Genomic DNA, 70,937 nt, shown 5'->3' with positions numbered 1-70,937 from the left:
AGCAGTTGAGGATCAATGAGGATGAATGGCAGGCCCTTCTGGAGGAGAAGGAGGAGATCATGGAGGAACGGTTGTCTGCTGAGGCAAACTACTTTTCCCTCATGTCACTGTGAGAGCTCAATACCCTGTACCCCCCCCGGCCCTTTTAAGGGCCACTTCCACTCCTTTTGCTGTGACCTTGCCGTGGTGGAGTGGCTTAGTGATTCAGTGACCCTGGAACCTATCGTGGTGGTGGTTAACCTGTCAGGAATGACAGGTTTAACCACACCGGATTGGTCACAGGAGAGAGTCCAAACTAACAACAGCAACATCCCTTTCTGTAATTGGTGTTCACTATGGGAAAAGAAAAACATGAAAATGCCCAAATTGCTCTCAAGACATGAAGTATGATGGTTGATTAAATGCCAAGTTACAGCTCCACAGTACAGTATGTCTTTGCAATGCTGCCAGTAGTCAATTTATCCAGGAAATGTGACACTATAACCGCTCCTAAAGCTTCTTCAACCAGCAGAATGACAAGGCTCAGGGCAATTTATTATAGCCCAAAACAACGTGAAAATCACACCCGTGTGAACTGAGTGGTGCAACTCCCCTCCCTCAACCCCCCCCCCCCCCCCCCGCGTCGTGTGGAGATGTCGCCATGACAACACAGGCCTAGTGTTGATGTCTCGCGTGATACACCTGTAGCTGTTTGTTGATACGGGTGACGTCTGAGCGTTCTGTACACAAACCGTTGCTAGGCATCAGCCAATGAGCAACGGGCAGCTAACAGCATAAAGCCTGGCTGTACACGGCTGTTAGACATCACTTCTTTTGGAGAGACAGTACAGATCTTAGCAGGAGAAGACTTATCATTTATGATGGCTGTGACACGAAGTTATTACTCTGGTAGTTTCCATGCTGTGGTCGACCACTCAGACCTGGCGGAGACGGAGGAGTGCAGGGAGGAGAGGTGGAGGATCAAGGAGGATGAGTGGCAGGCACTTGTGGAAGAGTTTGAGGAGAGGATGGAGGAATGGGAGTCTCGTGTGGATGACTTATTTTCTCTCCGTAAGGTGGAGAAGGAGACTGTCAGAGTGCAGTGAGGAGGAGCAGTTGAGGATCAATGAGGATGAATGGCAGGCCCTTCTGGAGGAGGAGGAGGAGATCATGGAGGAACGGTTTTCTGCTGAGGCAAACTACTTTTCCCTCATGTCACTGTGAGAGCTCAATACCCTGTACCCCCCCCCCCCCCCCCCCCGGCCCTTTTAAGGGCCACTTCCACTCCTTTTGCTGTGACCTTGCCGTGGTGGAGTGGCTTAGTGATTCAGTGACCCTGGAACCTATCGTGGTGGTGGTTAACCTGTCAGGAATGACAGGTTTAACCACACCGGATTGGTCACAGGAGAGAGTCCAAACTAACAACAGCAACATCCCTTTCTGTAATTGGTGTTCACTATGGGAAAAGAAAAACATGAAAATGCCCAAATTGCTCTCAAGACATGAAGTATGATGGTTGATTAAATGCCAAGTTACAGCTCCACAGTACAGTATGTCTTTGCAATGCTGCCAGTAGTCAATTTATCCAGGAAATGTGACACTATAACCGCTCCTAAAGCTTCTTCAACCAGCAGAATGACAAGGCTCAGGGCAATTTATTATAGCCCAAAACAACGTGAAAATCACACCCGTGTGAACTGAGTGGTGCAACTCCCCTCCCTCACCCCTCCCCCCCCCGCGTCGTGTGGAGATGTCGCCATGACAACACAGGCCTAGTGTTGATGTCTCGCGTGATACACCTGTAGCTGTTTGTTGATACGGGTGACGTCTGAGCGTTCTGTACACAAACCGTTGCTAGGCATCAGCCAATGAGCAACGGGCAGCCAACAGAACAAAGCCTGGCTGTACACGGCTGTTAGACATCACTTCTTTTGGAGAGACAGTACAGATCTTAGCAGGAGAAGACCTATCATTTATGATGGCTGTGACAGGAAGTTATTACTCTGGTAGTTTCCATGCTGTGGTCGACCACTCAGACCTGGCGGAGACGGAGGAGTGCAGGGAGGAGAGGTGGAGGATCAAGGAGGATGAGTGGCAGGCACTTGTGGAAGAGTTTGAGGAGAGGATGGAGGAATGGGAGTCTCGTGTGGATGACTTCTTTTCTCTCCGTAAGGTGGAGAAGGAGACTCTGTCAGAGTGCAGTGAGGAGCAGCAGTTGAGGATCAATGAGGATGAATGGCAGGCCCTTCCGGAGGAGAAGGAGGAGATCATGGAGGAACGGTTGTCTGCTGAGGCAAACTACTTTTCCCTCTTGTCACTGTGAGAGCTCAATACCCTGTACCCCCCCCCCCCCCCCCCCCCGGCCCTTTTAAGGGCCACTTCCACTCCTTTTGCTGTGACCTTGCCGTGGTGGAGTGGCTTAGTGATTCAGTGACCCTGGAACCTATCGTGGTGGTGGTTAACCTGTCAGGAATGACAGGTTTAACCACACCGGATTGGTCACAGGAGAGAGTCCAAACTAACAACAGCAACATCCCTTTCTGTAATTGGTGTTCACTATGGGAAAAGAAAAACATGAAAATGCCCAAATTGCTCTCAAGACATGAAGTATGATGGTTGATTAAATGCCAAGTTACAGCTCCACAGTACAGTATGTCTTTGCAATGCTGCCAGTAGTCAATTTATCCAGGAAATGTGACACTATAACCGCTCCTAAAGCTTCTTCAACCAGCAGAATGACAAGGCTCAGGGCAATTTATTATAGCCCAAAACAACGTGAAAATCACACCCGTGTGAACTGAGTGGTGCAACTCCCCTCCCTCACCCCCCCCCCCCCCCCCCGCGCGTCGTGTGGAGATGTCGCCATGACAACACAGGCCTAGTGTTGATGTCTCGCGTGATACACCTGTAGCTGTTTGTTGATACGGGTGACGTCTGAGTGTTCTGTACACAAACCGTTGCTAGGCATCAGCCAATGAGCAACGGGCAGCCAACAGAATAAAGCCTGGCTGTACACGGCTGTTAGACATCACTTCCTTTGGAGAGACAGTACAGATCTTAGCAGGAGAAGACCTATCATTTATAATGGCTGTGACACGAAGTTATTACTCTGGTAGTTTCCATGCTGTGGTCGACCACTCAGACCTGGCGGAGACGGAGGAGTGCAGGGAGGAGAGGTGGAGGATCAAGGAGGATGAGTGGCAGGCACTTGTGGAAGAGTTTGAGGAGAGGATGGAGGAATGGGAGTCTCGTGTGGATGACTTATTTTCTCTCCGTAAGGTGGAGAAGGAGACTCTGTCAGAGTGCAGTGAGGAGGAGCAGTTGAGGATCAATGAGGATGAATGGCAGGCCCTTCTGGAGGAGAAGGAGGAGATCATGGAGGAACGGTTGTCTGCTGAGGTAAACTACTTTTCCCTCATGTCACTGTGAGAGCTCAATACCCTGTACCCCCCCCCCCCCCCGGCCCTTTTAAGGGCCACTTCAACTCCTTTTGCTGTGACCTTGCCGTGGTGGAGTGGCTTAGTGATTCAGTGACCCTGGAACCTATCGTGGTGGTGGTTAACCTGTCAGGAATGACAGGTTTAACCACACCGGATTGGTCACAGGAGAGAGTCCAAACTAACAACAGCAACATCCCTTTCTGTAATTGGTGTTCACTATGGGAAAAGAAAAACATGAAAATGCCCAAATTGCTCTCAAGACATGAAGTATGATGGTTGATTAAATGCCAAGTTACAGCTCCACAGTACAGTATGTCTTTGCAATGCTGCCAGTAGTCCATTTATCCAGGAAATGTGACACTATAACCGCTCCTAAAGCTTCTTCAACCAGCAGAATGACAAGGCTCAGGGCAATTTATTATAGCCCAAAACAACGTGAAAATCACACCCGTGTGAACTGAGTGGTGCAACTCCCCTCCCTCACCCCCCCCCCCCCCCCCCCCCCCCCGCGCGTCGTGTGGAGATGTCGCCATGACAACACAGGCCTAGTGTTGATGTCTCGCGTGATACACCTGTAGCTGTTTGTTGATACGGGTGACGTCTGAGTGTTCTGTACACAAACCGTTGCTAGGCATCAGCCAATGAGCAACGGGCAGCCAACAGAATAAAGCCTGGCTGTACACGGCTGTTAGACATCACTTCCTTTGGAGAGACAGTACAGATCTTAGCAGGAGAAGACCTATCATTTATAATGGCTGTGACACGAAGTTATTACTCTGGTAGTTTCCATGCTGTGGTCGACCACTCAGACCTGGCGGAGACGGAGGAGTGCAGGGAGGAGAGGTGGAGGATCAAGGAGGATGAGTGGCAGGCACTTGTGGAAGAGTTTGAGGAGAGGATGGAGGAATGGGAGTCTCGTGTGGATGACTTATTTTCTCTCCGTAAGGTGGAGAAGGAGACTCTGTCAGAGTGCAGTGAGGAGGAGCAGTTGAGGATCAATGAGGATGAATGGCAGGCCCTTCTGGAGGAGAAGGAGGAGATCATGGAGGAACGGTTGTCTGCTGAGGTAAACTACTTTTCCCTCATGTCACTGTGAGAGCTCAATACCCTGTACCCCCCCCCCCCCCCCGGCCCTTTTAAGGGCCACTTCCACTCCTTTTGCTGTGACCTTGCCGTGGTGGAGTGGCTTAGTGATTCAGTGACCCTGGAACCTATCGTGGTGGTGGTTAACCTGTCAGGAATGACAGGTTTAACCACACCGGATTGGTCACAGGAGAGAGTCCAAACTAACAACAGCAACATCCCTTTCTGTAATTGGTATTCACTATGGGAAAAGAAAAACATGAAAATGCACAAATTGCTCTCAAGACATGAAGTATGATGGTTGATTAAATGCCAAGTTACAGCTCCACAGTACAGTATGTCTTTGCAATGCTGCCAGTAGTCCATTTATCCAGGAAATGTGACACTATAACCGCTCCTAAAGCTTCTTCAACCAGCAGAATGACAAGGCTCAGGGCAATTTATTATAGCCCAAAACAACGTGAAAATCACACCCGTGTGAACTGAGTGGTGCAACTCCCCTCCCTCACCCCCCCCCCCCCGCGTCGTGTGGAGATGTCGCCATGACAACACGGGCCTAGTGTTGATGTCTCGCGTGATACACCTGTAGCTGTTTGTTGATACGGGTGACGTCTGAGCGTTCTGTACACAAACCGTTGCTAGGCATCAGCCAATGAGCAACGGGCAGCCAACAGAACAAAGCCTGGCTGTACACGGCTGTTAGACATCACTTCTTTTGGAGAGACAGTACAGATCTTAGCAGGAGAAGACCTATCATTTATGATGGCTGTGACACGAAGTTATTACTCTGGTAGTTTCCATGCTGTGGTCGACCACTCAGACCTGGCGGAGACGGAGGAGTGCAGGGAGGAGAGGTGGAGGATCAAGGAGGATGAGTGGCAGGCACTTGTGGAAGAGTTTGAGGAGAGGATGGAGGAATGGGAGTCTCGTGTGGATGACTTCTTTTCTCTCCGTAAGGTGGAGAAGGAGACTCTGTCAGAGTGCAGTGAGGAGGAGCAGTTGAGGATCAATGAGGATGAATGGCAGGCCCTTCTGGAGGAGAAGGAGGAGATCATGGAGGAACGGTTGTCTGCTGAGGCAAACTACTTTTCCCTCATGTCACTGTGAGAGCTCAATACCCTGTACCCCCCCCGGCCCTTTTAAGGGCCACTTCCACTCCTTTTGCTGTGACCTTGCCGTGGTGGAGTGGCTTAGTGATTCAGTGACCCTGGAACCTATCGTGGTGGTGGTTTACCTGCGGTTTAACCAGCACCAGATTGGTCACAGGAGAGAGTCCAAACTAGCAAAAATAAATCCCTTTCTGTAATTGGGGAGAAAAACGGTTGAGAAATGACAGAGTTACCGTGTGCCAGTCCCTCTACTGTACCCTCTACTGTACTGTACTGTACTGTACTGTACTGTACTGGCACACCCAAAATCCTCATATTTAATATGCGCATGTGTGTTTGTGTGTGTGTTAGGTTGCGCACAGGTGGTGAAAAACCACCATGCTGTTTTAGTGCTCATACCCAGTGGTTGCACCACTCAAAAATGACATTTACTGTACTCTTTAAAAATAAATGTTGCTTATTGATGCCCAAATGGCTCTCAAGAGAGAACTATGATCGTTGACTAAAATCTTCTAGTGCTGCCAGTAGTCATTCTAGCCAGGGAATGAGACACAATATGCACAAAAGATGAAATATAGGCCTAATCTGATTTATAATGGTACATACACTATGGTATATGTTCTGCCCTTTACTATACGGGTAGTCTGTATTTCTGGCTTGGCAGACAGCTAACAAAAGTGCTCCCAATAAAGCTCCTTAGACACTGGCTTTGTTAAGGTTTCTTGGTGGTCACTGATTTTTTGTAAAACTGAAATACAGAAAAGAAAACACAAACTTACAGACTTATCCTGTCCAAGGCCTGAGAGAAAGGTTCACTCAACATGCAGTGTGCTCTTGACATAGTGCTGGTTTGAACTAAACTTGGCTGAGAAACCAAACTAATCCCCCAATCAACTCACCTGGTGAGCCTGAACCAGGTGTGGAGAATGACTAATTAGGCTGAGGTATATATCACCTACAATACACATACAAGGCCTAAAATCACACAAAAAGTAAACAGCACAGTATACAAGTAGAAAGTTTACAAAATATATACATATGCAATTCATTAAATGCGCTTTAGTTTACATTTAAATAAATAGTTTATACTATTATATGTACAACTAGCCTTCGGCATGCGTCTAGAGCACACCACGCGTCTATGTGGCAGTGCAATCTAAGTGAGACACACACACACAAACACAAACCGAGTAGTGATGCGCAACCTGCGCATCTCCACGCGTATATTTTTAACGAAGGCAGACCGCGATTTGTCTTTGGCCAGTGACCGTGTTTTAATCGTGGGGTGTCGCGTTATTATGGATGGATCACATAGGGTGTAAGCACACTGCGTGGGTGGAGCTTCATTTCCATCCACCAGCTGTCTAAAAACCCGGAAGAGACGCCTGCCGCTCGCGGCTTTTGGCATCTTCGTGACGCTTCGTGCCTGCGCTGATAGCGGTTCTAGAGCCCTGATGTGATTGGCCAGTAGTCAAAGACCCACAATGCATTGCTGGGTTGAAAACGCAGAGGTAAAGTCAGTGATGTATCATGGCCACAAAGCACAGGCGTAAACGACAATTCCGCATACTCTGCATAAGTCATGGTCTATGACTTGGCCACCCAAAATGTGCACAAAGTTGTGTTCAATGCGCTGTGCTGTGGATATCAGCACTGTGATTGGCTGAATTCTGGGCCTGTGGATATCAGCACTGTGATTGGCTGAATTCTGAGCCTGTGGATATCAGCACTGTGATTGGACGAATTCTGGGCCTGTGGATATCAGCACTGTGATTGGCTGAATTCTGGGCCTGTGGATATCAGCACTGTGATTGGATGAATTCTGGGCCTGTGGATATCAGCACTGTGATTGGATGAATTCTGGGCCTGTGGATATCAGCACTGTGACTGGCTGAATTCCCGGCCGTTGATATCAGCACTGTGATTGGCAAAAGTCAGGCTAACTTGTGTAGAGGAGAATATCTTTGATCATTTCAACAGTGCAGTGTTAGACATCCTATCCTATCATATACTATCCTATGTTAAACTACCATCAGTATAACCCGGTATATAAGGCCTATGACTAGGATACTTTCAGTTCTTATGGAAAATATTTTTTGGGGGGTGAGAACATTTAAGCCAGTTTGCAGGCACCAGTGCCAATCCATGTAGGGCTGGGTGTGGATTACTAATTTGGGTATAGTGACGTCACACATCTTATATAAGTGAAAACCCACGGAGTAATACAATATTAAACAGTTGTACTTCAATGTAATTCCAATTAAAGGATTTTTGATGAAGCAACAGCTGATTTAGTTGTCACTTTTTGTCACATTTGCAAATCAACATGTTGAAGGCAGTGATTTTAATCGGAGGTCCCCACAAAGGCACAAGATTTAGGCCGCTGTCATTTGAAGTTCCCAAACCCTTGTTTCCACTAGCCGGAGTGCCAATGCTCCAGCATCACATTGAAGCATGTGCCAAGGTAGCAAATATGAAGGAGATCTTGCTTATCGGCTTTTATCAACCAAATGAAGAACTGACCAGGTTCCTGACAAATGCACAGCAGGAATTCAAAATCTCCATTAGATATTTCCAAGAGTACGCTGCCTTGGGCACCGGAGGGGGCATTTATCACTTCAGAGATCAAATTCTTTCAGGCAGTCCAGAGGCTTTCTTTGTCATGAATGTTGACGTCTGTTCAGAGTTTCCTTTGCCAGAGATGCTCAACTTTCAAAAGGAACACGGAGAAGCTGGCAGCTTTGTTATCCTGGGGACAACAGCAAACAAGAAGCAGTCTTTGAATTATGGCTGTATTGTTGAAAACCAAGAAACAAACAAGGTCTTGCATTATGTAGAGAAGCCAAGCACCTTCGTGAGTGACCTCATCAACTGTGGAATCTACATGTTCACCCCAGACATCTTCCAGCACATCGGTGCCATCTTCCAGAAGAATCAACACAACATTTTGTTCGAGGAGCCCTCTAACTGCCGGCACCGGGCTGAAGCCATCCGGCTGGAACAAGACGTTTTCCCTGCCCTGGCAGGACAGGGCAAGCTGTACGTTTACAAGACCCTCAGCTTCTGGAGCCAGATCAAGACTGCCGGCTCCGCAATTTATGCCAGCCATCTGTACCTCAACCAGTACCGTAAAGTTCACCCCACAAGACTGGCCTCAAACAAAGGGAGCAGCCCCCAAATAAGTGGTGACGTCTATATTCATCCTACAGCCAGTATAGACCCCACTGCTGTGTTGGGTCCCAATGTCTCCATAGGCCCCAGAGTAACTATTGGTGCTGGAGTTAGAGTGCGAGAATCCATCATCCTGCATGGTGCAACTCTACAGGACCACAGCTGCGTTTTGAATTGCATTGTGGGATGGGATAGCACCATTGGAAAGTGGGCGAGGGTGGAGGGAACTCCAAGCAATCCCAACCCCAATGATCCCTATGCAAAGATTGACAGTGAGACCCTGTTTAGAGATGGAAAACTCACACCTTCAATTACTGTTCTGGGATGTAACGTGGCCATCCCCGCAGAGGTGATTATACTCAACTCCATTGTCCTTCCGCACAAAGACCTCAACTGCAGCTTCAAAAACCAAATTATTCTCTAGTGTCAGTGATTCCCATACTGTGACGTGCTCCCATACAAATGACGTTCCTACAACTTCCCAGGGATTTTGAGACGACATACAGTATATTACTTAATTGCAATATTAACCAACATTTTCGCTTGTTGTGCAAGTAGACCTTTTGATACACATGCTGTGCCAGTGGTTAAAAAGGTTTCAACCGTAGAGGCTTAATTAAACCTTTCCCCTGTCTTATTTTTCATGATGTGGTATTAAGGGAGCGTAACCCTAACCTTAATAATTTCATAAGGTAACAGCCTGGGAACATAGAAATGTCCCTGTATTGTCACTGGTTGTATAGAACATTTTCATGACGTAATGCACAGGTGTTATAAATGATGTTCCATAGTGTTGAAGAGTAAACAATAAACATAAATACAATACAATAAGGACACTTAGTCTGGTAGTCAACTATGCTCCAATGCAAGTTATGTAAATGTGTTTTTGTAACTCTAGGCTTGAGTATGTTTTTCTTATTACATTCATGCATAGACATAGGCATTAGGCCTATGTATTGTGCAAGTCAACCTCAAGTCAAAAAGTGATGCGTCAACTGTCAAATGTTGTTACGGTATGAAGAGCAAGAAAGTCAACATCGCAGGATTGTGCACCAGCGCCACCACACACTGAAAACAGATATACACGCTCATAACGTGAGTGTGTCTGTGGCAACATGGCATGCAGGCTGGAGGCTGCAGATCCAACTTGACACTGGCAGCCAGGTAGCTACAGAAGGTGACAGCTTCAGCTACACAGTTGTGTAAAAGCCAATAGTTCCGGACGTATCTTTAGCAAGCACTTATTTGTCTGTTTTTACGATTTAGGCATTTAGGAGACGCTCTTAATCCAGAACGATTTACAGTAAACAAGAACAAAAAACATGGTAATACATCAAATTGTCACGGTGAGACATGTGTTGGACCAAATGCAGGCAGGCAGGCAGGCAGGCAGGCATGCACATTTACAACTGGACAGGACATACAAGGGCAGGACACTGCATGTGACAATAAACTATAAACTGGCAAGGGAACACTGAACACAGGGAGGTTTAAATAGACTAGACACAGGTTCAACATAACTGCAATCAACACCCGATAGGCTGAGACTTAACTGGGCACAGGTGAACAACAAATGCAATTACAGACTGGTTTGACAGGACAGGTAGCAACAAGTGGAGCAGACAGGAAACACTTAAACTACACAATAGAAGTACACAGTTCATGATACAAATACATAAAAATAGTCATCATGAATCATACGTAAGCTAAGAACCTAACAGTGGAATATCTATAATGAAAATATACACTATACTATAGTGCAGGGGTGGGCAACTTTGACGATGGAGAGGGCCACTATATTTCCATACTCACTCCAGAGGGTCACATATTTCTGTCGTAGCAAAAATAGCCGATCTACAAGCTCAAAACCCGTCGGCTATATTTGAATTCAAATCCTGAATTATTTTTATTGCTATTTTTAAGTAATAAATATCAAATAAATAGTAATAATATTAATATAAGTAACCTTTATATTTAATTTCAAATGCATTGTTATAGTTATGTTAACTATGAACTAAACACATACATTTGACAAATAAAAAGACAATAACATTTTAATAATACTAGTCATTAAGCTACATATATAGACTGATGTAATGAATGCGTGTCAATTCATGTTTGCAAGTTGGAATTGCAACAGCTGAAATATATCAGTATTCTGCTATGAATACTAGGTATTAACCTGTGGGCCGCATTATGTGATGGTGGCATTGGTGGGGGCCGCCAGTTGCCCATGCATGCTATAGTGTTTAGTCATTATATAGATATTGACTTTAGAGTGCTATGTCTACAGAAAATGCTATCTAATTTACATAAGTTGAGCCTATGCATACGCCTGTAAGGATGCAGGATTGTTCTTTTTAAAAGTGAATTCCCCAATAAATTAAAGTATAGTATATATTTAAGTACACATTTACGTGTTTAACAATTCCTCAATTTAGTTTAATTGATGTTTAAATTTGTCTATCAGTAACATTTCAGTGATTTGAAATAGAACTGGTGCTGTTTTATCGAGACATTCAGGTGACCATCCCTGCCACCTGTTGAACCACGGCCCCCTCTAGTGGCCCATGTGTGACTAACTAGTAACTGACAGAAGATTCATTCTAATGCCGATTGCCCACAGTTAAATTCCCCAGTGTTTATAAGCCAGAATGTCAGAATTGACAAAATTATATATTTTTTAATACAGAATGAGATCATCATTTGGTTTGGTTAAGGTTTTATTATTAATAATAAAGTATTCAATAAATCAATACATCATTCAATCAACAGTCCGGCACAGGGCGGCCACAATAATACAATAATGGTAAAAAGCAGTTGAAACTAATAGTTCTCTTCTCACCACAGGACACCATTTGGCTCACCTCTTTTCACAGCTCTACAAGAGACACATTTCCACCTCAGTCAAAGAACACAGGAGAGTCTTCCCACAGATTACAATCACCCTGAGAGGGTTTGAAAACATGACTAATGACAAAAAACTCCCATATCTGCTGGGCGAAGTACAACAATGTGCAAACACAGCAGCAAGATTTGTCAGCTGCTGTGACAGGAGAAGGATATCAAATGGAACACAACCACCCTAAAGACTAATCATTGTGTGAATTCCTCCACTATCTGCATCGAGTGATTTTGGCACATACTGTACATTACTGGAGATTCTGACTTTCAATTGAACATCATTTTAGTTTTGATTGTATTGTTCCACTCTTTGCTTTGGCAATGTAAACGTATGTTTTCTCATGCCAATAAAGCCCTTTGAATTGAATTGAGTCTTTAATCAGTGAGCTGCATCATGTGTTTGTAAACAGACTAGATTCACTAGAAGATCTACCCGCCTTTGGCGGGTCTTCGCGTCTAACGCCACGCGTTTGTGTCGCAGTGCGATGTGAGTGAGACACACACGCACATTGCCCACACTGTGCGTTTTCTGTGCTGTGTTGCGATTGCTCCGTGTTGTTTCTCCGTGAATGTCGTGTGTCGAAGAGTGGCGGAGTGGAAAAATAAGTAGCACTAAGAAGAGAAGCCAAGTGCGTCCGTCGCATCACGGAAACTGCAAAACGCTGGTTTGTAAACGCAGAGGTCAAGTGAGTGACGGATTACCAGCCTTGGTGCCCGTCCTGCTACGCCGGCCTGGCTTGCTATGCAAGGTTTTGTATGAGACATCGCATCGACAGAAATTAATGTTACAGATTATGATGAAGAGTATGAATTCACTGACTTCTAGCACTCACAGTTGATGAACCACGTACCCGGCTTTATTCTGCCTCTGTTTGGACTGCAGTACAAAAGTAGTACTAGTAAAAAAAAAGAACATTAACATTTTTGTAGAGAAATGAACAAATGTTATTGTGACAAAAGGGTAACTGGCACAATTGAAATTCACAATTCATAAAGTCATAGTAAAACAGTCAAGGTATGGTGGTTGACATGGTGGGTCTATTTGAAACAATCGACTGACCCTTCTGATTGTAGTCATCTCTGTGACAGAATGTGTGGCAGGAAAACATATTCATAAAATGTTTCCAGAATGCCAATGTTTACGCCGGCCCATGTTGGGTCTTTGGCCACCGTCAGGATGACCAGGTCACGACGGGTCCAAATGACCAGGTCACAACTGTTAGCTCCACTCAGGTGTAGGGCGCCCTGGATCTGGTGCCAGTACTTATGATCTTGTTTTAGCGTCAGGACTTGTGTATATTCATCTAACTCCACATAGAAGCCCCTGATCTCTTCTGCTGCCTCCCTGACGGTCATGTTTCTGGCTGTAAATGGACACTTGACCTCAATGTTGCGATCGCCACCGTACACTGTCCCGTCTGGAGACGCTCCAAGCAGGCCGCTGTTGGACAGGAACACTCCTCTCTCCTGGATGTACATCCCTGTGCGTCGTGTGTATTCCTCCTTTGCGACGGACTCATTGTCGATTCCCCATTGTACTGGCTTGAAAGAAAAAATGTTGCCAGTTACTCATTAACTGTTTTCAAAGGAACACAGAAAAAACAATAGCCTGTTATCCACTAGTACTACTTACTTCGACTCGGCTGAGGTCATCTTGTCCAAGCAGGGTTCTGAATAAGGAAGGAGGGTAAGATCTTCTCCTAACTGCTGCCAAGACCTCCCCAAAGTGGCTTGAGGTGATCCGATTCTTACGATATGCTGACCTGTTGTTATAAAGAATACCCAAATTAGAGAGATCCGCAAATTTGGGTAAAATATTGTTTTACGTCTCCCTTAACTGGCATTTGAATGGCGGTCACTTTGGAGGACCATCTGTTCTGAACTAGTAAAGTGCCTGTTTGGGATGTGGCCTTTGTTCAGAAGGCCGGTTCTGGAGAACCCCTCATCTGATGGACTTCACATTATGATGGATACATAATGTGAAGGACAGACATTTATATTTTTTATTAACCACGTCCACATGAACCCTAGTCCTAGGGTCCGTATTCTGGGGCAAACATTTGCGTGAAATAGCAGATCTACAAGCTCACAATGCGTGACACACACAGCGTTGACCTGGGGGACCCCGCTCAAGTATATAGGGTTAGTGGTTAGTGGATGGATGGATTTCTCTTTATCTAAGTGTCATGCTGTAGTAGCTGATTTATGAGTGGTTTAACTTTCAACGCAATGTAAATGGTAAATGGTGCATTTATATAGCGCCTTTATCCAAGGCGCTTTACATAGATTGTGCATTACATTCACCCATTCACACACACATTCATACACCGATTGCGGCGGAAGCCATGCAAGGTACCAACCAGCACATCGGGAGCAATTTGGGATTCAGTGTCTTGCCCAAGGACACTTCGACATGTAGCCAGGAGGAGCCGGGATTCGAACCGCCTACCCATGGATCATTGGACGACCTGCTCTACCTCTTGAGCCACAGTCGACAGAGACCATGGATTACATTCTATGCTCATTTATTTCAAGCGAACTGCAGTGGCTTGGTACTGCAGGGCTCAGACGTTTCATCCTATTTTGGAGGCCGAGTGTTTTATCCTTTATTTTCTGAAACATATATGTAACCAATGTGTGCCTTCTATGCTGAATATTATCTCCATGTAACCACAGAGTGCCTTTAGTTATAGTCCAAATATATGCATCATGTAGTTGTAATGAGATATTAATATAGGAATAGTACTCAGAACTGTGTAATCCACAAATACTTATGCATGTCCCTCCTATACATCCAACAGTTTCTCAAATTTCTTTGAAAGTGTCCATGTCTCGGAGCCATAGAGTAGAATCGGCTCGACGGTCGTCCTAAATATATTTACTTTGAACATCTTCAAACTAAGCTGGTACGACCAGATCTTATGCATGTCATTGCAGGCTGACCAGGCCATATACCCTTCCTAGTTTGAAAGCCCTTTTGGGAAATAGGAGTAAGAGACTCATAATTGCACTGAATAATTGTTATATCAGTCTGGGAATTGGGTTAAATATTCTGGAAAGGTTTTGGAAATTCATTGGTAAAAATGTACAGCAGGGCACAGTGAACCGGAAGCACCTGCAGTCTTATCATGACAGGGCCCAGGAAGACGGGGGGGCCCTCGGCTCTATCTCTGCTCTCTCCTCATAACTTCACAGCAAACAAATAGTCCCATGTGACTGCAGAGCCACAGAGGAGTTGTTCCACTGTAAAAATACTCTGGTCATGTGTGAATAAACTCAGAACATATTGAACTCTGCCCCTTTCCTTCAGTCTGTTCCCGGTGATCACTATATCTTTGCTGCTAGGGTTGACCCGATCCGATCATGTGATCGGAAATCGGGGGCCGATCACGTCATTATCAAATGATCGGAATCGGATCGGGAGCAAAAACCGTGATCGGGACATCCCTGGTATCAATATTATATCCATATCATGACATTAGACTGGATGTATTGTGTGTGATTTTGGATATTGTACTATTGTGATATGGCATAAGTGTTCTATAAAAATCGGTATCGGCAGATACTCAAAATCAAATGATCAGAATCGGATCGGGAGCACAAAAACGTGATCGGGACATCCCTATTTTAAGACTTTTTCTTGGGTTCACTCCTTTTTGCCTCCACACTTGACTGTGTAGAGGGAAGATAGCAGTAAAATCACAACAAGTAGTAATTAAAACACTCGATCTCTACATCATTCAGATGCAGATCACATACATTCACATTGCATGTCCTATTCACTTTTGATGATGGGTTTGAGTACAATGGATCACAATGGAAACCCCCTGCTGAGTTTAATCTTTCTTACCATAAACTGTTTGTGCTTTGCCCAACTGTCTCTCTCTCAATCCAATGCTTTAGAGAGTTGGTGACAGCGAGGTTTGACACCACATAGCGAACCTTGTCCTGAGTGCGGGCATAACCCCGGCAGGCCTCATATACGGAATCATATGTCTTCACATCTGAAATAATAGAAACTAAAATTAGTATTTCAGGTTATTTCTAGCTGAACTACTCCATCATGGCCCATAGCACTTACCCTACCCCCTTAGATAGCATTTCTGTAGACTTAGATATCATTTGATACAGACTTATAGCATGTTATGTATTGCATATAATCTATAATTGCATTGTATGTAGTCATAGCACATCGAAGTACATATGTATAGCATAGTATAGTATATATGTATAGTTTTCTATGTATAGCTTCATTATATAGATATTCCACTGTTACATTCTTAGCTTACGGTGCATGTTTCATGATAAATGCTTTTTATGTGATGTATTCCCATGCTTTTTTTGTTCTTGCTTAATGTAAGTCGCTCTGGATCAAGAGCGTCTGCTAAATGCCTAAATTGTAAATTGAACTAAAGTGCCCTTTATCCCCATTTTAAGATGTATATGTGGGTGTTCTTGATTTATTCCAAACATTACCATTTTTGACATCAGGCTTTTGAAAATACGTCATATAGCAGCCAAGTCTATGGACTTTTAATGTTGGTTTAAAGGAGTTAGGTTGTTCTTGTTCGCTCTGAATTAAGAGCATCAATAGGCTAAATGTCTACAGTACATTGTAAATGTATTGATAGAACGCCAGCCACGCCTCACCACTGTAGCAGTGATTCCTTATCTCCGCTGACAGGTCTTCCAGGGTGTTGTCCACGTCTATTCCAAAGAAGCCCGGGAGGACGAAGGTCCCGCAGTATTGACACTCTTGCTTGTAGGGCCTCATGATCACCGTCCCGCGCCTGGACGCACTCTGTCGCCGGTACCGAAACAAGAGCGCCGCGCTCCCCGAGTCCCATTCCCTGGAGCAGTGGCTGCAGCAGAAACTGGGAGGTTTGAAGAGAGACAGCGGACTGAGACCAAGATTTACACATCAGCCAGCTTATGTACTAAAGAATACCGGTGATATATACCAGTCAGTCTCAGTCACACTCAGGGATGAGTACCCCGAAATTCCGAATGGGCTCACAAAAAGATTTCTGAGGAAGGATCCATAATGGAAAATATTGTTGAGTGTTGACAATTTATTAGGAAGATTCAGGCAGAGAAACAGCATCTCTGTCGTCCTGGCCAGACCTCGGGCTCCACGGGGCAGGACTGTATTTATCTAACAAAAGGTGGAGTGTCAACGCAGCGTCCCGAATGTGTTCCTTTATACAGAGAACAAGAGAACACAAACAGCCGGAGGTTTGGTTAATGGACAGAGCCACACATCATGGCTCTTTTTACATGACCATGCTAGATTTACACATAGTTATTCTGACAGACTGCCAACAGGTGAGAACATGGCTGTGCTACTACTGTGAGTTGTAAATAGACTTAGATCTTTTTTGACTTGAGAGCTACTTTCAAAATTAACAGCTCATCAAGATCTACTCACCAAAACAAAAGTATGATTCCATTGCTGAAACTAGTTTAAAATTGTACCTGCTTGGAATAGCAGCGCTGGCAGTACATATAAGACAAAGGCACTTGGAATAGGAAGGGGAAAATGGAATTAAGGTGTTTTTTGTATATAACTTTAATCACAAGTGGCCTTGTGGTTAGAGTGTCCGCCCTGAGACTGGGAGGTCGGGGTTCAATCCCCGGCCGGGTCATACCAAAGACTCTAAAAATGGGACCCAGTGCCTCCCTGCTTGACACTCAGCATCAAGGGTTAGATTGGGGGCAAGTCCCTGCGACATACTAGCGTCATGTCCAGGGGGTGTACTTGTACATCAAGCTGCCTCACGCTACAGAAACAGGACATAGGCTCCTGCCCTATGGGCCTCATGGCTCGGCAAGGCTACTTACTACTACTTACTTTGTAATTATACTGACATTTGTGCGCAGCATTCTTGAAAACAAAGTATTGCATTGCTGGTTTGAGCTGACAGGCCCTTTTGATGTCTGTATGTGTTTTAATATTTAAATTATATATATTTTTAGGGCCATGTCATGTGGTCTACCAGAACAGCCTTTGTGATCTACCTTTTGGACACCCCTGACCTAGATATTCAACAGTAATTCCATGCCTCCCATAACTACATCACGTATTTTTTTGCATAATATAATTTTCCTCCAGGAGGGGGCTTCACATGTTGTTCCGTTGGGCCACTTAAAATGTGAAATGTTGAAGAAAAAATAAAATAAATACTTGACACCAGACAATATTAATTAATCAACGTAGATAGAGAATTGTTGCCTGCTCGCGCCGAAACGTGTTTCGGCACGCAGGCCTTCGTCAGTGTCAAAATATTTTCACGCATATTTTGACACTGACGAAGGCCTGCGCGCCGAAACACGTTTGTCTGATTGTATGACTACTATCATTATTAAACAAAGACTCTTACTCGACTGAGAGTGCAGATTTTATTCATTTTCTATATGTTCTCTTTGAATCTGCACCCAGCACACGCCTGAAACTTTATAAGACTGTCTGAGTAGAGCGGACCTTTTCCCTTGAAGTGAACAAAAGTGCTGGAAATCATTTCCCTGAATTGACCTGATGAGGCTTTTTTCAGAACCTAGAAATTATGAGAAATACAATTATTGAAGCAAGATCTGTCTTTGTCGATTCATTGAACAACAGATATAAGTGCGCACTGATGCAGGTTGCAAACAGACCGCAGCCAGTTGTAAGGAGCATGCAACACACAGTATATATTAGGTTCTTCAGAGAATATCCCATGGGAGGGGTAGGTGTTAGGAGGAGACGGAGAGAGAAAAAATAATCTTTCTTATCAACAGAGTTGACTAGTAGTAGAAATGGCCTAGGTGGAGGTAGAACAATAATGCCCTTATAGTTTAGGAATGTTTACTATAGCATGAAAACATAAGGCAATTACAATTTGGCTATGGTGCGGTCATAATAAGGCAATTACAGTTAGTCACAGAGGTATACAGTACAAGTTGTGGGCAACTTTTTAAGACAGGCAGGGACTTATGGCTCTAAAGTTAGAAAGAGAAAGAAAGAAAGGAGCTTAACAAGGCATGAAGAAGTACTTTGATTACATATCGTGAAAAGTATATACCGAGTACATTTATGGAAAATTCCATAACAGACCCAAGGAAGGCAGTGATCTGATATTTAACTATTTAAGAACTTCTGGAGCTCATTCCAATCAAACTGAGCACTGACATAGAGAATGCCGTTTTGTCTAGCTCTGTGTTAGCAAATGGAACCTTGAGGGTCAGGAAGTCCCATAGAGCAGAGTGCGGACCTGAACATTACACAGCCCTTTGGCTGACTATGACCTGCCTGTTACTTGGAAATTAGAAAATAAAGCGTACTTTCTAATTTTACCTTATGCGTGGACTAAAACTTTTTTTAGCCTGTTTATTCATGTACAGTTGGAGGCCATCGATATTGTCCTTTTCTTTTTGCTGAGGTTTGCGTGATCTGCGCAAAAGGACAGTTAACCCATTTTTGGCGGGAACCCCTTTTGGTGTTTTAAACATTATGTTATAATTTAGCTATTGAAAAATAGCAGATCTACAAGCTCATGCTTGTAGATCTGCTATTTTTGAAAAATCGTGAAAATAGAAATAGAAAACTGGAGGATTTAGAAGGATTTTTTAAAATTTTGAGGTCAGGCCTAAATGGGTCAAATGATAAGGGACAATATCGGTGGCACCCAACTGTACACACAATCCGTTTCCTGCCGTGAATTGCGTGATTGACCTTGTCAATTGTTCCTTGTCAGCCCTCAAATATGTCCACTCATCATGTCAAAGAAAGAAAGGTGGAAGCCAAATGCAGAGGTTTCAACAGAATAAGGACTACTAAGTAGTATTTATTTACTGAAGTCAGAGCTAATAACGCTCTTACCAGCTTATCAAAACTCAAAACAATGCCATTTACTGCTTTTTATATAAAAGTAATATTATGCAGAATGAGTTCAGCCTTTTGGCCCAGCCCCCCGCCCCTTGGGAAAAAATATTGCCCACACCTGCCATAGAGTGTAATACAATGATGGGTACCATGACATAACTTATGCCCCCGGCCCCTCCCAGAGGAAGTTAATAACAAATGGATCCCAGAGGTTTTGTGCCAGCTCCCGCATTACACATGAACAACATGCAATGACCTTTGTAACGAAGGCTTTCACCTATAGCTCCATATATGGAGACAACTTATAGCTCCATGTATGGAGACAACAGCGATAGAAGAGTTTAATTGTGAAGTTAATTGTTAATAGCAACTCCTATTCTTGACACGAGAGAGACTCTGAGTCTTTGTAGCACGAGATATTTGGCCTTGCAACCCAGATAGCATTGTATTAGACGTTTCGGCATCCCGGTTAAGTTCGGATAGGACACCACTGCAACGAGTCAACCAGCACTAGTTCCAGCTATCTTATAACCTTGCCTCCTCAAGGCCCCTGGCCTTCACACCCGCTAGGCTCACACCGTCTGGCCTTCACTAAATCTGCAACAAGTTGTCTCAGTGGCACATCATGTGCACACTAGAGCATTCTAAGAAAAACAAGAACACTGGCAGACCGTCTCACAAAATAGACATAGGCCTATTCATACATCAGTCACGTACAAAATTCTAACTTTTAGTTCATGAAAGAGACCTGACAATGACAGAGATCTCGTTATGAAATGGAAAGTTCCCTATCAGACAATACTAGCCATGTACCGTAACAATCGTTACCCCCTACATGCATTCAGCATGTAGGGTCGGGGCACTGCTGCCATTGTATCACGTAGGCCGTAGGGGTTTAATATTATTATGATAAATGCTTCTCAAATATCCAGGCAGCGAGCTCCATCAGGGCAGATGTAACCCTGAGAAAACCCAGCTGCCATCAGCAACAGTGCAGCACACGTCCACATCTAAAGAAGAGAATGGTAAAAAAACATTAAAAGATACACATTATTAATTACCATTATCCTTCGTGCCAAACAGTCGGTCTATTCACCCTCTTACGTATTTTCTATTTATTAAAGAGCTGCAGAGACATGGATACCGCTGTTACTCAACAAACACTATGGAATTGATCATCAGAATCAGGTTTAACTTAAAAAGAATATAGCCACACACAAAAAATAATTAGGTTATCAATGCCAACGTGTCATTCATTTTGTGCCTTACCTTAATTGTGTCTGGTTGTAACAAAATATATAAATAAATTAAATGATTATGTATTTATTTTACAAGAGGAGATCGAGGGTTCCTTCTAAAGTCTTTACTTTTTGTTATATTGTTATATTTTAAGCAGAAGGGAGTTCCAACCGCGCCTCTAGCCTATGGCAGGCCAGTCCAGTGCATCTCAGAGGCAGAACAGGTTACTGTGCTCAGACAGTTTAAGCCCTTAATTAATTATCAGGGTGCAAGTAAAAAAGCGAAAACGTTTCGATGTATGAGTCACATCTTCGTCAGGTCATGTTGTCATTGTTATATTTTAACTTGCAGATGCAGGACAGGGGCTCTCCGTGCATACAATACCTCCCACAGGCCCAGTGCTCAGACCCCTCATACCTCCCACAGGCCCAGCTCTCATAGATCCCTCATACCTCCCACAGGCCCAGCTCTCATAGATCCCTCATACCTTCCACAGGTCCAGCTCACATGGACCATCCAGCCTCTCCTCTGCTCCTCATAGGAGATCTCGTCTGACAGGCTGTTGTAGTTAAAGTTCAGATTCCACTGGTCTCCATAGCCGGCCAGCTCTGAATACATGACACCATGTATCTGAAATCCATCCTTCCACAGCGAGGGGATCCAGACTGTTGTACAAAAGGGGAGATGTGTCAAGTTCAAGGTCCTGTATTGCGTCTTGTGTAAAAAGGTACATTGGAATAAAAATAACCTTTGTTCCTCCTCGGACATTGCAGCAGCATTATAATTACATAACATTATTGTAATGAGTTTTGGATGTAGTTACATGCAGACAGCAGACAGCTATGTTGTTTATTGCCTATGCTGTTTTTATGCCATGTTTTTGAGCGTACACTGTAGCACTATGAGATTCAAATGTAAAGTGCTTTAGCCTTTAAATAAAACGCATTATTATTATTATTATTATTATTATTATTATTATTATTGCGAACGCAGTGATTGCGAACGCAATGAGCACTAACTATAGAAGCTGGCCTAAACTGTCTGTCTGTATGTGTGTCACGCTGTAACACCACCGGAGGGCGCAGCTGTATCTCTCTCACACACACACACACACACACACACACACACACACACGCACACACACAAAACTTAAACGTAACTTTAAAATTTGTTTTACTTAAAACTTAAAAAGAAAAGTTTTTAAAAAAAACTTAAAGAAAACTTTAAAAAAAAACACACACGCACGCACACATACACACACACTAAAAAAATAACTTAAAAAAAACATCTTAAAAAAAACACTTAAAAATTAGAAAAAGTGCCCTTCTGGGCACAGGTCTCCACCAGGAGGATAGGACTGTGTGAGATGTTTGGCAAAATGTTTAGGATTAATATAAACATGTTTGTGAGGCATTTTGTTCCAAAAATGTGTTTTGCAAAAATCAACCTGTTGGTGGCGCTATAACAGGCCAATGTGAAAAGGGTGGGATATATTCCTCAGCCTAGTAAGAAAATGTGTGAAAGATTTCACGTAAATTGCATGCTGCGTTCATGATTTGAGGCTTTTGTTGAAAACGGGGCAATCTTGCAAACTGTGAAAGCCAATTATAGCCAATTAGGATGGAATATGAAATATCGGACAGATCCGACTTGAGCACATGACCATAGAGATACTGTGTAACGATTTGTGAGATTTTTGGACAGAATCTGGAGGAGTAATATCAAAAAATGTGTTCTGGTGGCGCTATAAAAGGCAGATGTGGAAAATGCAGGTCAAAGGTTTGTCCTTGGCCTCTAGGGAGTGTGCATGCAACGTATCGCGCAGATCGGTGCAGTTTTAGGTACAAAATTTGAAAAGCTGCCTCATGGTGGCGCTATAACAGGCCGTTCTGGAAAATGTGGGGCAGAGGTTCATCGTTGGCATCCAGGGAGTGTGTGTGCAAAGTTTGGCATTGATCGGGCCAACGGTGCCGGAGATTAGCTGATAACGGACGGACAGAAGGACGGACGGAAGGAAGGACACACACACACACACACACACGGACGGAGTGCAAAACATACTCTCTCCCCATGCCTTCGGCCTGGTGGAGACAAAAATAAAAAAGAGAACTTAAAAAAAACCTTAAAAAAGTACGTAATTTATTCTAATTGTTGTATTTGCAATTTACGAGCTGCGTTCGCTTCCCGCGTTCGCGCGTCTTACTTGTTTTTATATGTGAGAAAGTCAGACGCTCCTGCCACTCATCGGGGAGAGGCCTAATGAAGACGTGTTGCTCTTTGCCTCGTTTCAATAAAGCAGGCTGTTTCCTACTTATCATTGCCCTGATCGTCCGTTTCTCTCTCATGTTCCATTCCGTTTGAAGCAGGAGCACCTGTGATACTTTTAAAAGGTAGAGTAAAGGCCTATTCAGACTCCAGTTTTTGGGTGAGCGGTGATTGAGCCGTGATTGAGCCGCTTATCACAGTCACGTACCATGTTGTCGTTTTCGGTGGTCACCTTATCACCTAAAACTGGAGTATGAATAGGCCTTAAGAAGTGATATGTGTTGGTCAAAACAAAACGGGTTTTGTTAAAAGGTTAAATCTCTATATTCTGATAGTAATCATTGCTAGTGTAGAGTGTTTGTTCAATAGCGGGTCCCTCTCCATATCCAATCCCCTTCTTTAATAAACAGAAAATAAAATTTCAGCTGGGTTGCACATTTTCAACCAATCAGGCGCTCCCTGAAATGCATTTTTCTGTGCTGGAGAGGCACGAGGCTATCAGAATATATAGTTATTTAACACTTATTCTAACAAAGGCATATCACTTATCCTGTGCCTTGTCAGGCATGTCTTTTGGATCCAAAACTTCCATAACAACAAGTCCATAAATGCTTTCCCCCTGTGTGTGTCCATAGAAGCAGCTTTTTGCTTCTACGGGCCGACGGCGTGGAACAAACTCCCACTGTACCTTCGACAGGCAGCCTCTGTAGACATTTTTAAAGCTCAGCTCAAGACCCACTTTTACACCCTTGCTTTTAATTGATTTATTTGTCTTTTAAAAAAAATGTTATTCATGTCCTCACTGTATTGTTTATGCCCTGCCTTTCTTTTCTTTTTTGTGTAAAGCACTTTGAGCTGCATTTCATGTCATGAAAGGTGCTATACAAATAAAGTTTTATTATTATTATTATTATTATATAGTGCATCTCATACCATAATATGGTATGAGATGCACTATATTCTAAGACTATATTCCCAGCCATAAAGAGAACTTAATAATAGCTCCATTATGGAGCTATTATTAAGTCCTCTTTATGGCTGGGGCGGCAGTGGGTCAGGGGTAGAGTGGCCGGAACCACAAGGTTCCCAGTTCGGTAACAAGACAACTCACCCCTAAACTCACTTTTGGTGAGTTGTCCAGACAACTCACCCCTAAACGTGAAGACATCTCACCCCTGCTTTTTTAGGGGTGAGATGTCTTCACTTTCCGGGGTGAGATGTCTTCACTTTTGGCCACTTTCGGGGTGAGATGTCTTCACGTTTAGGGGTGAGTTGTCAGGACAACTCACCAAAAGTCTGACTGAATATGTAGCCTTTGAGCTATACTTTACTGAATATTTCACAAGAATATAACACAAGAGTCAAATGTACGGTCAAATGTAATGTAGTTTATTTAAATATAGAAACATTGTAAACAAAGTTCAAACAGCAGTTTGTACAAAAAATATAAAAAAAGGTAAACATCAAAAGTTTAGAAAAACATCAGTTTGTACAAAAACATATAGAAAAAAGTTAAGTATAGAAAAAATGTAAACTAAAAAATATAGTAAAAAGTTGTCATAAAAAAATAAAAAACATCAGTTTGCTACAAAAACACTAAAAAGTTGTCATATCTACAAAAAGAAAGAAAAAAGTTGTGCTGTGTGCAGTGCAGTGTGCTGTCCCATTTTGGTCAAAAGTTGTGCACTAAAAAGTTGTCATCTACAAAAAGAAAGACAAAAGTTGTGCTGTGTGCAGTGCAGTGTGCTGTCCCATTTTGGTCAAAAGTTGTGCAGTGCAGTGTGCTCATCTCCACACTGGGGCATTCAATTCAGATGTAATTCAGTCAGTATAGGCCTATTAGAACTGTGATTGATTGATCATGCGTCCGTTGTGCGTCTAATTAGCAACTTTGTACAGCCGTCAGACTCTGCCTTTGAAGCGCAAACATTATCCACAAACGAACCCCCCCCCTCAATGCTGCATAGAGAGAGAGAGAGAGAGAGAGAGAGAGACGCTCTACTCCTTACAAGTGTTTCACCGGATTTTACTGTTAAATAAATAAATAATTAGCCGTGACTGCGCACGTCTGTAGGAACCGATAGTTAGATCCGAAATTGAATTATGCCTACTGTAATGGGTGCCACGAAAAGTACAGACAACTCACCCCGCAATGTCAGAAAGTGAAGACAGCTCACCCCGGAAAGTAAAGACATCTCACCGGGGTGAGATGTCTTCACTTTCCGGGGTGAGCTGTCTTCACTTTCCGGGGTGAGCTGTCCGGGGTGAGCTGTCCGGACAACTCACCCCGACATGTCAAAAAGTGAAGACAACTCACCGGGGTGAGATGTCTCGTATTCCCCAGTTCGAACCCGGGCTCCCCCAGAGTTAGTGTCGAAGTGTGAGCAGTCTGTGTCTTTCAGACAGGCCGTGAGGTGTGGATGTTCTAACCTTTAAATGTCTCATTTCGTTTGCTTTCATGGCTTTTCATGGCTCATTATCAGTCACGTCTCCAGGACCAGAGGGTGGTTCAGTACACATTGTTCCCTTGTTCAATTGTATCAGCTATTCAAAGACATACAAGTAGTCTATGGGCATTGTGGCTATAGTGCATCCAGACCACTTGTCTTATATTAGAATCAGTGCAATAGCAGCCTGAAGGGATCGAGCCAGCCAGCACACACCAGCCAAAACATCACTGCGTTGTGTCTGATTATAACAGTAACAGTGATAAACAATAACATGATAGGACAAATGAAAAGCTAATATATAATAAAATAATCACACCAATAGCAGCCAGTGTATACAGCAGCAAATAGACTAGAATAAAATATGATACAAGCTGATAGTGGTTCTGAAACCTTAGAATTCCAAGCCAAGGAATCCCATTGGTATACACCAATTTAGGCATTTACACCTGTAAGTATCCTGGGGGTCCCTCCCTGCGTGGACCCCACTCTATATTCAAAATGCCTCATTTAAACTCGACTAAACAGCTGAACAATCAATGAATAGTAGTGACGTATCTTTTCTTACAGGGGTCCGTGGATTATTTCCTTATTTTCCTAATGTAGCACGAAATGAGTTGCGATTCCCATGCAGGCAAAGTCCTTATTTTATTCAAACAAGGCATCTCCCATAGTACATCAGGTTACAAGCATAACAACGTCATCTTTCCATAGTATAGCACATTAAGGCCAGGCCAAGCCTGTCCATCATGGTCTCCTCCGTTCTCTAACTCCCAAGCCTCTCTGTGTACCTGTCCTGTGTCCCCCATGCTTTATCTCACGGACCAATCAAACAAAAGGTGCTTGCTTTTTCTATTGGTCATGTGTGTGTGTGTGTGTGTGTGTGTGTGTGTGTGTGTGTGTGTGTGTGTGTGTGTGTGTGTGTCAGGGGAAACAGCTAAGTCAAAGACCCCCAACTGTGACAGTCACTAAAATGCATAGAGACAAACTGTAGCCTCCTACCCTAAAGAATGGCTCTGGTCAACCAGGATAGCCCCAGGTGGTCTATTTTGAAAGCATCCTCAGTGTGAAAATCAAAGATCAAAGATCACTCCCCAAGAATTATCTTGAGAAGTCAAAGGTATAGTAGCCTTGCCGAGCCATATAGGGCAGGAGCCTATCTCCTGTTTCTGTAGCGTGAGGCGGCTTGATGTACAAGTACACCCCCTGGACATGACGCTAGTATGTCACAGGGACTTACCCCCCAATCTAACCCTTGATGCTGAGTGTCAAGCAGGGGGTCCCATTTTGGTATGACCCGGCCAGGGATTGAACCCCGACCTCCCAGTCTCAGGGCGGACACTCTAACCACAAGGCCACTGAGCTGGTGAGTAGTCAAAGGGTAAACCTACAATTTGGAATGACTGTCTCTCAGCCCGAGATTGGCTTCCTGCCTGTGGAACAATTGATATGCAAATAGACTTCAGTTCTAGGCACTTTGGTGAGACAGATCAGGGAGAAATACAGAGTTAAAGTTATATGTACAAGTATGACTAAACCAGGTAGTTATGAATATGCTATATGATTCATAATACACCACAGTAGGAAGAAAATGAAAGTCACTAAAACACCAGCCATTAAGTTAGTTAATAACAGCTGTCGCCAAGCCATCACTACATTCAGCGGTCCGTTATGTCCATAGTTAAATAAATGGTTATTTCTCGATAAACAGACTGGCGACCGCTGCTATGATGAACAACACAGTGGGTCTCTGGGACCCCCAGGGGTCCTTGATGTCGCTCCAGGGGGGGGTTGATTCATATTAGATCAACACTGAATTCCTCCATGCTTGCTGTGCTACTTTTGCGAGTCAACCTGTTGCGTTACAGCGAGTCTCTGTAAGCACTGGACCAGGGCTACGTTACAGACAGACATTAAAGCAAATGTCACGTAGTTTTCTCAACATGTCGCCAAATTATACATTATAATAATAATACATATCGACTTACAGTTCATTGTCCTTGATATTAAAAGACAGCTGGAAAAGGCGTCGAATTCCGTGCCTGAATGAATAGCCAGGAGGATGTTTCCACGTCGTAAAGTTTTGTCACTTTTGTTTTGTGTGATGATGTCCGTTATTCCCTCTGGAGCTTTTTATTTTTTACTGATGGATTGAAAATAATACTTTTTAATCCGTGTATGAAACTATATGAACTGCACTGCAAAGTTACAGGCAGACAGTAAGTAAGCAAAGCAAGTTAAGGAACTGAAATATTCTGCTGCTGTTTCTGCGTCTCTCTCTCTCTCTCTCTCTCTCTCTCTCTCTCTCTCTCTGCCCCAAGTCTGTGTGCGCGTGTGTGTCTCTCTCTGCCCCTCTCTCTGCCACTCTACAATCTCACTCTCTGCCTCTCTCTCCCCCTCCTCCCTCCCCCCAGTAGAGTGACAGTGCAGTAATACCCGGTAATACCCTGTCCGGACTCCTGTCCCCTTCAGCTCAGATCACACAGACAGTCAGACACCTGTGTGACAGTCTGTCAGTCTGACCCTTAGTCAGGGGGTGACTGGGGTCCCCAGCCCAGCTAAATGTGTTCAAAGATTCCGTTTGTCATTTATGTATTATTGTCTCCACCAGGCCGAAGGCATGGGGAGAGAGTATGTTTTGCACTCTGTCCGTGTGTGTGTCCTTCCTTCCGTCCTTCCGTCCGTCCGTTATCAGCTAATCTCCGGTACCGTTGGCCCGATCCATGCCAAACTTTGCACACACACTCCATGGATGCCAACGACAAACCTCTGCCCCAAATATTCCTCAACGGCCTGTTATAGCGCCACCATGAGGCCGATTTAGGCAAAACACATTTCTGTAGATTACTCGTACACATTTTATCCATACATCACACAATTCGGTATACACTATCTCCATAGTCATGTGATCAACACAGATCTGCACAATTTCCCATCTTCCATCCTGATTGGCTAATATTGGCTTCCAAAGCTCACATGATTGGTCCGTTTCGAACAAAATGCCACAAATCACAAACACAGTGTGCAATTTCCGTGAAATTATACACACACATTTCCACTAGGCCAAGGACGACATGCCACTCATTCTTTTCCAAATCAGCCTCATGGTGGCGCTATAACAGGCCAATTCCTGTTTTTAGCTATAACTTAATCAATCTGTATACAACTTATGTATGCGCACTCCCTAGAGGAAAAACATGGAAAAACATTGTCCCTGCATCCCTCCACATCTGCCGGTTATAGCGCCACCATGAGGCCGATTTCTGCTAAACACATTGCTTATGTTAGTCGCACAGATTTCATCCAAATCTCACGCAAATCGGTACACATGATCTCTGTAGTCATGTGATCAAGACGAGTCTATTGGATTTATCAGATTCTACACTGATTGGCTAACATTGTCTTCTAAAGTTTTCAGGAGTGGCCCGTTTCATTCAAAATGCTGCACATGTCCTGCTCATCCAGAATTCTATCCTCAGAGATTCGATGAGTGATCTGGCTCTGCATTTCCTCAACAAAATTAAGAAAATTGTTGCAAAAAACAAACAAACAAAAAAACATGTTTATATTACTCCTAAACATTTTGCCAAACATCTCACACACTCCTATCCTCCTGGTGGAGACTTGTGCCCAGAAGGGCACTTTTTCAAGTCTATTTATGTATCCATTCATTTGTTTATTAAAATAAGTGTTAAATCATTTGCTATACAGTAGCCTATCACAGAAGACCTTAACAGGAGCCCTTGTACAAGGCTTCTTTGACTATGCATGCACCTCCTGGTACCACAGCACCTCAAAGGCCCTTAAAACTAGGCTCCAGACCTCCCAAAACAAACTGGTCAGGCTCCTACTTGGCCTCACCCCCCGAACCCACCTCACCCCTGCCCACTTTGACAGACTGGCATGGCTTAGGGTCGGCGACAGAGTACAGCATCTTGCAATGGGTCTGGTCCACAAGATTCGATACTCCACCAAGATACCCGTGTACCTGTGTAGATACTTCCTTAATGTTAACGAAGTCCACACCCACAACACCAGAGGGAGTGCAACGAATCATGTTCAACCCAGATTCGGCACAAACAAGGGACTAAATTATTTTCGCTCCTATGCCACAAAAATGTGGAACGCCCTACCAACAGTCATTAAGACATGCGAATCCCTTGACTCCTTCAAAACCGCTCTCAAAGGGCACCTACGGATGGCTGCAATTCGAAACTGGCCCCCGTAAAATCTGAATCCCCCCCATCGCCCCCCCTTTTTCCACTCACTGTATATGTTTCTTTTCCCTTTTTACCTCCATTATGATGAATTCCTGTACTGTTCTTTGTCTATATAGAAGTGTCTATTTGTACGTCTCTAAATGTTTTGATGAATTGAACATGGTGGACCCTGTTGTAAACAAGTGTAATGCTTAATTGGGTCGTCCACTCACAGTTAACAGCCTTTGTATTGAGTTTGTGCTTGAAATGTACTGTAATTCTGCAAACTGTTAATACAATTTTCAATCAATCAATCAAACAGTGGTTCTCAAACCTGTAAATATCCCTGTAAATATATTTTTCACCAAGGCAGCAGTCCACCACCTGAATTACACTGTAATTGTATACCTTACAATTAGATTTATGTCATATTACGGTACATAAATATGTTAATTCAAGGTTCAAGGTTCAAGTTTATTTAGTGTCCCCGAAGGGCAAATTGGGTTGCAGCATAGACAGCACATTAAACAATGAAACAGTACAAATAAACAAACAGTTCACATAGCAGGTGTGCATGTCACGGGGCAGCCTCTTCAGAGCAATGAGGCCCATGTCTGGGCTCAATCATTTTCCTGTACCTCTGCTGCACTCAAATATGGCCAAAATAATGGGCACATATACACAGTTACATATTGTCGCTGTCGGGTGGAAACCTTGCATGTTCAAAACCGTTACTATTCAGGAAATGGAAAAGAATATTACAATGGATCCAATGAAGTTATGATTTAGTCACAACAAACTCTTAATACTTATTCATTGGTTAAAAATGTATAAAACACACATACAGAGCCACTCTCAACTGGCTGGTGACCATATTTTGTGCATGATGCAAATACAATAGATGGCCAACATGTCAGTACTCAGTACTCAAATGTGCAACATAACCATCACGAATTCACAATGATACATAAAGCCGTTTTAGCACACGAAAGTTAGCCTGTTGTTCACGTTCTGTTCTCCAGTCTCCAGAGTTTGGTTTCAGCTGGACTTGAGCAATTTCGATGTATAATTACAAGTAAGACGCGCGAACGCGGGAAGCGAACAGCTCGTAAATTGCAATAACAACAATTAGAATAATTATTGTTGTAAGTTTTTTTTTAAGTTAAGTTTTGTGTGTGTGTGTGTGTGTGTGTGTGTGTGTGTGTGAGAGAGCTCGTAAATTGCAATAACAATTATAATAAATTACGTACTTTTTTAAGGTTTTTTTTTTAAGTTCTCTCTTTTTTTTTATTATTTTTTAAGTGTTTTTTTTATATATTTTCTTTAAGTTTTTTTGTACGTTTTTTTAAGGTTTTTTTTAACCCGGTCAGGGATATATTTTCTTTAAGTTTTTTTGTACTTTTTTTTTAACCCGGCCAGGGATTGAACCCCGACCAGGGATTGAACCCCGACCTCCCAGTCTCAGGGCGGACACTCTATCCACAAGGCCACTGAGCTGGTGAGAAGTCAAAGGGTAAACCTACTATTTGGAATGACTGTCTCTTAGCCCGAGATTGGCTTCCTGCCTGTAGAACAATTGATATGCAAATACTTCAGTTCTAGGCACTTTGGTGAGACACTGGAGTGAGATCAGGGAGAAATATAGAGTTAAAGTTATATGTACAAGTATGACTAACCAGGTAGTTATGAATATGCTATATGATTCATAATACACCACAGTAGGAAGAAAATGAAAGTCACTAAAACACCAGCCATTAAGTTAGTTAATAACAGCTGTCACCAAGCCATCACTACATTCAGCGGTCCGTTATGTCCATAGTTAAATAAATGGTTATTTCTCGATAAACAGACCGGCGACCGCTGCTATGATGAACAACACAGTGGGTCTCGGGGACCCCCAGGGGTCCTTGATGTCGCTCCAGGGGGGGAACCCCAAGAGGCAGGAGTTGTTAATGTATTGATAACAGTTGGGAACCATAATGTACTAGTACTTTACAAGTACATATAGCCTATTAAACTCCGATCGAGTCCGAGAGTGTGTGTAGACACTGCTACACATAGAACCAAAATTACCAAATCATTGAGGTTCTTAAATTGTAATTATAAAGAAAAGCACAAAACAGTCAGTCAAGAGACAGACCGACTGAGACAATATAATAATTATATGCACCTATATATTTCCGTAGCCATGCATGCAATCAACATGGCAGCCACGTAAAAACACAATATTTATTTTACAGCTAAATAATGTTTTTGAAAACATTTGAGGCGAGACAACCCAATAAACATTGATTTACCGTAATATGTCATTGTCCTTGATGTTAAAAGACAGCTGGAAAAGGCGTCGAATTCCGTGCCTGAATGAATAGCCAGGAGGATGTTTCCACGTCGTAATGTTTTGTCACTTTTGTTTCGTGTGATGATGTCCGTTATTCCCTCATGGAGCTTTTAATTTTTTACTGATGGATTGAAAATAATACTTTTTAATCCGTCGTGGTGACTGGTACACACCCAGGAGACAGAAGGACGTTTGCCTATTCCAAGGCTTTTAATCACAGAATTCAGTTAACAGAATAGTACTTTCAGATTCACTTGCATGGCATGTCACAGTAGTGAGTTACAACACAGATAGTTCAGTTCCTTTGTTCGCCCACTTGATGGTGCTGGCGGGGCGCCACTGGACCTCGTCTCGGGAGTCGGGACTGCGATCAAAGGTGCGTATATGACTTCACACAGGTTGGCATGACATTTACTCTCTCGGCAAGGAATGTGAATGAGTGAGTACAACTTAGGCCAGACACGCTCTCCGCAGAGCTGCCGGTTGCAAACGGGAACGCAGGTACGTGATCAAACAGTCTGTGCAGCCCTCGGCCTCTATATATAAGCACGGGAAGTATAGTGGATACTCAGCATTGGATGAGTGCGTCACTCCGCTTCCTCTGCTGTGTACTAAGGTATTTACTCCGTTTCCATCCCGTGCATGTTTCCTTATGTGCTGTACTAAGGTATTTACTCCGTTTCCATCCTTATGTGCTCCTCTTTCCTCCTCCTCTTCACCAGTCAGTTATGTGACTGTCCGTCAGATAGGCGCTCACTGAGTGCGCCGTAGAAGCCTATAGTCGGACACAGGATAGGACACAATAAGTATAATATCTATTCACGTTTACACATAGAATGGGTAGTGAATCGTGGTGCTCGACTTACCGCCCAACTCGCCCGATAGCGTGCTGCTTCACCCCTGGAGACTGGATCTGTACGAAGGCAGAGAGAGCTGCCTTTTGTACTGTCCCGCCCTTCTGACAGAACGCAGGTGACGCGCATTCCAGCTGATCAAGAATGTGACGCGGGACATACCTGCCCTGTAGGACCCGCCCTAGAGGTTGGTGCGCTCTTCTCTCTCTCTGCCTCTGCTGGCCTCCAGGGGTGCGCTTACCTGTTGGGCGGTGTTCTGCCATCGAGACACCACACCGTGTATGAAACTATATGAACTGCACTGCAAAGTTACAGGCAGACAGTAAGTAAGCAAAGCAAGTTAAGGAACTGAAATATTCTTCTGCTGTTTCTGCGTCTCTATATCTCTCTCTCTCTCTCTCTCTGCCGAGTATGCCCCAAGTCTGTGTGTGCGTGTGACGTGTGTGCGCGTGTGTGTCTCTCTCTGCCCCTCTCTAGCCGCTGCCACACTATGAAAAGAGCTGCGCACGTTCTCGGCTGCAAGCAGCTTAAAGCTTGAGTTTTTAGACAGCTGGTGGATGGAAATTAAGCTCCACCTCCGCTGAATTCTTGCGCGACGGCCAGATTCCCGGAAACGCTCTCCTCCGCTCAAGTCTTCCGCGGAGGTGGAGCTTCTTTTCCATCCACCAGCTGTCTAAAAACTCAAGCTTTAAGCTGCGCGCAGCTTAAGAAGTGCGCAGTTTAAGAATGTTTTGCGCTATGGTGTGGAGACGGTGTCTGCCACTCTACAATCTCACTCTCTGCCTCTCTCTCCCCCTCCTCCCTCCCCCGGACTCCTGTCCCCTTCAGCTCAGATCACACAGACAGTCAGACACCGCCTACATGTCTGTGAGCCTGTGTGACTGGGGTCCCACTCCCCAGCCCAGCTAAATGTGTTCAAAGATACCGTTTGTCATTTATGTATTCTCTATTTATGTATCCATTCATTCATTTATTAAAATAAGTGTTAAATAATTTGCTATACAGTAGCCTATCACAGTGGTTCTCAAACTTGTAAATATCCCTGTAAATATATTTTTCACCAAGGCAGCAGTCCACCACCTGAATTACACTGTAATTGTATACCTTACAATTAGATTTATGTCATATTACGGTACATAAATATGTTAATTCAAGGTTCAAGGTTCAAGTTTATTTAGTGTCCCCGAAGGGCAAATTGGGTTGCAGCAAAGACAGCACATTAAACAATGAAACAGTACAAATAAACAAACAGTTCACATAGCAGGTGTGCATGTCACGGGGCAGCCTCTTCAGAGCAATGAGGCCCATGTCTGGGCTCAATCATTTTCCTGTACCTCTGCTGCACTCAAATATGGCCAAAATAATGGGCACATATACACAGTTACATATTGTCGCTGTCGGGTGGAAACCTTGCATGTTCAAAACCGTTACTATTCAGGAAATGGAAAAGAATATTACAATGGATCCAATGAAGTTATGATTAATACTTATTCATTGGTTAAAAATGTATAAAACACACATACAGAGCCACTCTCAACTGGCTGGTGACCATATTTTGTGCATGATGCAAATACAATAGATGGCCAACATGTCAGTACTCAGTACTCAAATGTGCAACATAACCATCACAATGATACATAAAGCCGTTTTAGCACACGAAAGTTAGCCTGTTGTTCACGTTCTGTTCTCCAGTCTCCAGAGTTTGGTTTCAGCTGGACTTGAGCAATTTCGATGTATAATTACAAGTAAGACGCGCGAACGCGGGAAGCGAACAGCTCGTAAATTGCAATAAAAACAATTAGAATAATTATTTTTGTAAGTTTTTTTAAGTTAAGTTTTGTGTGTGTGTGTGAGAGAGCTCGTAAATTGCAATAACAACAATTATAATAAATTACGTACTTTTTTAAGGTTTTTTTTTTAAGTTCTCTTTTTTGTTTTTATTATTATTTTTTTAAGTGTTTTTTTTATATATTTTCTTTGAGTTTTTTTGTACGTTTTTTTAAGTTTTTTTTTAACCCGGCCAGGGATTGAACCCCGACCAGGGATTGAACCCCGACCTCCCAGTCTCAGGGCGGACACTCTAACCACAAGGCCACTGAGCTGGTGAGAAGTCAAAGGGTAAACCTACTATTTGGAATGACTGTCTCTTAGCCCGAGATTGGCTTCCTGCCTGTAGAACAATTGATATGCAAATACTTCAGTTCTAGGCACTTTGGTGAGACACTGGAGTGAGACTGGACTGGATGGGTGCAGATTGCTTCCTTGAGGTCTTTGAATGCTTTATCACACTCATCAGTCCATCTCACTTTAGTGGGGAATGAGTCTCTCGTGAGGTCTGTGAGCACTGCTGATCTCTCTGCAAAATGGGGAATACATTTCCTGTACCACCCGACAAGGCCAACAAACCCTCTCACCTTCTTCTTGGTGGTTGGAACAGGGAAGGACCGGATGGCTTCAACTTTCCCAACCTGTGGTTTGATCTTGCCATAGCCAATTACAAACCCCAGGTATTGCACTTTGAATTGCTGTGTTGAAATTTGCTATACAAATAAACTTGCCTTGCCATGACAGATTCAGTCCACCCACAAAAAACATCTTATATCAAAATTGGCATAAGGGAGGACTGGCTGGTTGGCGAGGCGGCAGACCACGGCATGGCCATGTGATGGACCACGTCACTATGACTCGGCCATAACCATATGAGTTCTCAAAGCAGTTACGCCCAAATATGGAGTGTGTTGTCATTTGCCTAGCTTGCATTCTAAAGAGTAACAAGTTTTCTTTGTCAATTAAAAAACAAACACAAACTTTGGTTTAGCTTTGCAAAACAATGCTTACCCACACCTCCTGTTGTCGATATGAGGCAACCAATTACACTGACAATCATTTCTCAATATTGTGTATCTACAGTCCCTTTTTTCCGTAATGTCTGTGCAGTCACAGTATTCATTCAGGTTTGTAGATGTGGTGACGATAAGATGTCAACATAGTATCTTGTATACACGTGAATATCCGTCTATTTTTTAGCATTAGGCATCCAGGAGCCAGGCTGGAATGTATTTGCAGTGCTGGTGGGCTCCTCGCTGACTTGTTGCTTGCCAAAGCTGGCTGTAGCTGTGTGGCCTTTGACTACAGTCTGGGGGAGAGCAGCCACCAGACCCTCCTCATACTCCTTAGCCTGGAGGACTACATCTCTCTGCTCCACCTCCATGGCCTTTAGTTTGATCTGCTGCCTGTACTGCTGATTCTTCAACAGCTCCTCGATGGAGGGGGGCTCCTTCCGTCTGCCTCGGATCCAAGCATCCCATTCCGATGGTATGTTGCCTTCCATGTACTCGTATTCTGTGGGATTGGCTGCTACCACCATCCGCTTGGCACGGACGAACCTTCCCGTCCAAGTCTTCTGTTCAGGGATGATGTAATATTTGTTTCCGAAAGGATCTGTACCAAGATGCTCACGGACTATCCCAAACGTCCGCCGTAAAATACCTGCGACCCTGTTCATTATGTCAGACAGACAGACAGTCTGGAGACTGGGACAGTACAGTTTACACCGGTGTTTTGTCACCTGTCTGCCTGTCGCTACTACACAGCTACTTGTGGCCTTCTCTTCACTCCACCTTTCTCTTGGGACAAGACTGGACAGTACTATTGACTGAAAACTCCCTGTATCAAGTAGGGCTTCCTCCCGCTGACCATTAACCAAAACAGGTACAGTACTGGCTTTCTCCTGACATGTAACTATGTTGGTTGCTCTAGGGACTGCAGTGAACAGAGCTGGTTTATTGTCACCATTTGCTGGGCAAAAATATTGGGTGTGGCCTAGACCATTACATAGATAGCACCTAATGTCTTGTTTTGAGGATCTCTTAGAATTAGCTGCCACTGCCACCAATTGTAGTGTTGGCCCAATAAGCAGCTGGAAATGAGCACAGAGTCAGGAGGTAGAATGCAGCCACATCGTGATTTATTTCCAAAAGAAGGTTTACAGCATGGGAAATGGCATCACACCAGCAGCAAACAGATAGGACAGGTTGGTGTGCAGCTCCACCATGTCCTCTCACTGATTTTAACACTGAGTGTGTGTGTGCGTGCTGGCAGCCTTTTATAGGCAGCTGAACCAATCAGTGCAGACTCTACCATATCACCGGTCAAACATGCAACACTTCTGAACCCCACATAACCCACATCACATGAGCCTATAAATCTATATCACTACACAGGTAAGTAAATATCAATCATGCCCACTATTGCAAGATAAACCACATATCCCATTATCATTAGCAGCTCCAATGCATAACTCAAACACCCCTGGCCATTTCACTGTGGTCCAGTCCAGACCAATATATGGTGCTCTGGTAGCCTGGGGACTCTTTTGCCCGAACACATGTATTGCACTTGCCCATCATGACCAAACATCCCTCTGTTTCCCCAGGTGGTACTGTCCAATGCTGAGTGGCCATCCTGCCGGATAGGAAACAACTCCCATGTTCATAATACTTTCAATAAACCAGTTCAACTCATGACTTCTCCTTTGTGTGCAAATACAACTGACTAAAGTGCATATGCTGTGCAAATATAAATACTTCAATCAAACACTGGTACAATATGTGTGCAAAATAAGCATAAATGTGCCAAATATAAGTAACGGAGGACCACTTCGTTACATTTCCCCCCTCCTCTCAATGCTCCTCAATCTTCATGGATGCGGGAGAGGCAGTCAGCCACCACATTGGACTTCCCTGACCGGTAGTGAACAGTAAAGTCATATGGCTGTAGGGAGAGGTACCAACCCGCAATGCGTATGTTTGCATCCTTCATGCGATTCAGCCACTGCAGTGCACGATGGTCAGTCTCTAGAAAGAAGTGTCGTCCTAACAGATAGTATCTGAGGGTGTCAATGGCCCACTTCATCGCCAAACACTCTTTCTCCACTGTTGAATACCTGGTCTCTCTGTCCTCCCGTTTACGGCTCAGGAATGCCACTGGCTTCCTCTCTCCATCCACCTCCTGCAACAACACCGCTCCAAGGCCCACTCCAGAAGCATCCGTCTGCAGGGTGAATGGCTTGTCAAAGTCTGGAGTGTGAAGGACTGGATGGGTGCAGATTGCTTCCTTGAGGTCTTTGAATGCTTTATCACACTCATCAGTCCATCTCACTTTAGTGGGGAATGAGTCTCTCGTGAGGTCTGTGAGCACTGCTGATCTCTCTGCAAAATGGGGAATAAATTTCCTGTACCACCCGACAAGGCCAACAAACCCTCTCACCTTCTTCTTGGTGGTTGGAACAGGGAAGGACCGGATGGCTTCAACTTTCCCAACCTGTGGTTTGATCTTGCCATAGCCAATTACAAACCCCAGGTATTGCACTTTGAATTGCTGTGTTGAAATTTGCTATACAAATAAACTTGCCTTGCCATGACAGATTCAGTCCACCCACAAAAAACATCTTATATCAAAATTGGCATAAGGGAGGACTGGCTGGTTGGCGAGGCGGCAGACCACGGCATGGCCATGTGATGGACCACGTCACTATGACTCGGCCATAACCATATGAGTTCTCAAAGCAGTTACGCCCAAATATGGAGTGTGTTGTCATTTGCCTAGCTTGCATTCTAAAGAGTAACAAGTTTTCTTTGTCAATTAAAAAACAAACACAAACTTTGGTTTAGCTTTGCAAAACAATGCTTACCCACACCTCCTGTTGTCGATATGAGGCAACCAATTACACTGACAATCATTTCTCAATATTGTGTATCTACAGTCCCTTTTTTCCGTAATGTCTGTGCAGTCACAGTATTCATTCAGGTTTGTAGATGTGGTGACGATAAGATGTCAACATAGTATCTTGTATACACGTGAATATCCGTCTATTTTTTAGCATTAGGCATCCAGGAGCCAGGCTGGAATGTATTTGCAGTGCTGGTGGGCTCCTCGCTGACTTGTTGCTTGCCAAAGCTGGCTGTAGCTGCGTGGCCTTTGACTACAGTCTGGGGGAGAGCAGCCACCAGACCCTCCTCATACTCCTTAGCCTGGAGGACTACATCTCTCTGCTCCACCTCCATGGCCTTTAGTTTGATCTGCTCCCTGTACTGCTGATTCTTCAACAGCTCCTCGATGGAGGGGGGCTCCTTCCGTCTGCCTCGGATCCAAGCATCCCATTCCGATGGTATGTTGCCTTCCATGTACTCGTATTCTGTGGGATTGGCTGCTACCACCATCCGCTTGGCACGGACGAACCTTCCCGTCCAAGTCTTCTGTTCAGGGATGATGTAATATTTGTTTCCGAAAGGATCTGTACCAACATGCTCACGGACTATCCCAAACGTCCACCGTAAAATACCTGCGACCCTGTTCATTATGTCAGACAGACAGACAGTCTGGAGACTGGGACAGTACAGTTTACACCGGTGTTTTGTCACCTGTCTGCCTGTCGCTACTACACAGCTACTTGTGGCCTTCTCTTCACTCCACCTTTCTCTTGGGACAAGACTGGACAGTACTATTGACTGAAAACTCCCTGTATCAAGTAGGGCTTCCTCCCGCTGACCATTAACCAAAACAGGTACAGTACTGGCTTTCTCCTGACATGTAACTATGTTGGTTGCTCTAGGGACTGCAGTGAACAGAGCTGGTTTATTGTCACCATTTGCTGGGCAAAAATATTGGGTGTGGCCTAGACCATTACATAGATAGCAACTAATGTCTTGTTTTGAGGATCTCTTAGAATTAGCTGCCACTGCCACCAATTGTAGTGTTGGCCCAATAAGCAGCTGGAAATGAGCACAGAGTCAGGAGGTAGAATGCAGCCACATCGTGATTTATTTCCAAAAGAAGGTTTACAGCATGGGAAATGGCATCACACCAGCAGCAAACAGATAGGACAGGTTGGTGTGCAGCTCCACCATGTCCTCTCACTGATTTTAACACTGAGTGTGTGTGTGCGTGCTGGCAGCCTTTTATAGGCAGCTGAACCAATCAGTGCAGACTCTACCATATCACCGGTCAAACATGCAACACTTCTGAACCCCACATAACCCACATCACATGAGCCTATAAATCTATATCACTACACAGGTAAGTAAATATCAATCATGCCCACTATTGCAAGATAAACCACATATCCCATTATCATTAGCAGCTCCAATGCATAACTCAAACACCCCTGGCCATTTCACTGTGGTCCAGTCCAGACCAATATATGGTGCTCTGGTAGCCTGGGGACTCTTTTGCCCGAACACATGTATTGCACTTGCCCATCATGACCAAACATCCCTCTGTTTCCCCAGGTGGTACTGTCCAATGCTGAGTGGCCATCCTGCCGGATAGGAAACAACTCCCATGTTCATAATACTTTCAATAAACCAGTTCAACTCATGACTTCTCCTTTGTGTGCAAATACAACTGACTAAAGTGCATATGCTGTGCAAATATAAATACTTCAATCAAACACTGGTACAATATGTGTGCAAAATAAGCATAAATGTGCCAAATATAAGTAACGGAGGACCACTTCGTTACATTTCCCCCCTCCTCTCAATGCTCCTCAATCTTCATGGATGCGGGAGAGGCAGTCAGCCACCACATTGGACTTCCCTGACCGGTAGTGAACAGTAAAGTCATATGGCTGTAGGGAGAGGTACCAACCCGCAATGCGTATGTTTGCATCCTTCATGCGATTCAGCCACTGCAGTGCACGATGGTCAGTCTCTAGAAAGAAGTGTCGTCCTAACAGATAGTATCTGAGGGTGTCAATGGCCCACTTCATCGCCAAACACTCTTTCTCCACTGTTGAATACCTGGTCTCTCTGTCCTCCCGTTTACGGCTCAGGAATGCCACTGGCTTCCTCTCTCCATCCACCTCCTGCAACAACACCGCTCCAAGGCCCACTCCAGAAGCATCCGTCTGCAGGGTGAATGGCTTGTCAAAGTCTGGAGTGTGAAGGACTGGATGGGTGCAGATTGCTTCCTTGAGGTCTTTGAATGCTTTATCACACTCATCAGTCCATCTCACTTTAGTGGGGAATGAGTCTCTCGTGAGGTCTGTGAGCACTGCTGATCTCTCTGCAAAATGGGGAATAAATTTCCTGTACCACCCGACAAGGCCAACAAACCCTCTCACCTTCTTCTTGGTGGTTGGAACAGGGAAGGACCGGATGGCTTCAACTTTCCCAACCTGTGGTTTGATCTTGCCATAGCCAATTACAAACCCCAGGTATTGCACTTTGAATTGCTGTGTTGAAATTTGCTATACAAATAAACTTGCCTTGCCATGACAGATTCAGTCCACCCACAAAAAACATCTTATATCAAAATTGGCATAAGGGAGGACTGGCTGGTTGGCGAGGCGGCAGACCACGGCATGGCCATGTGATGGACCACGTCACTATGACTCGGCCATAACCATATGAGTTCTCAAAGCAGTTACGCCCAAATATGGAGTGTGTTGTCATTTGCCTAGCTTGCATTCTAAAGAGTAACAAGTTTTCTTTGTCAATTAAAAAACAAACACAAACTTTGGTTTAGCTTTGCAAAACAATGCTTACCCACACCTCCTGTTGTCGATATGAGGCAACCAATTACACTGACAATCATTTCTCAATATTGTGTATCTACAGTCCCTTTTTTCCGTAATGTCTGTGCAGTCACAGTATTCATTCAGGTTTGTAGATGTGGTGACGATAAGATGTCAACATAGTATCTTGTATACACGTGAATATCCGTCTATTTTTTAGCATTAGGCATCCAGGAGCCAGGCTGGAATGTATTTGCAGTGCTGGTGGGCTCCTCGCTGACTTGTTGCTTGCCAAAGCTGGCTGTAGCTGCGTGGCCTTTGACTACAGTCTGGGGGAGAGCAGCCACCAGACCCTCCTCATACTCCTTAGCCTGGAGGACTACATCTCTCTGCTCCACCTCCATGGCCTTTAGTTTGATCTGCTCCCTGTACTGCTGATTCTTCAACAGCTCCTCGATGGAGGGGGGCTCCTTCCGTCTGCCTCGGATCCAAGCATCCCATTCCGATGGTATGTTGCCTTCCATGTACTCGTATTCTGTGGGATTGGCTGCTACCACCATCCGCTTGGCACGGACGAACCTTCCCGTCCAAGTCTTCTGTTCAGGGATGATGTAATATTTGTTTCCGAAAGGATCTGTACCAACATGCTCACGGACTATCCCAAACGTCCGCCGTAAAATACCTGCGACCCTGTTCATTATGTCAGACAGACAGACAGTCTGGAGACTGGGACAGTACAGTTTACACCGGTGTTTTGTCACCTGTCTGCCTGTCGCTACTACACAGCTACTTGTGGCCTTCTCTTCACTCCACCTTTCTCTTGGGACAAGACTGGACAGTACTATTGACTGAAAACTCCCTGTATCAAGTAGGGCTTCCTCCCGCTGACCATTAACCAAAACAGGTACAGTACTGGCTTTCTCCTGACATGTAACTATGTTGGTTGCTCTAGGGACTGCAGTGAACAGAGCTGGTTTATTGTCACCATTTGCTGGGCAAAAATATTGGGTGTGGCCTAGACCATTACATAGATAGCACCTAATGTCTTGTTTTGAGGATCTCTTAGAATTAGCTGCCACTGCCACCAATTGTAGTGTTGGCCCAATAAGCAGCTGGAAATGAGCACAGAGTCAGGAGGTAGAATGCAGCCACATCGTGATTTATTTCCAAAAGAAGGTTTACAGCATGGGAAATGGCATCACACCAGCAGCAAACAGATAGGACAGGTTGGTGTGCAGCTCCACCATGTCCTCTCACTGATTTTAACACTGAGTGTGTGTGTGCGTGCTGGCAGCCTTTTATAGGCAGCTGAACCAATCAGTGCAGACTCTACCATATCACCGGTCAAACATGCAACACTTCTGAACCCCACATAACCCACATCACATGAGCCTATAAATCTATATCACTACACAGGTAAGTAAATATCAATCATGCCCACTATTGCAAGATAAACCACATATCCCATTATCATTAGCAGCTCCAATGCATAACTCAAACACCCCTGGCCATTTCACTGTGGTCCAGTCCAGACCAATATATGGTGCTCTGGTAGCCTGGGGACTCTTTTGCCCGAACACATGTATTGCACTTGCCCATCATGACCAAACATCCCTCTGTTTCCCCAGGTGGTACTGTCCAATGCTGAGTGGCCATCCTGCCGGATAGGAAACAACTCCCATGTTCATAATACTTTCAATAAACCAGTTCAACTCATGACTTCTCCTTTGTGTGCAAATACAACTGACTAAAGTGCATATGCTGTGCAAATATAAATACTTCAATCAAACACTGGTACAATATGTGTGCAAAATAAGCATAAATGTGCCAAATATAAGTAACGGAGGACCACTTCGTTACATTTCCCCCCTCCTCTCAATGCTCCTCAATCTTCATGGATGCGGGAGAGGCAGTCAGCCACCACATTGGACTTCCCTGACCGGTAGTGAACAGTAAAGTCATATGGCTGTAGGGAGAGGTACCAACCCGCAATGCGTATGTTTGCATCCTTCATGCGATTCAGCCACTGCAGTGCACGATGGTCAGTCTCTAGAAAGAAGTGTCGTCCTAACAGATAGTATCTGAGGGTGTCAATGGCCCACTTCATCGCCAAACACTCTTTCTCCACTGTTGAATACCTGGTCTCTCTGTCCTCCAGTTTATGGCTCAGGAATGCCACTGGCTTCCTCTCTCCATCCACCTCCTGCAACAACACCGCTCCAAGGCCCACTCCAGAAGCATCCGTCTGCAGGGTGAATGGCTTGTCAAAGTCTGGAGTGTGAAGGACTGGATGGGTGCAGATTGCTTCCTTGAGGTCTTTGAATGCTTTATCACACTCATCAGTCCATCTCACTTTAGTGGGGAATGAGTCTCTCGTGAGGTCTGTGAGCACTGCTGATCTCTCTGCAAAATGGGGAATAAATTTCCTGTACCACCCGACAAGGCCAACAAACCCTCTCACCCTCTTCTTGGTGGTTGGAACAGGGAAGGACCGGATGGCTTCAACTTTCCCAACCTGTGGTTTGATCTTGCCATAGCCAATTACAAACCCCAGGTATTGCACTTTGAATTGCTGTGTTGAAATTTGCTATACAAATAAACTTGCCTTGCCATGACAGATTCAGTCCACCCACAAAAAACATCTTATATCAAAATTGGCATAAGGGAGGACTGGCTGGTTGGCGAGGCGGCAGACCACGGCATGGCCATGTGATGGACCACGTCACTATGACTCGGCCATAACCATATGAGTTCTCAAAGCAGTTACGCCCAAATATGGAGTGTGTTGTCATTTGCCTAGCTTGCATTCTAAAGAGTAACAAGTTTTCTTTGTCAATTAAAAAACAAACACAAACTTTGGTTTAGCTTTGCAAAACAATGCTTACCCACACCTCCTGTTGTCGATATGAGGCAACCAATTACACTGACAATCATTTCTCAATATTGTGTATCTACAGTCCCTTTTTTCCGTAATGTCTGTGCAGTCACAGTATTCATTCAGGTTTGTAGATGTGGTGACGATAAGATGTCAACATAGTATCTTGTATACACGTGAATATCCGTCTATTTTTTAGCATTAGGCATCCAGGAGCCAGGCTGGAATGTATTTGCAGTGCTGGTGGGCTCCTCGCTGACTTGTTGCTTGCCAAAGCTGGCTGTAGCTGCGTGGCCTTTGACTACAGTCTGGGGGAGAGCAGCCACCAGACCCTCCTCATACTCCTTAGCCTGGAGGACTACATCTCTCTGCTCCACCTCCATGGCCTTTAGTTTGATCTGCTCCCTGTACTGCTGATTCTTCAACAGCTCCTCGATGGAGGGGGGCTCCTTCCGTCTGCCTCGGATCCAAGCATCCCATTCCGATGGTATATTGCCTTCCATGTACTCGTATTCTGTGGGATTGGCTGCTACCACCATCCGCTTGGCATGGACGAACCTTCCCGTCCAAGTCTTCTGTTCAGGGATGATGTAATATTTGTTTCCAAAAGGATCTGTACCAACATGCTCACGGACTATCCCAAACGTCCGCCGTAAAATACCTGCGACCCTGTTCATTATGTCAGACAGACAGACAGTCTGGAGACTGGGACAGTACAGTTTACACCGGTGTTTTGTCACCTGTCTGCCTGTCGCTACTACACAGCTACTTGTGGCCTTCTCTTCACTCCACCTTTCTCTTGGGACAAGACTGGACAGTACTATTGACTGAAAACTCCCTGTATCAAGTAGGGCTTCCTCCCGCTGACCATTAACCAAAACAGGTACAGTACTGGCTTTCTCCTGACATGTAACTATGTTGGTTGCTCTAGGGACTGCAGTGAACAGAGCTGGTTTATTGTCACCATTTGCTGGGCAAAAATATTGGGTGTGGCCTAGACCATTACATAGATAGCACCTAATGTCTTGTTTTGAGGATCTCTTAGAATTAGCTGCCACTGCCACCAATTGTAGTGTTGGCCCAATAAGCAGCTGGAAATGAGCACAGAGTCAGGAGGTAGAATGCAGCCACATCGTGAGTTATTTCCAAAAGAAGGTTTACAGCATGGGAAATGGCATCACACCAGCAGCAAACAGATAGGACAGGTTGGTGTGCAGCTCCACCATGTCCTCTCACTGATTTTAACACTGAGTGTGTGTGTGCGTGCTGGCAGCCTTTTATAGGCAGCTGAACCAATCAGTGCAGACTCTACCATATCACCGGTCAAACATGCAACACTTCTGAACCCCACATAACCCACATCACATGAGCCTATAAATCTATATCACTACACAGGTAAGTAAATATCAATCATGCCCACTATTGCAAGATAAACCACATATCCCATTATCATTAGCAGCTCCAATGCATAACTCAAACACCCCTGGCCATTTCACTGTGGTCCAGTCCAGACCAATATATGGTGCTCTGGTAGCCTGGGGACTCTTTTGCCCGAACACATGTATTGCACTTGCCCATCATGACCAAACATCCCTCTGTTTCCCCAGGTGGTACTGTCCAATGCTGAGTGGCCATCCTGCCGGATAGGAAACAACTCCCATGTTCATAATACTTTCAATAAACCAGTTCAACTCATGACTTCTCCTTTGTGTGCAAATACAACTGACTAAAGTGCATATGCTGTGCAAATATAAATACTTCAATCAAACACTGGTACAATATGTGTGCAAAATAAGCATAAATGTGCCAAATATAAGTAACGGAGGACCACTTCGTTACATTTCCCCCCTCCTCTCAATGCTCCTCAATCTTCATGGATGCGGGAGAGGCAGTCAGCCACCACATTGGACTTCCCTGACCGGTAGTGAACAGTAAAGTCATATGGCTGTAGGGAGAGGTACCAACCCGCAATGCGTATGTTTGCATCCTTCATGCGATTCAGCCACTGCAGTGCACGATGGTCAGTCTCTAGAAAGAAGTGTCGTCCTAACAGATAGTATCTGAGGGTGTCAATGGCCCACTTCATCGCCAAACACTCTTTCTCCACTGTTGAATACCTGGTCTCTCTGTCCTCCAGTTTACGGCTCAGGAATGCCACTGGCTTCCTCTCTCCATCCACCTCCTGCAACAACACCGCTCCAAGGCCCACTCCAGAAGCATCCGTCTGCAGGGTGAATGGCTTGTCAAAGTCTGGAGTGTGAAGGACTGGATGGGTGCAGATTGCTTCCTTGAGGTCTTTGAATGCTTTATCACACTCATCAGTCCATCTCACTTTAGTGGGGAATGAGTCTCTCGTGAGGTCTGTGAGCACTGCTGATCTCTCTGCAAAATGGGGAATAAATTTCCTGTACCACCCGACAAGGCCAACAAACCCTCTCACCTTCTTCTTGGTGGTTGGAACAGGGAAGGACCGGATGGCTTCAACTTTCCCAACCTGTGGTTTGATCTTGCCATAGCCAATTACAAACCCCAGGTATTGCACTTTGAATTGCTGTGTTGAAATTTGCTATACAAATAAACTTGCCTTGCCATGACAGATTCAGTCCACCCACAAAAAACATCTTATATCAAAATTGGCATAAGGGAGGACTGGCTGGTTGGCGAGGCGGCAGACCACGGCATGGCCATGTGATGGACCACGTCACTATGACTCGGCCATAACCATATGAGTTCTCAAAGCAGTTACGCCCAAATATGGAGTGTGTTGTCATTTGCCTAGCTTGCATTCTAAAGAGTAACAAGTTTTCTTTGTCAATTAAAAAACAAACACAAACTTTGGTTTAGCTTTGCAAAACAATGCTTACCCACACCTCCTGTTGTCGATATGAGGCAACCAATTACACTGACAATCATTTCTCAATATTGTGTATCTACAGTCCCTTTTTTCCGTAATGTCTGTGCAGTCACAGTATTCATTCAGGTTTGTAGATGTGGTGACGATAAGATGTCAACATAGTATCTTGTATACACGTGAATATCCGTCTATTTTTTAGCATTAGGCATCCAGGAGCCAGGCTGGAATGTATTTGCAGTGCTGGTGGGCTCCTCGCTGACTTGTTGCTTGCCAAAGCTGGCTGTAGCTGCGTGGCCTTTGACTACAGTCTGGGGGAGAGCAGCCACCAGACCCTCCTCATACTCCTTAGCCTGGAGGACTACATCTCTCTGCTCCACCTCCATGGCCTTTAGTTTGATCTGCTCCCTGTACTGCTGATTCTTCAACAGCTCCTCGATGGAGGGGGGCTCCTTCCGTCTGCCTCGGATCCAAGCATCCCATTCCGATGGTATGTTGCCTTCCATGTACTCGTATTCTGTGGGATTGGCTGCTACCACCATCCGCTTGGCACGGACGAACCTTCCCGTCCAAGTCTTCTGTTCAGGGATGATGTAATATTTGTTTCCGAAAGGATCTGTACCAACATGCTCACGGACTATCCCAAACGTCCGCCGTAAAATACCTGCGACCCTGTTCATTATGTCAGACAGACAGACAGTCTGGAGACTGGGACAGTACAGTTTACACCGGTGTTTTGTCACCTGTCTGCCTGTCGCTACTACACAGCTACTTGTGGCCTTCTCTTCACTCCACCTTTCTCTTGGGACAAGACTGGACAGTACTATTGACTGAAAACTCCCTGTATCAAGTAGGGCTTCCTCCCGCTGACCATTAACCAAAACAGGTACAGTACTGGCTTTCTCCTGACATGTAACTATGTTGGTTGCTCTAGGGACTGCAGTGAACAGAGCTGGTTTATTGTCACCATTTGCTGGGCAAAAATATTGGGTGTGGCCTAGACCATTACATAGATAGCACCTAATGTCTTGTTTTGAGGATCTCTTAGAATTAGCTGCCACTGCCACCAATTGTAGTGTTGGCCCAATAAGCAGCTGGAAATGAGCACAGAGTCAGGAGGTAGAATGCAGCCACATCGTGATTTATTTCCAAAAGAAGGTTTACAGCATGGGAAATGGCATCACACCAGCAGCAAACAGATAGGACAGGTTGGTGTGCAGCTCCACCATGTCCTCTCACTGATTTTAACACTGAGTGTGTGTGTGCGTGCTGGCAGCCTTTTATAGGCAGCTGAACCAATCAGTGCAGACTCTACCATATCACCGGTCAAACATGCAACACTTCTGAACCCCACATAACCCACATCACATGAGCCTATAAATCTATATCACTACACAGGTAAGTAAATATCAATCATGCCCACTATTGCAAGATAAACCACATATCCCATTATCATTAGCAGCTCCAATGCATAACTCAAACACCCCTGGCCATTTCACTGTGGTCCAGTCCAGACCAATATATGGTGCTCTGGTAGCCTGGGGACTCTTTTGCCCGAACACATGTATTGCACTTGCCCATCATGACCAAACATCCCTCTGTTTCCCCAGGTGGTACTGTCTAGGGCTGTCCCCGACTAAGGATTTGTATAGTCGAAATTAATATGAATAAATTAGCTGTTAGTCGACTGATAGTCGACTGAACACCCCCCTGCACCCCCCCCCCCAAAAAAACAAAACACATTTGCATTAAGGTTGGGCGATAAGCTCTCAAGGCGCCGCGTCCTGCCTGTTTTTGCAGCGCCGTTCGCTACGCGTTGAGAGCTTGTAGATCCGTCTATTTTTGCAGCGCAGCTGCGCAGCTGCGCAGCCAGGGTAACAAAATAAAAAATAAGTTACAGGTGGAGATGAAGTGAAGTTGGAACGGACAAGCAGCTGCAAGACAAGCTAACATCACAACCACTGGCTGGTGACAGTGTTGTTAGCCGCAGCAACATGTAGCCTGCCCTGGTAACTTCTCCTCCTCCCCGGAGAACTCTTGCCTCCCCGCACCGTCGGGGAGGCTGATCCACAAGCTCTCAAGGCATCGCGTCCTGCCTGTTTTTGCAGCGCCGTTCGCTACGCGTTGAGAGCTTGTAGATCTGTCTATTTTTGCAGCGCTGGTGTCGGGGTTCGTTCACGTTGTCAATAAAAAAATAACCTAGATTACAGGCGGAGATGAAGTTCAATCAGTGGGTTGAATCAGTAGCTACGCGCTAAGCTAACGATCCCCGACCCTACACTAACACTAGCAGCCTGTTTTTTATTTTCCCCCCGACTTCACGGGTGGCGCATTGGGATTGTGATGAGACACGAGACAGCAGTGTGCATTCTGTTGTGACTGTATATTATTAAACTGCATGGGTCTGGACTCCGGAGCATAAACAACATGTAGGCTACAGTACAGTAGCCTCCCTCGGCTCGGTCCCTCCCAGCCTTTACTCTGGCTGCCCAGAGTGTTCCCCGATGCTGCGGTGCGGGGACTGGGAGCATACCATTATAACGGAGGGGTTTTCCACCCGGCCCAAAAGAAAAAAATCGTCCCGACTGTTTTTTTTTTGTTTTTTTTTGGTGAACATCGACTGAGAGGTTGTCAGTCGACTGAGACCCGTTCCGATCGATTAGTCGACTATTAGACTAATCGAGGTCAGCCCTAGTACTGTCCAATGCTGAGTGGCCATCCTGCCGGATAGGAAACAACTCCCATGTTCATAATACTTTCAATAAACCAGTTCAACTCATGACTTCTCCTTTGTGTGCAAATACAACTGACTAAAGTGCATATGCTGTGCAAATATAAATACTTCAATCAAACACTGGTACAATATGTGTGCAAAATAAGCATAAATGTGCCAAATATAAGTAACGGAGGACCACTTCGTTACATTTCCCCCCTCCTCTCAATGCTCCTCAATCTTCATGGATGCGGGAGAGGCAGTCAGCCACCACATTGGACTTCCCTGACCGGTAGTGAACAGTAAAGTCATATGGCTGTAGGGAGAGGTACCAACCCGCAATGCGTATGTTTGCATCCTTCATGCGATTCAGCCACTGCAGTGCACGATGGTCAGTCTCTAGAAAGAAGTGTCGTCCTAACAGATAGTATCTGAGGGTGTCAATGGCCCACTTCATCGCCAAACACTCTTTCTCCACTGTTGAATACCTGGTCTCTCTGTCCTCCAGTTTACGGCTCAGGAATGCCACTGGCTTCCTCTCTCCATCCACCTCCTGCAACAACACCGCTCCAAGGCCCACTCCAGAAGCATCCGTCTGCAGGGTGAATGGCTTGTCAAAGTCTGGAGTGTGAAGGACTGGATGGGTGCAGATTGCTTCCTTGAGGTCTTTGAATGCTTTATCACACTCATCAGTCCATCTCACTTTAGTGGGGAATGAGTCTCTCGTGAGGTCTGTGAGCACTGCTGATCTCTCTGCAAAATGGGGAATAAATTTCCTGTACCACCCGACAAGGCCAACAAACCCTCTCACCTTCTTCTTGGTGGTTGGAACAGGGAAGGACCGGATGGCTTCAACTTTCCCAACCTGTGGTTTGATCTTGCCATAGCCAATTACAAACCCCAGGTATTGCACTTTGAATTGCTGTGTTGAAATTTGCTATACAAATAAACTTGCCTTGCCATGACAGATTCAGTCCACCCACAAAAAACATCTTATATCAAAATTGGCATAAGGGAGGACTGGCTGGTTGGCGAGGCGGCAGACCACGGCATGGCCATGTGATGGACCACGTCACTATGACTCGGCCATAACCATATGAGTTCTCAAAGCAGTTACGCCCAAATATGGAGTGTGTTGTCATTTGCCTAGCTTGCATTCTAAAGAGTAACAAGTTTTCTTTGTCAATTAAAAAACAAACACAAACTTTGGTTTAGCTTTGCAAAACAATGCTTACCCACACCTCCTGTTGTCGATATGAGGCAACCAATTACACTGACAATCATTTCTCAATATTGTGTATCTACAGTCCCTTTTTTCCGTAATGTCTGTGCAGTCACAGTATTCATTCAGGTTTGTAGATGTGGTGACGATAAGATGTCAACATAGTATCTTGTATACACGTGAATATCCGTCTATTTTTTAGCATTAGGCATCCAGGAGCCAGGCTGGAATGTATTTGCAGTGCTGGTGGGCTCCTCGCTGACTTGTTGCTTGCCAAAGCTGGCTGTAGCTGCGTGGCCTTTGACTACAGTCTGGGGGAGAGCAGCCACCAGACCCTCCTCATACTCCTTAGCCTGGAGGACTACATCTCTCTGCTCCACCTCCATGGCCTTTAGTTTGATCTGCTCCCTGTACTGCTGATTCTTCAACAGCTCCTCGATGGAGGGGGGCTCCTTCCGTCTGCCTCGGATCCAAGCATCCCATTCCGATGGTATGTTGCCTTCCATGTACTCGTATTCTGTGGGATTGGCTGCTACCACCATCCGCTTGGCACGGACGAACCTTCCCGTCCAAGTCTTCTGTTCAGGGATGATGTAATATTTGTTTCCGAAAGGATCTGTACCAACATGCTCACGGACTATCCCAAACGTCCGCCGTAAAATACCTGCGACCCTGTTCATTATGTCAGACAGACAGACAGTCTGGAGACTGGGACAGTACAGTTTACACCGGTGTTTTGTCACCTGTCTGCCTGTCGCTACTACACAGCTACTTGTGGCCTTCTCTTCACTCCACCTTTCTCTTGGGACAAGACTGGACAGTACTATTGACTGAACACTCCCTGTATCAAGTAGGGCTTCCTCCCGCTGACCATTAACCAAAACAGGTACAGTACTGGCTTTCTCCTGACATGTAACTATGTTGGTTGCTCTAGGGACTGCAGTGAACAGAGCTGGTTTATTGTCACCATTTGCTGGGCAAAAATATTGGGTGTGGCCTAGACCATTACATAGATAGCACCTAATGTCTTGTTTTGAGGATCTCTTAGAATTAGCTGCCACTGCCACCAATTGTAGTGTTGGCCCAATAAGCAGCTGGAAATGAGCACAGAGTCAGGAGGTAGAATGCAGCCACATCGTGATTTATTTCCAAAAGAAGGTTTACAGCATGGGAAATGGCATCACACCAGCAGCAAACAGATAGGACAGGTTGGTGTGCAGCTCCACCATGTCCTCTCACTGATTTTAACACTGAGTGTGTGTGTGCGTGCTGGCAGCCTTTTATAGGCAGCTGAACCAATCAGTGCAGACTCTACCATATCACCGGTCAAACATGCAACACTTCTGAACCCCACATAACCCACATCACATGAGCCTATAAATCTATATCACTACACAGGTAAGTAAATATCAATCATGCCCACTATTGCAAGATAAACCACATATCCCATTATCATTAGCAGCTCCAATGCATAACTCAAACACCCCTGGCCATTTCACTGTGGTCCAGTCCAGACCAATATATGGTGCTCTGGTAGCCTGGGGACTCTTTTGCCCGAACACATGTATTGCACTTGCCCATCATGACCAAACATCCCTCTGTTTCCCCAGGTGGTACTGTCCAATGCTGAGTGGCCATCCTGCCGGATAGGAAACAACTCCCATGTTCATAATACTTTCAATAAACCAGTTCAACTCATGACTTCTCCTTTGTGTGCAAATACAACTGACTAAAGTGCATATGCTGTGCAAATATAAATACTTCAATCAAACACTGGTACAATATGTGTGCAAAATAAGCATAAATGTGCCAAATATAAGTAACGGAGGACCACTTCGTTACATTTCCCCCCTCCTCTCAATGCTCCTCAATCTTCATGGATGCGGGAGAGGCAGTCAGCCACCACATTGGACTTCCCTGACCGGTAGTGAACAGTAAAGTCATATGGCTGTAGGGAGAGGTACCAACCCGCAATGCGTATGTTTGCATCCTTCATGCGATTCAGCCACTGCAGTGCACGATGGTCAGTCTCTAGAAAGAAGTGTCGTCCTAACAGATAGTATCTGAGGGTGTCAATGGCCCACTTCATCGCCAAACACTCTTTCTCCACTGTTGAATACCTGGTCTCTCTGTCCTCCAGTTTACGGCTCAGGAATGCCACTGGCTTCCTCTCTCCATCCACCTCCTGCAACAACACCGCTCCAAGGCCCACTCCAGAAGCATCCGTCTGCAGGGTGAATGGCTTGTCAAAGTCTGGAGTGTGAAGGACTGGATGGGTGCAGATTGCTTCCTTGAGGTCTTTGAATGCTTTATCACACTCATCAGTCCATCTCACTTTAGTGGGGAATGAGTCTCTCGTGAGGTCTGTGAGCACTGCTGATCTCTCTGCAAAATGGGGAATAAATTTCCTGTACCACCCGACAAGGCCAACAAACCCTCTCACCTTCTTCTTGGTGGTTGGAACAGGGAAGGACCGGATGGCTTCAACTTTCCCAACCTGTGGTTTGATCTTGCCATAGCCAATTACAAACCCCAGGTATTGCACTTTGAATTGCTGTGTTGAAATTTGCTATACAAATAAACTTGCCTTGCCATGACAGATTCAGTCCACCCACAAAAAACATCTTATATCAAAATTGGCATAAGGGAGGACTGGCTGGTTGGCGAGGCGGCAGACCACGGCATGGCCATGTGATGGACCACGTCACTATGACTCGGCCATAACCATAGGAGTTCTCAAAGCAGTTACGCCCAAATATGGAGTGTGTTGTCATTTGCCTAGCTTGCATTCTAAAGAGTAACAAGTTTTCTTTGTCAATTAAAAAACAAACACAAACTTTGGTTTAGCTTTGCAAAACAATGCTTACCCACACCTCCTGTTGTCGATATGAGGCAACCAATTACACTGACAATCATTTCTCAATATTGTGTATCTACAGTCCCTTTTTTCCGTAATGTCTGTGCAGTCACAGTATTCATTCAGGTTTGTAGATGTGGTGACGATAAGATGTCAACATAGTATCTTGTATACACGTGAATATCCGTCTATTTTTTAGCATTAGGCATCCAGGAGCCAGGCTGGAATGTATTTGCAGTGCTGGTGGGCTCCTCGCTGACTTGTTGCTTGCCAAAGCTGGCTGTAGCTGCGTGGCCTTTGACTACAGTCTGGGGGAGAGCAGCCACCAGACCCTCCTCATACTCCTTAGCCTGGAGGACTACATCTCTCTGCTCCACCTCCATGGCCTTTAGTTTGATCTGCTCCCTGTACTGCTGATTCTTCAACAGCTCCTCGATGGAGGGGGGCTCCTTCCGTCTGCCTCGGATCCAAGCATCCCATTCCGATGGTATGTTGCCTTCCATGTACTCGTATTCTGTGGGATTGGCTGCTACCACCATCCGCTTGGCACGGACGAACCTTCCCGTCCAAGTCTTCTGTTCAGGGATGATGTAATATTTGTTTCCGAAAGGATCTGTACCAACATGCTCACGGACTATCCCAAACGTCCGCCGTAAAATACCTGCGACCCTGTTCATTATGTCAGACAGACAGACAGTCTGGAGACTGGGACAGTACAGTTTACACCGGTGTTTTGTCACCTGTCTGCCTGTCGCTACTACACAGCTACTTGTGGCCTTCTCTTCACTCCACCTTTCTCTTGGGACAAGACTGGACAGTACTATTGACTGAAAACTCCCTGTATCAAGTAGGGCTTCCTCCCGCTGACCATTAACCAAAACAGGTACAGTACTGGCTTTCTCCTGACATGTAACTATGTTGGTTGCTCTAGGGACTGCAGTGAACAGAGCTGGTTTATTGTCACCATTTGCTGGGCAAAAATATTGGGTGTGGCCTAGACCTAGACTCTACCATATCACCGGTCAAACATGCAACACTTCTGAACCCCACATAACCCACATCACATGAGCCTATAAATCTATATCACTACACAGGTAAGTAAATATCAATCATGCCCACTATTGCAAGATAAACCACATATCCCATTATCATTAGCAGCTCCAATGCATAACTCAAACACCCCTGGCCATTTCACTGTGGTCCAGTCCAGACCAATATATGGTGCTCTGGTAGCCTGGGGACTCTTTTGCCCGAACACATGTATTGCACTTGCCCATCATGACCAAACATCCCTCTGTTTCCCCAGGTGGTACTGTCTAGGGCTGTCCCCGACTAAGGATTTGTATAGTCGAAATTAATATGAATAAATTAGCTGTTAGTCGACTGATAGTCGACTGAACACCCCCCTGCACCCCCCCCCCCCAAAAAAAAAAACACATTTGCATTAAGGTTGGGCGATAAGCTCTCAAGGCGCCGCGTCCTGCCTGTTTTTGCAGCGCCGTTCGCTACGCGTTGAGAGCTTGTAGATCCGTCTATTTTTGCAGCGCAGCTGCGCAGCTGCGCAGCCAGGGTAACAAAATAAAAAATAAGTTACAGGTGGAGATGAAGTGAAGTTGGAACGGACAAGCAGCTGCAAGACAAGCTAACATCACAACCACTGGCTGGTGACAGTGTTGTTAGCCGCAGCAACATGTAGCCTGCCCTGGTAACTTCTCCTCCTCCCCGGAGAACTCTTGCCTCCCCGCACCGTCGGGGAGGCTGATCCACAAGCTCTCAAGGCATCGCGTCCTGCCTGTTTTTGCAGCGCCGTTCGCTACGCGTTGAGAGCTTGTAGATCTGTCTATTTTTGCAGCGCTGGTGTCGGGGTTCGTTCACGTTGTCAATAAAAAAATAACCTAGATTACAGGCGGAGATGAAGTTCAATCAGTGGGTTGAATCAGTAGCTACGCGCTAAGCTAACGATCCCCGACCCTACACTAACACTAGCAGCCTGTTTTTTATTTTCCCCCCGACTTCACGGGTGGCGCATTGGGATTGTGATGAGACACGAGACAGCAGTGTGCATTCTGTTGTGACTGTATATTATTAAACTGCATGGGTCTGGACTCCGGAGCATAAACAACATGTAGGCTACAGTACAGTAGCCTCCCTCGGCTCGGTCCCTCCCAGCCTTTACTCTGGCTGCCCAGAGTGTTCCCCGATGCTGCGGTGCGGGGACTGGGAGCATACCATTATAACGGAGGGGTTTTCCACCCGGCCCAAAAGAAAAAAATCGTCCCGACTGTTTTTTTTTTGTTTTTTTTTGGTGAACATCGACTGAGAGGTTGTCAGTCGACTGAGACCCGTTCCGATCGATTAGTCGACTATTAGACTAATCGAGGTCAGCCCTAGTACTGTCCAATGCTGAGTGGCCATCCTGCCGGATAGGAAACAACTCCCATGTTCATAATACTTTCAATAAACCAGTTCAACTCATGACTTCTCCTTTGTGTGCAAATACAACTGACTAAAGTGCATATGCTGTGCAAATATAAATACTTCAATCAAACACTGGTACAATATGTGTGCAAAATAAGCATAAATGTGCCAAATATAAGTAACGGAGGACCACTTCGTTACATTTCCCCCCTCCTCTCAATGCTCCTCAATCTTCATGGATGCGGGAGAGGCAGTCAGCCACCACATTGGACTTCCCTGACCGGTAGTGAACAGTAAAGTCATATGGCTGTAGGGAGAGGTACCAACCCGCAATGCGTATGTTTGCATCCTTCATGCGATTCAGCCACTGCAGTGCACGATGGTCAGTCTCTAGAAAGAAGTGTCGTCCTAACAGATAGTATCTGAGGGTGTCAATGGCCCACTTCATCGCCAAACACTCTTTCTCCACTGTTGAATACCTGGTCTCTCTGTCCTCCAGTTTACGGCTCAGGAATGCCACTGGCTTCCTCTCTCCATCCACCTCCTGCAACAACACCGCTCCAAGGCCCACTCCAGAAGCATCCATCTGCAGGGTGAATGGCTTGTCAAAGTCTGGAGTGTGAAGGACTGGATGGGTGCAGATTGCTTCCTTGAGGTCTTTGAATGCTTTATCACACTCATCAGTCCATCTCACTTTAGTGGGGAATGAGTCTCTCGTGAGGTCTGTGAGCACTGCTGATCTCTCTGCAAAATGGGGAATAAATTTCCTGTACCACCCGACAAGGCCAACAAACCCTCTCACCTTCTTCTTGGTGGTTGGAACAGGGAAGGACCGGATGGCTTCAACTTTCCCAACCTGTGGTTTGATCTTGCCATAGCCAATTACAAACCCCAGGTATTGCACTTTGAATTGCTGTGTTGAAATTTGCTATACAAATAAACTTGCCTTGCCATGACAGATTCAGTCCACCCACAAAAAACATCTTATATCAAAATTGGCATAAGGGAGGACTGGCTGGTTGGCGAGGCGGCAGACCACGGCATGGCCATGTGATGGACCACGTCACTATGACTCGGCCATAACCATATGAGTTCTCAAAGCAGTTACGCCCAAATATGGAGTGTGTTGTCATTTGCCTAGCTTGCATTCTAAAGAGTAACAAGTTTTCTTTGTCAATTAAAAAACAAACACAAACTTTGGTTTAGCTTTGCAAAACAATGCTTACCCACACCTCCTGTTGTCGATATGAGGCAACCAATTACACTGACAATCATTTCTCAATATTGTGTATCTACAGTCCCTTTTTTCCGTAATGTCTGTGCAGTCACAGTATTCATTCAGGTTTGTAGATGTGGTGACGATAAGATGTCAACATAGTATCTTGTATACACGTGAATATCCGTCTATTTTTTAGCATTAGGCATCCAGGAGCCAGGCTGGAATGTATTTGCAGTGCTGGTGGGCTCCTCGCTGACTTGTTGCTTGCCAAAGCTGGCTGTAGCTGCGTGGCCTTTGACTACAGTCTGGGGGAGAGCAGCCACCAGACCCTCCTCATACTCCTTAGCCTGGAGGACTACATCTCTCTGCTCCACCTCCATGGCCTTTAGTTTGATCTGCTCCCTGTACTGCTGATTCTTCAACAGCTCCTCGATGGAGGGGGGCTCCTTCCGTCTGCCTCGGATCCAAGCATCCCATTCCGATGGTATGTTGCCTTCCATGTACTCGTATTCTGTGGGATTGGCTGCTACCACCATCCGCTTGGCACGGACGAACCTTCCCGTCCAAGTCTTCTGTTCAGGGATGATGTAATATTTGGAGTAATATTTGGAGACTGGGACAGTAGTTTACACCGGTGTTTTGTCACCTGTCTGCCTGTCGCTACTACACAGCTACTTGTGGCCTTCTCTTCACTCCACCTTTCTCTTGGGACAAGACTGGACAGTACTATTGACTGAAAACTCCCTGTATCAAGTAGGGCTTCCTCCCGCTGACCATTAACCAAAACAGGTACAGTACTGGCTTTCTCCTGACATGTAACTATGTTGGTTGCTCTAGGGACTGCAGTGAACAGAGCTGGTTTATTGTCACCATTTGCTGGGCAAAAATATTGGGTGTGGCCTAGACCATTACATAGATAGCACCTAATGTCTTGTTTTGAGGATCTCTTAGAATTAGCTGCCACTGCCACCAATTGTAGTGTTGGCCCAATAAGCAGCTGGAAATGAGCACAGAGTCAGGAGGTAGAATGCAGCCACATCGTGATTTATTTCCAAAAGAAGGTTTACAGCATGGGAAATGGCATCACCCCAGCAGCAAACAGATAGGACATGTTGGTGTGCAGCTCCACCATGTCCTCTCACTGATTGTAACACTGAGTGTGTGTGTGCGTGCTGGCAGCCTTTTATAGGCAGCTGAACCAATCAGTGCAGACTCTACCATATTACCGGTCAAACATGCAACACTTCTGAACCCCACATAACCCACATCACATGAGCCTATAAATCTATATCACTACACAGGTAAGTAAATATCAATTATGCCCACTATTGCAAGATAAACCACATATCCCATTATCATTAGCAGCTCCAATGCATAACTCTGAAACACCCCTGGCCATTTCACTGTGGTCCAGTCCAGACCAATATATGGTGCTCTGGTAGCCTGGGGACTCTTTTGCCCGAACACACTGGAACAGACAGAACAGAAGCAGTAAGTATTCAATTACCCATAACAGTCTCATATTACATTACGTACTTATATTGCCCTGACACATATTGCATTCTTAACTGTATTGCACTTGCCTATCATGACCAAATCCTGGCCATCCTGCCGGATAGGAAACAACTCCCATGTTCATAATATTTTCAATAAACCAGTTCAACTCATGACTTTCCTTTGTGTGCAAATACAACTGACTAAAGTGCATATGCTGTGCAAATATAAATACTTCAATCAAACACTGGTACAATATGTGTGCAAAATAAGCATAAATGTGCCAAATATAAGTAACGGAGGACCACTTCGTTACATTTCCCCCCTCCTCTCAATGCTCCTCAATCTTCATGCCTGTGGAACAATTGATATGCAAATAGACTTCAGTTCAAGGCACTTTGGTGAGACAGATCAGGGAGAAATACAGAGTTAAAGTTATATGTACAAGTATGACTAAACCAGGTAGTTATGAATATGCTATGATTCATAATACACCACAGTAGGAAGAAAATGAAAGTCACTAAAACACCAGCCATTAAGTTAGTTAATAACAGCTGCCTGTCCCCAAGCCATCACTACATTCAGCGGTCCGTTATGTCCATAGTTAAATAAATGGTTATTTCTCGATAAAAAGACTGGCGACCGCTGCTATGATGAACAACACAGTGGGTCTCTGGGACCCCCAGGGGTCCTTGATGTCGCTCCAGGGGGGGAACCCCAAGAGGCAGGAGTTGTTAAAAATGTATTGATAACAGTTGGGAACCAATAATGTACTTTACAAGTAGGCCTACATAGCCTATTAAACTCCGATCGAGTCCGAGAGTGTGTGTAGACACTGCTACACATGGAACCAAAATTACCAAATAATTGAGGTTCTTTTATTGTATAAAGAAAAGCACAAAACAGTCAGTCAACAGACAGACCGACTGAGACAATATACGCACCTATATATTTCCGTAGCCATGCAATCAACATGGCAGCCACGTAAAAACAAAAACACAATATTTATTTTACAGCTTTTTTGAAAACATTTGAGGCGAGACAACAACCCAATAAACATTGATTTACCGTATTCATATTAGATCAACACTGAATTCCTCCATGCTTGCTGTGCTACTTTTGCGAGTCAACCTGTTGCGTTACAGCGAGTCTCTGTAAGCACTGGACCGGGGCTACGTTTCAGACACTGGTCACGTAGTTTTCTCAACATGTCGCCAAATTATACCTTATAATAATAATAAATATCGACTTACAGTTCATTGTCCTTGATGTTAAAAGACAGCTGGAAAAGGCGTCGAATTCCGTGCCTGAATGAATAGCCAGGAGGATGTTTCCACGTCGTAAAGTTTTGTCACTTTTGTTTTGTGTGATGATGTCCGTTATTCCCTCTAGAGCTTTTTATTTTTTACTGATGGATTGAAAATAATACTTTTTAATCCGTGTATGAAACTATATGAACTGCAATGCAAAGTTACAGGCAGACAGTAAGTAAGCAAAGCAAGTTAAGGAACTGAAATATTCTGCTGCTGTTTCTGCGTCTCTCTCTCTCTCTCTGCCCCAAGTCTGTGTGCGCGTGTGTGTCTCTCTCTGCCCCTCTCTCTGCCACTCTACAATCTCACTCTCTGCCTCTCTCTCCCCCTCCTCCCTCCCCCCAGTAGAGTGACAGTGCAGTAATACCCTGTCCGGACTCCTGTCCCCTTCAGCTCAGATCACACAGACAGTCAGACACCTGTGTGACAGTCTGTCAGTCTGACCCTTAGTCAGGGGGTGACTGGGGTCCCCAGCCCAGCTAAATGTGTTCAAAGATTCCGTTTGTCATTTATGTATTATTGTCTCCACCAGGCCGAAGGCATGGGGAGAGAGTATGTTTTGCACTCCGTCCTTGTGTGTGTCCTTCCTTCCGTCCTTCCGTCCGTCCGTTATCAGCTAATCTCCGGTACCGTTGGCCCGATCCATGCCAAACTTTGCACACACACTCCATGGATGCCAACGACAAACCTCTGCCCCAAATATTCCTCAACGGCCTGTTATAGCGCCACCATGAGGCCGATTTAGGCAAAACAAATTTTTGTAGATTACTCGTACACATTTTATCCATACATCACACAATTCGGTATACACTATCTCCATAGTCATGTGATCAACACAGATCTGCACAATTTCCCATCTTCCATCCTGATTGGCTAATATTGGCTTCCAAAGCTCACATGATTGGTCCGTTTTGAACAAAATGCCACAAATCACAAACACAGTGTGCAATTTCCGTGAAATTATACACACACATTTCCACTAGGCCAAGGACGACATGCCACTCATTCTTTTCCAAATCAGCCTCATGGTGGCGCTATAACAGGCCAATTCCTGTTTTTAGCTATAACTTAATCAATCTGTATACAACTTATATATGCGCACTCCCTAGAGGCCATGGAAAAACATTGTCCCTGCATCCCTCCACATCTGCCGGTTATAGCGCCACCATGAGGCCGATTTCTGCTAAACACATTGCTTATGTTAGTCGCACAGATTTCATCCAAATCTCACGCAAATCGGTACACATGATCTCTGTAGTCATGTGATCAAGACGAGTCTATTGGATTTATCAGATTCTACACTGATTGGCTAACATTGTCTTCTAAAGTTTTCAGGAGTGGCCCGTTTCGTTCAAAATGCTGCACATGTCCTGCTCATCCAGAATTCTGTCCTCAGAGATTCGATGAGTGATCTGGCTCTGCATTTCCTCAACAAAATTAAGAAAATTGTTGCAAAAAACAAACAAACAAAAAAACATGTTTATATTACTCCTAAACATTTTGCCAAACATCTCACACCCAGAAGGGCACAAGGGCACACAAATATATTTTTCACCAAGGCAGCAGTCAACCTGAATTACACTGTAATTGTATACCTTACAATTAGATTTATGTCATATTACGGTACATAAATATGTTAATTCAAGGTTCAAGGTTCAAGTTTATTTAGTGTCCCCGAAGGGCAAATTGGGTTGCAGCATAGACAGCACATTAAACAATGAAACAGTACAAATAAATAAACAGTTCACATAGCAGGTGTGCATGTCACGGGGCAGCCTCTTCAGAGCCCATGTCTGGGCTCAATCATTTTCCTGTACCTCTGCTGCACTCAAATATGGCCAAAATAATGGGCACATATACACAGTTACATATTGTCGCTGTCGGGTGGAAACCTTGCATGTTCAAAACCGTTACTATTCAGGAAATGGAAAAGAATATTACAATGGATCCAATGAAGTTATGATTTAGTCACAACAAACTCTTAATACTTATTCATTGGTTAAAAATGTATAAAACACACATACAGAGCCACTCTCAACTGGCTGGTGACCATATTTTGTGCATGATGCAAATACAATAGATGGCCAACATGTCAGTACTCAGTACTCAAATGTGCAACATAACCATCACGAATTCACAATGATACATAAAGCCGTTTTAGCACACGAAAGTTAGCCTGTTGTTCACGTTCTGTTCTCCAGTCTCCAGAGTTTGGTTTCAGCTGGACTTGAGCAATTTCGATGTATAATTACAAGTAAGACGCGCGAACGCGGGAAGCGAACAGCTCGTAAATTGCAATAACAACAATTAGAATAATTATTGTTGTAAGTTTTTTTTTAAGTTAAGTTTTGTGTGTGTGTGTGTGTGTGTGTGTGTGTGTGTGTGAGAGAGCTCGTAAATTGCAATAACAATTATAATAAATTACGTACTTTTTTAAAGGTTTTTTTTTTAAGTTCTCTTTTTTTTTTTTTATTATTATTTTTTAAGTGTTTTTTTTATATATTTTCTTTAAGTTTTTTTGTACGTTTTTTTAAGGTTTTTTTTAACCCGGTCAGGGATATATTTTCTTTAAGTTTTTTTGTACTTTTTTTTTAACCCGGCCAGGGATTGAACCCCGACCAGGGATTGAACCCCGACCTCCCAGTCTCAGGGCGGACACTCTATCCACAAGGCCACTGAGCTGGTGAGAAGTCAAAGGGTAAACCTACTATTTGGAATGACTGTCTCTTAGCCCGAGATTGGCTTCCTGCCTGTAGAACAATTGATATGCAAATACTTCAGTTCTAGGCACTTTGGTGAGACACTGGAGTGAGATCAGGGAGAAATATAGAGTTAAAGTTATATGTACAAGTATGACTAACCAGGTAGTTATGAATATGCTATATGATTCATAATACACCACAGTAGGAAGAAAATGAAAGTCACTAAAACACCAGCCATTAAGTTAGTTAATAACAGCTGTCACCAAGCCATCACTACATTCAGCGGTCCGTTATGTCCATAGTTAAATAAATGGTTATTTCTCGATAAACAGACCGGCGACCGCTGCTATGATGAACAACACAGTGGGTCTCGGGGACCCCCAGGGGTCCTTGATGTCGCTCCAGGGGGGGAACCCCAAGAGGCAGGAGTTGTTAATGTATTGATAACAGTTGGGAACCATAATGTACTAGTACTTTACAAGTACATATAGCCTATTAAACTCCGATCGAGTCCGAGAGTGTGTGTAGACACTGCTACACGTAGAACCAAAATTACCAAATCATTGAGGTTCTTAAATTGTAATTATAAAGAAAAGCACAAAAGTGTCAGTCAAGAGACAGACCGACTGAGACAATATAATAATTATACGCACCTATATATTTCCGTAGCCATGCATGCAATCAACATGGCAGCCACGTAAAAACACAATATTTATTTTACAGCTAAATAATGTTTTTGAAAACATTTGAGGCGAGACAACAACCCAATAAACATTGATTTACCGTAATATGTCATTGTCCTTGATGTTAAAAGACAGCTGGAAAAGGCGTCGAATTCCGTGCCTGAATGAATAGCCAGGAGGATGTTTCCACGTCGTAATGTTTTGTCACTTTTGTTTCGTGTGATGATGTCCGTTGTGGCAGCGGTGGCCGAACGGATAGCGGCGCGGTCTTGATACCGGAAGGTTCCTAGTTCGAATCAGCCGTCCGACACGTTAAAATTACCACCGCTGAAGTGCCCTTGAACAAGGCATTGAACCACTACGATGAAATGTGTTCTATGAGCAGGGCCTGGCTGGAAACAAGTTCTTGAGCTTAGCCCAGATACCCTGGGTAAATATAGATTTCATTTCATTTCGTTATTCCCTCTGGAGCTTTTTATTTTTTACTGATGGATTGAAAATAATACTTTTTAATCCGTTGTGGTGACTGGTACACACACCCAGGAGACAGAAGGACGTTTGCCTATTCCAAGGCTTTTAATCACAGAATTCAGTTAACAGAATAGTACTTTCAGATTCACTTGCATGGCATGTCACAGTAGTGAGTTACAACACAGATAGTTCAGTTCCTTTGTTCGCCCACTTGATGGTGCTGGCGGGGCGCCATTGGACCTCGTCTCGGGACTGCGATCAAAGGTGCGTATATGACTTCACACAGGTTGGCATGACATTTACTCTCTCGGCAAGGAATGTGAATGAGTGAGTACAACTTAGGCCAGACACGCTCTCCGCAGAGCTGCCGGTTGCAAACGGGAACGCAGGTACGTGATCAAACAGTCTGTGCAGCCCTCGGCCTCTATATATAAGCACGGGAAGTATAGTGGATACTCAGCATTGGATGAGTGCGTCACTCCGCTTCCTCTGCTGTGTACTAAGGTATTTACTCCGTTTCCATCCCGTGCATGTATCCTTATGTGCTGTACTAAGGTATTTACTCCGTTTCCATCCTTATGTGCTCCTCTTTCCTCCTCCTCTTCACCAGTCAGTTATGTGACTGTCCGTCAGATAGGCGCTCACTGAGTGCGCCGTAGAAGCCTATAGTCGGACACAGGATAGGACACAATAAGTATAATATCTATTCACGTTTACACATAGGATGGGTAGTGAATCGTGGTGCTCGACTTACCGCCCAACTCGCCCGATAGCGTGCTGCTTCACCCCTGGAGACTGGATCTGTACGAAGGCAGAGAGAGCTGCCTTTTGTACTGTCCCGCCCTTCTGACAGAACGCAGGTGACGCGCATTCCAGCTGATCAAGAATGTGACGCGGGACATACCTGCCCTCTAGGACCCGCCCTAGAGGTTGGTGCGCTCTTCTCTCTCTCTGCCTCTGCTGGCCTCCAGGGGTGCGCTTACCTGTTGGGCGGTGTTCTGCCATCGAGACACCACACCGTGTATGAAACTATATGAACTGCACTGCAAAGTTACAGGCAGACAGTAAGTAAGCAAAGCAAGTTAAGGAACTGAAATATTCTTCTGCTGTTTCTGCGTCTCTATATCTCTCTCTCTCTCTCTCTGCCGAGTCTGCCCCAAGTCTGTGTGTGCGTGTGACGTGTGTGCGCGTGTGTGTCTCTCTCTGCCCCTCTCTCTGCCACTCTACAATCTCACTCTCTGCCCCTCCTCCCTCCCCCGGACTCCTGTCCCCTTCAGCTCAGATCACACAGACAGTCAGTCACCGCCAACATGTCTGTGAGCCTGTGTGACAGTCTGTCACCAGTCAGGGGGTGACTGGGGTCCCACTCCCCAGCCCAGCTAAATGTGTTCAAAGATGCCGTTTGTCATTTATGTATTATCTATTTATGTATCCATTCATTCATTTATTAAAATAAGTGTTAAATAATTTGCTATACAGTAGCCTATCACAGTGGTTCTCAAACTTGTAAATATCCCTGTAAATATATTTTTCACCAAGGCAGCAGTCCACCACCTGAATTACACTGTAATTGTATACCTTACAATTAGATTTATGTCATATTACGGTACATAAATATGTTAATTCAAGGTTCAAGGTTCAAGTTTATTTAGTGTCCCCGAAGGGCAAATTGGGTTGCAGCATAGACAGCACATTAAACAATGAAACAGTACAAATAAACAAACAGTTCACATAGCAGGTGTGCATGTCACGGGGCAGCCTCTTCAGAGCAATGAGGCCCATGTCTGGGCTCAATCATTTTCCTGTACCTCTGCTGCACTCAAATATGGCCAAAGTAATGGGCACATATACACAGTTACATATTGTCGCTGTCGGGTGGAAACCTTGCATGTTCAAAACCGTTACTATTCAGGAAATGGAAAAGAATATTACAATGGATCCAATGAAGTTATGATTTAGTCACAACAAACTCTTAATACTTATTCATTGGTTAAAAATGTATAAAACACACATACAGAGCCACTCTCAACTGGCTGGTGACCATATTTTGTGCATGATGCAAATACAATAGATGGCCAACATGTCAGTACTCAAATGTGCAACATAACCATCACGAATTCACAATGATACATAAAGCCGTTTTAGCACATCGAAAGTTAGCCTGTTGTTCACGTTCTGTTCTCCAGAGTTTGGTTTCAGCTGGACTTGAGCAATTTCGATGTATAATTACAAGTAAGACGCGCGAACGCGGTAAGCGAACAGCTCGTAAATTGCAATAACAACAATTAGAATAATTATTTTTGTAAGTTTTTTTTTTAAGTTAAGTTTTGTGTGTGTGTGTGTGTGTGTGTGTGTGTGTGTGAGAGAGCTCGTAAATTGCAATAACAATTATAATAAATTACGTACTTTTTTAAGTTTTTTTTTTTAAGTTCTCTTTTTTTTTTGTATTATTCTTTTTTAAGTGTTTTTTTTATATATTTTCTTTAAGTTTTTTTGTACGTTTTTTTAGTTTTTTTTTAACCCGGTCAGGGATATATTTTCTTTAGGTTTTTTTGTACGTTTTTTGTACGTTTTTTTTAACCCGGCCAGGGATTGAACCCCGACCAGGGATTGAACCCCGACCTCCCAGTCTCAGGGCGGACACTCTATCCACAAGGCCACTGAGCTGGTGAGAAGTCAAAGGGTAAACCTACTATTTGGAAAGACTGTCTCTTAGCCCGAGATTGGCTTCCTGCCTGTAGAACAATTGATATGCAAATACTTCAGTTCTAGGCACTTTGGTGAGACACTGGAGTGAGATCAGGGAGAAATGATGCAAATACAATGCAAACTAGAAAAAGTGCCCTTCCGGGCACAGGTATCCACCAGGAGGATAGGAGTGTGTGTGATGTTTGGCAAAATGTTTAGGAGGATGTTTTTTGTTATTTGTTTTTGCAACAATTTTCTTCATTTTGTTGAGGAGAGCCAGATCACTCATAGCATCTCTGAGGATAGAATTCTGGATGAGCAGGACATGTGCAGCATTTTGTACAAAACGGGCCACTCCTGAAAACTTTGGAAGGCAATGTTAGCCAATCAGTGTACAATCTGAGAAATCCAACAGACTCGTCTTGATCACATGACTACAGAGATCATGTATTTCTGTAGCCATTTCTTCATACGCCTTTGATGGCAATTGGATGATTTGAGGCATTTTGTTCCAAAAATGTGTTTTGCAAAAATCTACCTGTTGGTGGCGCTATAACAGGCCAATGTGAAAAGGGTGGGATATATTCCTCAGCCTAGTAGGAAAATGTGTGAAAGATTTCACGTAAATTGCATGCTGCGTTCATGATTTGAGGCTATTGTTCAAAACGGGGCAATCTTGCAAACTGTGAAAGCCAATTATAGCCAATTAGGATGGAATATGAAATATCAGACAGATCCGACTTGAGCACATGACCATAGAGATACTGTGTAACGATTTGTGAGATTTTTGGACAGAATCTGGAGGAGTAATATAAAAAAATGTGTTTTACAAATGTCGGCCTCCTGGTGGCGCTATAAAAGGCAGATGCGGAAAATGCAGGTCAAAGGTTTGTCCTTGGCCTCTAGGGAGTGTGCATGCAACGTTTCACGCAGATTGGTGCAGTTTTAGGTAATAAATGTGAAAAGCTGCCTCATGGTGGCGCTATAACAGGCCGTTCTGGAAAATGTGGGGCAGAGGTTCATCGTTGGCATCCAGGGAGTGTGTGTGCACAGTTTGGCATCGGCCGGGTTAACGGTGCCGGAGATTAGCTGTACACAGACGGACGGAAGGAAGGACGGACGGACGGACACACACACACACACGGACGGACGGACACACACACACACACACGGACGGAGTGCAAAACATACTCTCTCCCCATGCCTTCGGCCTGGTGGAGACAATGATGATGATGCAAATACAATAGATGGCCAACATGTCAGTACTCAGTACTCAAATGTGCAACATAACCATCACGAATTCACAATGATACATAAAGCCGTTTTAGCACACGAAAGTTAGCCTGTTGTTCACGTTCTGTTCTCCAGTCTCCAGAGTTTGGTTTCAGCTGGACTTGAGCAATTTCGATGTATAATTACAAGTAAGACGCGCGAACGCGGGAAGCGAACAGCTCGTAAATTGCAATAACAACAATTAGAATAATTATTTTTGTAAGTTTTTTTTTTAAGTTAAGTTTTGTGTGTGTGTGTGTGTGTGTGTGTGAGAGAGCTCGTAAATTGCAATAACAATTATAATAAATTACGTACTTTTTTAAGTTTTTTTTTTTAAGTTCTCTTTTTTTTTTATTATTCTTTTTTAAGTGTTTTTTTTATATATTTTCTTTAAGTTTTTTTGTACGTTTTTTTAGTTTTTTTTTAACCCGGTCAGGGATATATTTTCTTTAGGTTTTTTTGTACGTTTTTTTAAGTTTTTTTTTTAACCCGGCCAGGGATTGAACCCCGACCAGGGATTGAACCCCGACCTCCCAGTCTCAGGGCAGACACTCTATCCACAAGGCCACTGAGCTGGTGAGAAGTCAAAGGGTAAACCTACTATTTGGAATGACTGTCTCTTAGCCCGAGATTGGCTTCCTGCCTGTAGAACAATTGATATGCAAATACTTCAGTTCTAGGCACTTTGGTGAGACACTGGAGTGAGATCAGGGAGAAATGATGCAAATACAATGCAAACTAGAAAAAGTGCCCTTCCGGGCACAGGTCTCCACCAGGAGGATAGGAGTGTGTGTGATGTTTGGCAAAATGTTTAGGAGGATGTTTTTTGTTATTTGTTTTTGCAACAATTTTCTTCATTTTGTTGAGGAGAGCCAGATCACTCATAGCATCTCTGAGGATAGAATTCTGGATGAGCAGGACATGTGCAGCATTTTGTACAAAACGGGCCACTCCTGAAAACTTTGGAAGGCAATGTTAGCCAATCAGTGTACAATCTGAGAAATCCAACAGACTCGTCTTGATCACATGACTACAGAGATCATGTATTTCTGTAGCCATTTCTTCATACGCCTTTGATGGCAATTGGATGATTTGAGGCATTTTGTTCCAAAAATGTGTTTTGCAAAAATCTACCTGTTGGTGGCGCTATAACAGGCCAATGTGAAAAGGGTGGGATATATTCCTCAGCCTAGTAGGAAAATGTGTGAAAGATTTCACGTAAATTGCATGCTGCGTTCATGATTTGAGGCTATTGTTCAAAACGGGGCAATCTTGCAAACTGTGAAAGCCAATTATAGCCAATTAGGATGGAATATGAAATATCAGACAGATCCGACTTGAGCACATGACCATAGAGATACTGTGTAACGATTTGTGAGATTTTTGGACAGAATCTGGAGGAGTAATATAAAAAAATGTGTTTTACAAAAGTCGGCCTCCTGGTGGCGCTATAAAAGGCAGATGCGGAAAATGCAGGTCAAAGGTTTGTCCTTGGCCTCTAGGGAGTGTGCATGCAACGTTTCACGCAGATTGGTGCAGTTTTAGGTAATAAATGTGAAAAGCTGCCTCATGGTGGCGCTATAACAGGCCGTTCTGGAAAATGTGGGGCAGAGGTTCATCGTTGGCATCCAGGGAGTGTGTGTGCAAAGTTTGGCATCGGCCGGGTTAACGGTGCCGGAGATTAGCTGTACACAGACGGACGGAAGGAAGGACGGACGGACGGACACACACACACACACGGACGGACGGACACACACACACACGGACGGAGTGCAAAACATACTCTCTCCCCATGCCTTCGGCCTGGTGGAGACAATGATGATGATGCAAATACAATAGATGGCCAACATGTCAGTACTCAGTACTCAAATGTGCAACATAACCATCACGAATTCACAATGATACATAAAGCCGTTTTAGCACACGAAAGTTAGCCTGTTGTTCACGTTCTGTTCTCCAGTCTCCAGAGTTTGGTTTCAGCTGGACTTGAGCAATTTCGATGTATAATTACAAGTAAGACGCGCGAACGCGGGAAGCGAACAGCTCGTAAATTGCAATAACAACAATTAGAATAATTATTTTTGTAAGTTTTTTTTTTAAGTTAAGTTTTGTGTGTGTGTGTGTGTGTGTGTGTGTGAGAGAGAGCTCGTAAATTGCAATAACAATTATAATAAATTACGTACTTTTTTAAGGTTTTTTTTTTAAGTTCTCTTTTTTTTTATTATTATTATTTTTTAAGTGTTTTTTTTATATATTTTCTTTAAGTTTTTTTGTACGTTTTTTTAGTTTTTTTTTAACCCGGTCAGGGATATATTTTCTTTAGGTTTTTTTGTACGTTTTTTTAAGTTTTTTTTTAACCCGGCCAGGGATTGAACCCCGACCAGGGATTGAACCCCGACCTCCCAGTCTCAGGGCGGACACTCTATCCACAAGGCCACTGAGCTGGTGAGAAGTCAAAGGGTAAACCTACTATTTGGAATGACTGTCTCTTAGCCCGAGATTGGCTTCCTGCCTGTAGAACAATTGATATGCAAATACTTCAGTTCTAGGCACTTTGGTGAGACACTGGAGTGAGATCAGGGAGAAATGATGCAAATACAATGCAAACTAGAAAAAGTGCCCTTCCGGGCACAGGTCTCCACCAGGAGGATAGGAGTGTGTGTGATGTTTGGCAAAATGTTTAGGAGGATGTTTTTTGTTATTTGTTTTTGCAACAATTTTCTTCATTTTGTTGAGGAGAGCCAGATCACTCATAGCA

At 44.4% G+C, this 70,937-nt stretch overlaps 10 protein-coding genes across 10 annotated transcripts; 1 reads left to right on the top strand and 9 right to left on the bottom strand.

The window, feature by feature from the left end:
* Positions 1–7,937: 7,937 nt before the first annotated feature.
* On the top strand, positions 7,938–9,206 carry LOC306938532 (mannose-1-phosphate guanylyltransferase regulatory subunit alpha-A-like; the record flags this gene model as incomplete). The annotated part of the gene is made up of 1 exon (XM_079522756.1): positions 7,938–9,206. The coding sequence occupies one exon, from the start codon at positions 7,938–7,940 to the stop codon at positions 9,204–9,206; it is 1,269 nt and encodes a 422-aa protein (XP_079378882.1).
* Positions 9,207–11,501: 2,295 nt separating this feature from the next.
* On the bottom strand, positions 11,502–27,776 carry LOC306938350 (uncharacterized protein). The gene is made up of 6 exons (XM_079522483.1): positions 27,487–27,776; positions 21,274–21,451; positions 16,337–16,560; positions 15,537–15,690; positions 13,320–13,449; positions 11,502–13,228 (listed from the first exon to the last, which is right to left on the bottom strand). Exons 1-6 carry the CDS (start codon positions 27,491–27,493, stop codon positions 12,761–12,763), a joined length of 1,161 nt encoding a protein of 386 aa, XP_079378609.1. The 5' UTR covers positions 27,494–27,776; the 3' UTR covers positions 11,502–12,760.
* Positions 27,777–35,905: 8,129 nt separating this feature from the next.
* LOC306938567 (NADH dehydrogenase [ubiquinone] 1 alpha subcomplex assembly factor 2-like) lies at positions 35,906–36,394 on the bottom strand (the record flags this gene model as incomplete). Its single annotated transcript, XM_079522792.1, has 1 exon — positions 35,906–36,394. One exon carries the CDS (start codon positions 36,392–36,394, stop codon positions 35,906–35,908), a length of 489 nt encoding a protein of 162 aa, XP_079378918.1.
* A 2,170-nt stretch (positions 36,395–38,564) lies between these two features.
* On the bottom strand, positions 38,565–39,248 carry LOC306937898 (NADH dehydrogenase [ubiquinone] 1 alpha subcomplex assembly factor 2-like; the record flags this gene model as incomplete). The annotated part of the gene is made up of 1 exon (XM_079521924.1): positions 38,565–39,248. One exon carries the CDS (start codon positions 39,246–39,248, stop codon positions 38,760–38,762), a length of 489 nt encoding a protein of 162 aa, XP_079378050.1. The 3' UTR covers positions 38,565–38,759.
* A 2,175-nt stretch (positions 39,249–41,423) lies between these two features.
* LOC306938534 (NADH dehydrogenase [ubiquinone] 1 alpha subcomplex assembly factor 2-like) lies at positions 41,424–42,189 on the bottom strand. The gene has a single exon (XM_079522759.1). The coding sequence runs from the start codon at positions 42,100–42,102 to the stop codon at positions 41,614–41,616; it is 489 nt and encodes a 162-aa protein (XP_079378885.1). The 5' UTR covers positions 42,103–42,189; the 3' UTR covers positions 41,424–41,613.
* Positions 42,190–44,269: 2,080 nt separating this feature from the next.
* LOC306938537 (NADH dehydrogenase [ubiquinone] 1 alpha subcomplex assembly factor 2-like) lies at positions 44,270–45,043 on the bottom strand. Its single transcript, XM_079522761.1, has one exon. It carries the CDS (start codon positions 44,954–44,956, stop codon positions 44,468–44,470), a length of 489 nt encoding a protein of 162 aa, XP_079378887.1. The 5' UTR covers positions 44,957–45,043; the 3' UTR covers positions 44,270–44,467.
* Positions 45,044–47,131: 2,088 nt separating this feature from the next.
* Positions 47,132–47,897, bottom strand: LOC306938427 (NADH dehydrogenase [ubiquinone] 1 alpha subcomplex assembly factor 2-like). Its single transcript, XM_079522604.1, has one exon. The coding sequence runs from the start codon at positions 47,808–47,810 to the stop codon at positions 47,322–47,324; it is 489 nt and encodes a 162-aa protein (XP_079378730.1). The 5' UTR covers positions 47,811–47,897; the 3' UTR covers positions 47,132–47,321.
* Positions 47,898–51,066: 3,169 nt separating this feature from the next.
* Positions 51,067–51,832, bottom strand: LOC306938820 (NADH dehydrogenase [ubiquinone] 1 alpha subcomplex assembly factor 2-like). The gene has a single exon (XM_079523140.1). It carries the CDS (start codon positions 51,743–51,745, stop codon positions 51,257–51,259), a length of 489 nt encoding a protein of 162 aa, XP_079379266.1. The 5' UTR covers positions 51,746–51,832; the 3' UTR covers positions 51,067–51,256.
* A 2,107-nt stretch (positions 51,833–53,939) lies between these two features.
* Positions 53,940–54,686, bottom strand: LOC306939023 (NADH dehydrogenase [ubiquinone] 1 alpha subcomplex assembly factor 2-like). Its single transcript, XM_079523465.1, has one exon. It carries the CDS (start codon positions 54,597–54,599, stop codon positions 54,111–54,113), a length of 489 nt encoding a protein of 162 aa, XP_079379591.1. The 5' UTR covers positions 54,600–54,686; the 3' UTR covers positions 53,940–54,110.
* Positions 54,687–57,744: 3,058 nt separating this feature from the next.
* Positions 57,745–58,095, bottom strand: LOC306938081 (NADH dehydrogenase [ubiquinone] 1 alpha subcomplex assembly factor 2-like; the record flags this gene model as incomplete). Its single annotated transcript, XM_079522097.1, has 1 exon — positions 57,745–58,095. One exon carries the CDS (start codon positions 58,093–58,095, stop codon positions 57,745–57,747), a length of 351 nt encoding a protein of 116 aa, XP_079378223.1.
* Positions 58,096–70,937: the final 12,842 nt, after the last annotated feature.

This window comes from Electrona antarctica (assembly GCF_951216825.1).
Source record: "Electrona antarctica genome assembly, chromosome: 15".
NCBI classification, from domain to species: domain Eukaryota; kingdom Metazoa; phylum Chordata; class Actinopteri; order Myctophiformes; family Myctophidae; genus Electrona; species Electrona antarctica.
This window is presented reverse-complemented; position numbering and strand designations above follow the sequence as displayed.

Bases quoted from the DNA above. Each gene is read 5' to 3' on its own strand.
- LOC306939023 (XM_079523465.1), bottom strand. From the start codon at position 54,599: ATGAACAGGGTCGCAGGTATTTTACGGCGGACGTTTGGGATAGTCCGT.
- LOC306938350 (XM_079522483.1), bottom strand. The intron at 15,691-16,336 runs GTGAGGCGTGGC...CTATTATTTCAG, and splicing joins AAGGAATCACTGCTACAGTG to ATGTGAAGACATATGATTCC. The intron at 13,229-13,319 runs GTAAGTAGTACT...TTTTCTTTCAAG, and splicing joins ATGACCTCAGCCGAGTCGAA to CCAGTACAATGGGGAATCGA.
- LOC306938537 (XM_079522761.1), bottom strand. From the start codon at position 44,956: ATGAACAGGGTCGCAGGTATTTTACGGCGGACGTTTGGGATAGTCCGT.
- LOC306938427 (XM_079522604.1), bottom strand. From the start codon at position 47,810: ATGAACAGGGTCGCAGGTATTTTACGGCGGACGTTTGGGATAGTCCGT.
- LOC306938820 (XM_079523140.1), bottom strand. From the start codon at position 51,745: ATGAACAGGGTCGCAGGTATTTTACGGCGGACGTTTGGGATAGTCCGT.
- LOC306938534 (XM_079522759.1), bottom strand. From the start codon at position 42,102: ATGAACAGGGTCGCAGGTATTTTACGGCGGACGTTTGGGATAGTCCGT.